Source organism: Phyllostomus discolor, chromosome X (genome assembly GCF_004126475.2).
Source record: "Phyllostomus discolor isolate MPI-MPIP mPhyDis1 chromosome X, mPhyDis1.pri.v3, whole genome shotgun sequence".
Lineage (NCBI taxonomy): Eukaryota > Metazoa > Chordata > Mammalia > Chiroptera > Phyllostomidae > Phyllostomus > Phyllostomus discolor.
Genome location: NC_050198.1, coordinates 66,764,667 through 66,836,755, shown reverse-complemented (window position 1 = coordinate 66,836,755; position 72,089 = coordinate 66,764,667). Strand labels below are relative to the sequence as shown.

The window sequence follows — 72,089 nt, the reverse complement described above, 5'->3', positions numbered from 1 at the left end:
AAATTTTGCCATTTTAATTATGATGTGTCTTGAGGTAGGCCTCTTTGGGTTCCTCTTGATTGGGACTCTCTGTGTTTCCTGGATTTGTGTGACTTTTTCTCTCATCAAATTAGGGAAGTTCTCCTTCGTTACTTTTTCAAATAGAGTTTCTATCCCTTGCTCTTCTTCTTCTCCTTCTGGTATCCCTATTATACGGATATTATTATGTTTCATATTGTCTTGCATTTCTCTTAATCCTTCTTCATTCTTTCTGAGCCTCTTTTTCTTTTCTTGCTCTTTCTGGGTGTTGTTTTCTACTTTGTCCTCCAGGTCGCTAATCTGATCTTCTGCTTCATCAATCCTGCTTTTCATTCCTTCTAATGTGTCCCTCGGTTCAGAAATGACATTCTTCATTTCCTCTTGGCCCTTGTTGAGAGTTTCTATTTCCTTTTTCTTGTTGATATAGTTTGCAGTGAGATCATTGCAGCTTCCCTGTAGTTTCTGCTGGCTCATTGTGAGTTCATTGCACTTCCTGATAATCACTGTTTTGAACTCAATATCTGATAGTTGAGTTGCCTCTATTTCATTTAACATTTTTTTTCTGAGGCTTCCTCCTTTCCCTTCATTTGGGGATTGTTTCCTTGTTTTCTCATTGTTTGTGGGATTTCTCTTGATAGCCTCTGTTTCTTAAATTGATCTGTTCTGGTTCCCTGAAATTATGGTGTGAACTTCTGTGGTAGAATACCTGTGAGATTCAGTGGTGCAGTCTCCTTCATGTATCCTGGTGTTCACAACTTCCCCCTACTCTTTTTTGTGATTAGTTGGAGGAGTAAGGCAAAATGGTTTAAGACAGCAAGACAGTGTACTCTGATATTTACATTAGCAACCATTAGAGAAGAGATGGGATATCCTTTGGCTACTTATAGTGTTAACCATGATCCTCCACCCCACTAGCCATGTTTTAGAAAGGATGGAAAGAAGGTAAGACACTTATTGGGGATGAAAGGACTGTTAGTGGAATCAAGAAAGCTGTCAGGCTGTGGGAGGTCAGATTCTGAGGTAGGGTTGGAATAAAGATTAGTAAATAGGGGTAGTGTGTAGAAGAATGGAGACAACCCCCACAATAATATACTTCAGGAAATTGCAAAGTGGGCTGAGATCAGGGAGGGGTTTTGAGTAGTATTTACAATTGTATGAACTAAGTCTTATTTACAATAATATTAAAGCAACAGTCTTGTGGCAGAATCTATGAGATCTAGATAACAAGAATAAGGAGTATAGAAACTTGAGAGGTGTACTAATGGAACACAGATGAAGGATAGTAAATTATCAACACACTGTGACTGAGATAACAGGGGGAATCTATCAAATGACAGTATAACCAGCGAAGCGAAGATTATACAGAAAGGAAAAGAATATCAAAAGACTATTAAAATAAAAAATGTCAGAAAAGTGAGAAAAAGATAATACAAATTTGTAGTAACTTGCAAGCTCAAAAAAAAAGGTAAAAAAAAGCAGAAGATGGAGTGCAGGAGAGATCAATTTGGAGTGGAAGGAATAATACTATGATGAATGGAAGAGAAACATAAGGGATTGAGAGATATAAAAATAATAAGAATTGAAAAATAAAAAGTCACTTAAAACAGAAGATAAAATCAATCAACCAGCAACAGCCAAAAAACAAAACAAAACAAAACAAAACAGAACAAAACAACCTCTTGTTGGTTTCTAACAGGCCAGACCAGTTTTTCTGGTCTTGCTGGCTTCAGCAGGCTGAGGGGCATTTGAAATGCTTATCACTCTTCCCAGCCAAATCTCAGTAAGTCTCTCAGGTACTATTCTGAGGGCCAGCAGGGCGCTCTCCCCAGAGACAATCTGACTTTCCCCTACAGGACCTTGGGCGCTCCTGAGCACACTCTCCGAAGCTCATTTCCACGGTCTCCCGGGCTCTGCGCCCCCAGGGCTCCTGCGTCTTTTCGGTTTCACGATGCAAGCCCTGGGGATTGCAAGGAGATGTTCCCTTCCCCCAAATATCACCGTGGGGGGCGCTATGTTCTTGGGAAACACAGGCAACTCTTCTGGATTCATGGTGCAATCTCTGGGGATCCTAAAGGGGTGCACCCATCCACCAAATTTTTCAGTTTCAAGCTCTAGGACCACTCTAAGTGCTGTGTCCCATTCCTGAGGGGGCATGTGCTTCCACAGTTCACCACCGCATGCTCCAGAAATCTGAGAATGCCCACACTCTTTCCTTGATCAGGGCTGTGAGGTCTGGGTTTTCCACCTATCCACACTCCCACCGGACTGGGGGTGTGGGCGCACTTCCAGACCACCCCTAGTCGCCAGCTGGAGGCACTCACTTCTCCCAGGGCTATGTGTGGGTGCTTGCAGCCCCTGCACGGTTGTCTCCCAGTCCAACACCCCTTTCTGTGCCTTCAAGCCACAAGGTCTCCCTTGGTGTTGCTCAACCCCCATAGTCCCGGGAGGGAGCAGCGACTCCAGTCTCCTGGGTGCTCTGAGGCAAGCCTGGGAGCACCAGGCCTGGGGACTGCAACGCCCCTGGTCCCCACACTGATCCCTGGGTCCCTGTTGTCCTGAAGCAGTCTCCTTACCATCTGGTTTTTCAACGTCCACTATAATTTTTGATGTCCTGTTTTCAAAAGTGTTTTGGTAGCCTAGGCCACTTGCTCTATTCCTCTGCCAATCCGCGAGTTTCCCTCCCCTGCACAGAAGCCGAGAATCACGCTCCCTGGAGCAAAGCCACCATATTTCTCCATCTTTTTTTTTGTTTCTATGACTCTTGGTGCTGTGGTTTGCCAGCTGTTTTTGTAGGGTGAAATTCTGTGGTAGGATTTCTGTGGGACACACTGATGTAGTCCCTTTCATCTCCTTGTCTGGATGTTCTAGGGTTGCCTTTTTGTTTTGTTTATTGGGGTCTCTTGTTATGCTTGGATTTTATGTCTTGGTGGCTCCTTTTTTGGTGGGTTCTCTGTTCCAATTGGTTTACTGGAACTCAGAACTCCCATCTTATCTTGTATGTGATTAGCTGCTGGGAAACTGTGAAATGGATTAAGACAGTGAGAGAGTATTTTATGGGATTTAAACTACCAACAAGTAAAAAACAGGAGATCGTTTTGAGAAGTGCAGCTATAACTGTGATATTTCACCCAACTTGTCACTTTTTATAAAAGGTGAAAAAGAAATAAGACTCTTATTACAGGGGAAAAAGAATGTGAGCTTACTCCAGAAAGCAGAGTACTTATGCAAGTTTAGATGGTGAAATATAGTGAAATTAAGGGATAGAAACTTGGCATAGGCGTGTAGAATCAAGTTAACCACAACAGTAGTAAAGTTCAGGAAGTAATGAAATGGATTAAGGCTAGGTAATGGTACTGTGTTGGATGTAGAATAACAATAATACAACAGGAAATATATGATCTGAATAAAAGGTAAAAAACCAAGAGTACTGTGTTATTGGAATATGCATGAAGTGAAAGAAGAGAATTTGAAATGCAATATGAAAGGGAGAACAAAGAAAATCAATCAAACAATGAAATCAAACAAACAAAAAACTAAATGGAAAGAAAAGAAATAAAAAATAAATAAAATAAAATAACAAAACAAAAAATAAAAATAAAAAGTAAAAAATTATGATGCAAATTCTGTAGGATAATGAAATGAAATTTCTGTGGGTTGTTGGCTTTTGTGTTCTGATCTCTCTCTGAATCTGTCCTTGGTCCTTTCAGAGCTCCAGGTCTTATTGTCTTGCACTTAGGGAAAAAAAGCATCCTGTTGTCTTTAAACTTGCCAAGTGGGTTCTTCTGGTCTTCCTGGATGCTCTAGGCAGAGGGGTGCTGGACTTCATTTTTTTCCTTCCCTGTGCTTCTGCAAAGATGGTGGCTCAGTCTGGAGTATAATATTCACAAGTGCCCAGCCTCCAGTACAAGCCTTCAGAGTGCTGCATTGTCCATACTCTCTATATTCATGAGGCTGGCACCCTTAATCCATCTTGTTATGCCACCATTTGTAAAATTTGATTAGTCCTTGAGGTGCACCCAGTGGAAGCAACTCATACTTGTCCTCTCTCTTTGCTGGCCTGGGTGCTGCATTCGTGCCATGTCACTTCAGGGCAGCTTAGTTCTCCTCTTAAATTAAGTTTCTCTGCAGACTGCTACCCCTCTGAGTCACTGGTGCTCCTCTTTGATCAGTCTGTGAGGTGCCATGATTTGGAGCAGTTTGTGCCCCTCTTCCTCCTCTTCACTTGCCCAGCCACTGCATATGAGAGATACTTGCACAGTGGCTGAGGGTTGTTTTTTTTAGACAATTTCCCTTGTTTACAGGTGGCTGTACCTAACAAGAACCTGGCTTTGCACACAGCCCAACTCTCTGACCACTCCCAAAACTATCTGAGTCACAGTTATTCACAGCTCAACTCTTCTCCCATATCTAGGTGTCACCCAGCTCCCTAATTTCTCTGGTACTCTCCCAGCTAGCAACCACAGTCTGAGCTGAGGAATACTGTCTGCTGTGGGTCTCACTCTGCACCCCTATCCCCCCAGTAACTTCAAGCACCCAGGTTCCTCCTGACGTGTGACTGGCTTTCCTGCTTTGGGAGGGGAGGGAGCTGTGAAATTATAATCACTAACCTGTCTCTCCTCCAAAGCTTCTGTGGTAGCCACACTGGGCCCTGACACCTTCCAATCGGCCTACAAAATCTCCTTACCATCCGCTTTTAAATTCCTCTGCAACCCTTGGCTTGCAAAATTCATATAAACTGGGATTGCATTGGCTGTTCACTCTGTTCTTCAGAAGATTAGCTATGTGCCCCAGTTAAGTGCACAAGTAAGTGGGTTCAGCTCCCACCTACATCATCGCCCTCTTAAAAGCTCTAAGATTTATTTCAATTCTTTATGCGATGGACTGCAAGAAATAAGACACCAGATGTACAAATATATACACCCAAGGCTGGAGTGGGCTTCAGTGGGCCTGTCATTGGCAGAAGGAGATTCTAAAAGACAAAATCCTTTTTTCGAGGCCTTTGCAAGTGTTGACAAAGTGTTTTGACCAACTGTCTGATAGAATCTTCTCACATCACTGTATACAACCCAACCCAAGGATGAGGATTCTGGAATTTTGGAATGCACAAGGTACCAGCTACAACAAAGACACAGGGTATGAATTTGACCTATATGATTGTGATGGTGATCAAAAGTTCCAGTCTTGCTGGTCAGTCCTGATGAAGGACTCTCACAGAGTGGTGATCATCTTCAATGATGACATCCCAAGCCACCTGGGTTCAGTTCAATATTCTGTCCAGACAGTCTCAATGCCTTTCTCTCTCAAGACTACATACTTGAAAATGCTCAGGAAATGTTTTTCATGAGTGCATTACTTAAAGCAGTACTTAGGAAAGAGATAATTATCTGTTTTCCTTATCTGCAGATAAAATTGAAGAGGTGCAACAGAGACTACATTTTTAATTAAGAAAGTTTTGGGCTCTAATTCTAGTTCTGTCACAAACTAGCTGTCATCATGAGTAAATTATTTCTTCTCTGGACCTAATTTTCCTCCTCCGTCACGAAGTCATTGTAAAGGTTCATCCCAGCTCCATCATGTTTTACTGAACACCTCACAAGCTTTACAAATAGATTTGAGCATAAGCATATGATTAAAGCTTGATCATGATGTTTGGTCATATTTATATCATGGACTGATTTGGGTGAGAACTAGGAATTTTGGGTCACCTTAATTTATGAGTAAATAAATCATAATTTATTTAAGAATTTGTGGTAAGGAGAAAGGATAGGGGAGCAAGATTTTGCCACTCTGAAATATGCCTCCCTGGCATGGGATCATTTTTGCCAATAATCAGCATGGCTGATTATTTTTAAGAAATCAAAAAAACTGAGGAAGAGCATTTTACCTCCCCCTTAACTGCCTAAAGAAGTTTAAATAGATGGCCTGTTTCTGGAAGAGGAGTAATCACAAGATAACTACAAAGAATACAGGCAAGGTACTTGGCAGGGCTTGGAGACCCAAGTCCTCTCTGTAGCTTCATTGTCTCTGCATGATTCAGCAAACATTTGTTTATCCTTTCCATGTAAAATACCTTCCTCCCCTTTGAAGTCCCAAACTCTTACTGTTACCAACCAAAAGTGGTGTTTAACTGTTCACTGTTACCCACAGGCAAACTCCAAAGACAAAGGTTGGCAGGGAAGGAAAGGTCTGTATTAAGAGGTTGCACAATATGGGAAGATTGGGTACTCCCCAGGTCTAGGCTCATCTCTTCTGGAAAACCCAGCAAAACCCATCTGTTCCCAAAAAGACTAAAACCCAAAGCAATGCCCAGATATCCTGCTCCATCCTTATCTGTCTTTTGGATCCCAAGGCTGCTAAGAAGATTGCTCTCCAGATTCAGGCTTCTTTCTGGGCTCATGTGTGAAGCTGGTCCTGTCATTGCTACACAGCTTCCAAGACCTAGCCTATCCCTCAAATGCTCCAGCATGCATATCTGTGCTGATGGGTCCCAGAGGAAAAGAACTCATTTCTCTCTTCCCTCTGTTTAAATTTTCCAGAGCTCTAAGAGGGTCCAGATCTCCCAGCAAATCCTGTCCTTTTCCAAAGTTAGACTGGCAGGACAGCACCTCCCACAGCAGCCACGTTGACCTTTACAGTACATGTGTGGTTACATTCTCTGACCTCACCTTCAATCGGGGACTGGAAGGAGGTAGGAGGGCTTTTCCTCTTGTCAATCACTCTAGCTAGCTTCACACATGCTCAGCATCATGACTTTCTCCAGTGGTGCACCAGCTTGGTTACCGGGGCAAGTGATGTTACCCCTCCTTCAGGGCAGTTTCCTTCCTCAGCCCCACCTCTCTATTCCCACTAACCAAGCCACCAACATCATTACCCCTTTCCTTAGTTCAGAATATCAAATAAACTCAATTGCCTGGTCATCTGTGTATCTCATATTCTTTAAAACTCTTTTTCAATTATTATTTATTGATATTAGAGAGGGAGAAGAAGGGAGGAGAGAGATCCACTTGTTGTTCTACTTATTTATATGCATTCATTGATTGATTCTTGTATGTGCCCTGACTTGAGATCAACCCCAAACCTTGCCACCAGGAGGATCTGCCAAACATCTGGGCTACCTAGCTAGGGTTTCTCACATTCTTATGAAGCCCTCGTACATAGAAAATTAAATTTTTATCCTGTTAATCTCTCTCATGTCCATTTAATTCTTAATGCAGCAGAGGGACTTAGAAGGATATAGCAGAAATTTTTCTTCCCCTGATAATAGCCATTGATGGTAAATTTTGTTTGTGTAAGATTTTCTCAGTCCAATTTTAAGTGATTATCATGTTAGAATAAATGTATAAGAAACTTCCCAAATTATTAAAATCTCTATTCAACCTAAAACATTAGTAAGAGATCCAAAGGTGAGTGAAAGCATAGTGTTCTTAACTTTTTTCCTCAATGGATTGTTTTTCCATAAAATAAGGTTGTACAACAGTACTAAATACACTAGAACTAATTTGACTAAATAGTCAAACATCTACATTATCTGGTGCAAATTTTTCTATGTGTATCACTGAAGAGGCATATCCAGAGCTGGTGTTGCAATTTTGAATGAGAAATACAAAGAAAATGATGCTATGTTTTCATTAAAAGAGATGGGATACATACAATGATCTTTGAACACTCACTGCCTTTTGTAATTACTGCTTTTTGTAATTGGTGATCATCCACAGCAATAAAACCTAGTTTTATTTTTCTGAGTATATTGACAAATAGCCATGTCTAAATGACACGAAATATCTCCAGCTGCTAAAAACCACTGGAGGTAATTGGTACCTCTGTAACTTAAAGAACAAATTATCTCTGACCATCTCAATGTTTCTTGAAAAAGGCATTTTTTTTACTATGTTCAACTCTTTACAAAATATTTTATGATGATCCACAATCTCAAAATGAATTTTTTTCTTCTTATTTGTGTTTGCTCGTATGACAAAGAACAGTCCAGAAATTTTGCTGGTTTTGCTTCATTTTAGGTAAACATTTCCAAATCAGAAGATTATGACACTTTTGCTCAGTTTTCCTTAAACAGTGGAAAAAGTCAAAAGAGTGAAGTTCTCATGCTCTCTCCCAATCTATAAGTGAAATAGCCCTGGATTATATCCAATCCCCAAGATTAATATTTTGTTGTTTAGGGAAGAACTTAGGTACTGTTTTTCAGGTTTTGTTAAGTGAATAACATCTAGGTCTGAATCTAAACTCTGCCATTTACTATCTGTGTAACCATGGTCAAATCACATAATCTCTCTGAGCTTCTATAGCAAAATTTGTAAACTAGAGGTAACAATAATAACAGAGATACCTAACTGGTGTATTGCAATAGTTATCTAAGCTAATATTATAAACTTTCTGTCACAGAATAGGAACTCAATACAGAGTTGTTATTAATAATGAGTCTGGAATGTCATCCAAATTACACTTCTTTTCCCACTAATAAAGATGATTTTGCAAACAGATTGTTCACTTCTCACTCCCTCATATTTCTTACCTATCAGGAGTGTGGTCAGATGAAATATGATTTTTTTTAATCAATAAAGCTACACAAATACTGCTTATTTGCTAAGATATTAAATGTATGCTATTTAAATCAGTTCAACAAATATTAAGATATTATTGACACTGTAATTTGTGTACATATTATACTTCTATATGTTTTTAAAATATTTATTTATTTGGAAGGGAAGAAGAGAGAGAGAGAAGCATCAATGTGTGGTTGCCTCTCTCATGTTCCATTCTGGGGACCTGGCCCACAACCCAAGCACGTGACCTGACCAGGAATCAAACCGGGAATCCTTTGGTTCACAGGCCAGCACTCAATCCACTGAGACACACCAACTAGGGCTATATATTTCTTTTAAATAAATTCTATCTTCCCAAATATGGTCAATAAAAATTCAACAAGTCTTTATTTTTCCTTTTATTTTCATTTGGAATATAACACAATTTTGCTACAAAAAATGCCTTTTAGCACAACTGTCTAGAATACATAATCTACTCAATGGAGATAAATACAATGACTAGCCTTATATAGTAAATAAATGTGTTTGGTTTTTTATCCCTTCCAATTCATTTTGAAACTTCGATATGTATATATATGACAGCTGGCAAGTACACCACCAGTTGTAAATATTTGCATTTTCAACTTTCATTCTACAGTTTTTACAATTTTCACAAACCTCCACATTTTAATATCATGGAATCTCTCTGAGAATGGCTTTAGCATAAGTCTGCATTACATGCAGTTTGAATAATGTGCTCTCTACTGAGACCAATATCTGTGGTGAAATTTTCATATAAGCTGTTCTCAACATTACTGGAGAAATATATATGATGCACTAATTTGTCATAAATTTGCTATTCCTCATAATGAAATTTCTTAGTGCTTCTGTACAGCTATTAGAAAGTTAAAGCTAGGAGGAGTTCTGGTCAAGATGGAGGCATAGCTAAAAACGTTTCCTTACTCAACCGAAAAGACAACAACCAATTTAAAAACAATAAGCAACCAGAACTGCCAGAATAGCAATCTGCATGGATCTCTGACAACCAAGGAGTTAAAGAAACATTCATCCAGACCAGTGTGCCATGACAAACAAATATGGCCCAAATAAAAGAACAGATCAAAACTCCAGAAAAACAGATAAGGGATGAGGAGATACACAACCTTTCTGATACAGAGTACAAAACACTGGTAATCAGGATGCTCGCAGAACTGATTGAGCTCAGTAGCAAAATGAAGGAAGAAATGAAGCCTACACAAAGTGAAATATAGCAAAATATACAAGGAACCAACAATGAAGGGAAGGAAACTGGGGCTCAAAACAGTGATTTGGATTAAAAGGAAGAAATAAACATACAACCAGAACAGAATGAAGAAACAAGAATTCAAAACTATGAGGAGAGGCTTCAGAACCTCTGGCACAACTTTAAGTGCTCCAACGTCCAAATCATAGGAGTGGCAAAAGGAGAAGAGGATGAGCAAGAAATTGAAAAATTTTTTGAACAAGTAACAAAGGAAAACTCCCCCAATATGGAGAATGAAATAGACTTTCAGGAAGTACAGGAAGCCCAGAGAGTCCCAAAGAAATTGGACCCAAGGAGGAACACACCAAAGCACATCATAATTACATTACCAAGGTTAAATATAAGGAGAGAATCTTAAAAGCAGCAAGATAAAAGGAGACAGTTACCTACAAAGGAGTGCCCACAAAACTATCAGCTGATTTCTCAAAAGACACCTCATAGGCAAGAAGGGACTAGAAAGAAGTATTCCAAGTAATGAAAGTCAGGACCTACATCTAAGATTATTCTATCCAGCAAAGCTATCATTTAGAATGGAAAGGCAGATAAAGTGCTTCCCAGCTAAGATCAAGTTAAAGGAGTTCATCATCACCAAGTCTTTATTATATGAAATGTTAAAGGGACTTATATAAGAAAAAGAAGAAAATAAAAAAACTATGAACAATAAAATGACAACAAACTCATAACTATCAACAGCTGAACCTAGAAAACAAAAACTAAGCAAACAACTAGAATAGTAGGAGAATCACAAAAATGGAGATCACATAGAAGGTTAACAAGGGGAGGTGGAATGGAGAATGGGGGCAGGAAAGGTACAGGAAATAAGAAGCATAATCCTTAGGCATGAAATACACAGGGGTAGGTTAAGAATAGTATAGGAAATAGAGAAGCCAAAGAACTTATATGTACAACCCATGGTCATGAACTAAGAGGGGCTGGATGCTGGAGGGTGGGGAGTGCAGGGAGGAGGGGGGATAAAGGGGAGAAAAAATTGGACAACTGTAATAGCATAATCAATAAAATATACTTTAACAAAAAGGAAGTTAAAGATAAGGCTTTAAACAATTGTATAGGGAATCTGATATCTGGTCAAGTTGTTTTTTATTAAGATGAGATATTTGAAAGATGACCTGTGAACCAAGATTTTAAACATGATTTTTCTCATATAGCTAAATGGACATTTATTAAATGCTTATTAGGAATTCTTGAGAACAAGAAGAAAAATGGTGGATTCCTCATGAAGAAGGATTGTATATTTTTCTTCTTTTATTTTCATTTTAATTTATTTTTTTAGAGAGGATAAGGGAGGGAGAAAGAGAGAAAGAGAATCAATGTGTGGTTGCCTCTCACATGGCCTGCAACCCAGGCATGGTACTCTGACTGGGAATCGAACCTGAGATGCTTTGGTTCACAGCCCACACTCAATCCACTGAGCTACGCCAGCCAGGGCTTGTGTTTCTTCTTTTAACAAAGTAACATTCATCATTTCACCCTTTCTCTACTACATCCCTGTTTCCTGTTTAATTGATGCCTTTGGCTTTGGCTTTTTTGCTTAGTCACCCTATCTATCAAGTAAGATGAATAAAATCAATACTTCTGCAGGGGAAATGAGCTCACTAATATTTACATTTATATACTTTCTTTCTTTTCCCACGCTAATCTGTTACCATACCACATATACCTTTCAAAAGAATCCAAAATACTCTCTGGTTAACAATTAATCAATGGAATTTTTAGCCATTCTTTCCTTTACTCAGCTGAAATCCCTTATTAATGGGAATAATGTAGAAAGAGAAAAAACAATATAAGAAGATTTAAAGAGGAATGATAACAATATTAGTGGCTTATCGAGAACAAATGAAGACAGAGATTTTTTTAAATTTTATTTTAATCATTGTTCAATTACAGTTTTCTCCTTTTTACCCCCAATCCTGCCACCCTCCCACCACTCCCCACTTCCCTCCCATTACCACCCTCCCCTTAGTTTATGACCATGTGTCCTTTAAGTTTGTTCCCGTGAACCCTTCCCACTGTCCCCTGAAATTCCCTCTACTCTCTTCTGTGGGCACTGTCAGCCTGGCCTTTTTTCAGTGTCTTTGGTTATATTTTGCTTGTTTCTTTGTTTTGTTATTTAGGTTCCTGTTAAAGGTGAGATCATATGGTATTTGTCTTTCACTGCCTGGCTTGTTTCGCTTAGCATAATGTTTTCCAGCTCCATCTACGCTGTTGCAAAGGATAGGAGCTCCTTCTTTCTTTCTGCTGCATAGAATTCCATTGTGTAAATGTACCATAGTTTTTTGATCCATTCATTCACTGATGGGCATCTTGGTTGTTTCCAGCATCTAGCTATTGTAAACTGTGCTGCTATGAATATTGAGATGCATAGGTTCTTTTGAATTGGTGTTTTAGTGTTCTTAGGATAGAGTCCCAGCAGTGGAATTGCAGGGTCAAAAGGCAGATCCATTTTTAGTCTTCTGAGGAAGTTCCATACTGTTTTCCATAGTGGTTGTACCAGTCTGCAGTCCCACCAGTAGTGCACTAGGGACCCTTTTTCTCCACAACCTCTCCAACACTTGTTGTTTGTTGCTTTGTTTATGATGGCCATTCTGACTGGTGTGAAGTGGTATCTCATTGTGGTTTTGATTTGCATCTCTCTGATAGCTAGCGATATTGAACATCGTTTCATGTGTCTTTGGATTTTCTGTATGTCCTCCTTGGAGAAGTGTCTGTTCAAGTCCTTTGCCCACTTTTCAATTGGATTCCTTGTCTTCTTAGAGTACAGTCTTGTAAGTTCTTTATATATTTTGGAGATTAAACCCTTGTCTGACTTATCATTGGCAAATATGTTTTCCCATACAGTTGGTTCTCTTTTAATTTTGATACTGTTTTCTTTAGCTGTGCAGAAGCTTTTAATTTTGATGAGGTCCCATTTGTTTATTCTTTCCTTTATGTCCCTTGCTCTAGGGGATAAGTCAATAAAAAAGTTTCTGTGTGAAATATCTGAGATTTTCCTACCTACGTTCTCCTCTAGGACTTTAATAGTGTCACGTCTTATATTTAAGTCTTTTATCCACCTTGAATTTATTTTTGTATATGGTGTAAGTTGGTGTTCAAGTTTCATTTTTTTTGCACGTGGCTGTCCAGTTCTCCCAACATCATTTGTTGAAGAGGCTATTTTTACTCCATTTTATGTTGCTGCTTCCTTTGTCAAATATTAATTGACCATAGAGACTTGGGTTTATTTCTGGGCTCTCTGTTCTGTTCCATTGGTGCATGTGCCTGTTTTTATGCCAGAACCAGGCTGTTTTGATTACAGTGGCCTTGTAGTATAGTTTAGTGTCGGGTATTGTGATCCCTCCTACTTTACTCTTATTTCTCAAAATTGCAGCAGCTTTTCGGGGTCGTTTATAATTCCATATAAATTTTTGAAGTGTTTCTTCTATGTCTGTGAAATAAGTCATTGGTACTTTAGTAGGAATTGCATTGAATGTGTAAATTGCTTTGGGTAGTATGGACATTTTGATGATATTAATTCTTCCAATCCATGAACATGGTATATGTTTCCATTTGTTTGTGTCTTCCTTAATTTCTTTCTTCATTGTTATATGGTTTCCTGAATACAGGTCTTTTACTTCTTTGGTTAGGTTTATTCCTAGATATTTTATTTTTCTTTTTGCTAATTCTAATGGAATTTTTTCCTTCATCTCTGCTTCTGCTGTTTCATTGTTGGTGTACAGAAATGCCTTTGATTTCTGGATATTGACTTTGTATCCCGCTGTTTTGCCAAATTCATTTATTAGGTCAAGCAGTTTTTTGGTAGAGTCTATAGGATTTTCTATGTATACTATCATGTCATCTGCAAACAGTGACAGTTTTGTTTCCTCCTTTCCGATTTGGATGCCTTTTATTTCTTTTTCTTGCCTTATTGCTGTGGCTAAAACTTCCAGGACTATATTGAATAGAAGTGCTAAAAGTAGACATCCTTGTCTTGTTCCTGTTCTTAGTGGAAAAGATTTTAATTTTTGCCCATTGAGTATAATGTTGGCTGTAGGTTTCTCATATATGGCCTTTATTATGTTGAGGAATGCTCCCTCTATTCCCACTTTACTGAGTGTTTTTATCATGAATGGGTGCTGTACGTTATCAAATGCTTTTTCTGCATCTATTGATATGATCATGTGGTTTTTGTCTTTGCTTTTGTTTATGTGATGTATTACATTTACTGACTTGTGAATATTGAACCATCCTTGCATCCCTGGAATGAATCCCACTTGGTCATGCTGTATGATCTTTTTAATGTATTGTTGGATGCGGTTTGCCAGTATTTTGTTGAGGATTTTAGCGTCAATGTTCATCAGTGATATTGGCCTGAAGTTTTCTTTCTTTGTTGTGTCTTTATCTGGTTTTGGAATTAAGATGATGTTGGCCTCATAGAAAGAGTTTGGGAGACTCCCATATTTTTGGATTTTTTGGAATAGTCTGTGAAGGATAGGGGTTAACTCTTCCTTAAATGCTTTATAGAATTCTCATGTGAAACCATCTGGTCCAGGGCTTTCGCATGTTGGGAGTTTTTTGATAACTGCTTCAATTTCTTTTGTTGTTATTGGTCTGTTCAGGCTTTCTGCTTCTTTTTCATTGAGTTTTGGAAGATTATATTTTTCTAGAAATTTGTCCATTTCACCTAGGTTTTCAAACTTCTTGGCATACAGCTCTTTGTAGTAATTTCTTACAATCCTTTGTATTTCTGTGGTATCTGCTGTAATCTCTCCTCTTTCATTTCTGATTGTGTTTCTTTGGGCCTTCTCTCTTTTTTTCTTGATGAGTCTGCTTAAAGGCTTGTCGATTTTGTTTATCTTTTCAAAGAACCAGCTCTTGGATTCATTGATCCTTAGAATTGTGCTTTTAGTCTCTATGTCATTTAATTCTGCTTTGATCTTGGTTATTTCCTTCCTTCTGCTTGCTCTGGGCTGCCTTTGTTGTTGTTCCTCGAGTTCTTGTAGACGTAGGGTTAGGTTGTTTGTTTGGAATGTTTCTAACCTTTTTAGGTGGGCCTGTATCACTATCAACTTCCCTCTCAGGACTGCCTTGGCTGTGTCCCATAAGTTTTGGGGTGTTGTGAGTTCATTTTCATTTGTTTCCAGAAACCTTTTGATTTCTTCCCTAATCTCATTCTTGACCCATTCATTCTTTAATAGCATGCTATTTAATCTCCATGATTTTGAGTGTTTTTGTTTTTTTTCCTTGGGGTTGGTTTCTAGCTTCAGTCCCTTGTGGTCTGAGAAAATGCTTGGTATGATTTTAATTTTCTTGAAATTGTTGAGGCTTGTTTTGTGTCCTATCATGTGGTCTCTCTTTGAGAATGTCCCGTGTACATTTGAAAAGAATGTATATTTAGCTTCTCTGGGATGGAGGACTCTGTATATATCAGTAAAGTCCATTTCCTCAAGGGTATTGTTCAATGCCAGAATATCTTTGTTGATATTTTGTTTAGAAGATCTGTCCATTTTTGATAGTGGGGTGTTAAAATCTCCCACTGTAATTGTGTTGCTGTCCATATATTTCTTGAAGTCCTCTAAGATTTTCTTTATGTATTTGGGTGCTCCTATGTTGGGTGCGTATACATTTACAATATTTATGTCTTCTTGCTGGATTCTTCCCTTGAGTATTATGAAGTGACCTTCTGGGTCTCTCTTTATGGACCTTTTTTGGAAGTCTATTTTGTCAGATATAAGTATTGCTACCCTGGCTTTTTTTTCCTGTCCATTTGCTTGGAAGATTTGTTTCCAGACCTTCACTTTCAGCCTGTTTAGGTCTTTTATCCTGAGGTGGGTCTCTTGTAGACAGCAGATATGTGGTTCATTTTTTCTTATCCATTCATCTCTTCTATGTCTTTTGATGGTAGCATTTAATCCATTTACATTTAAGGTTATTATTGATAGGTACTTATTCATTGTCTTTTATGTACGTGTGGTCCTCTCCCTCTCTCTCTCTTTTCCTTCCCTTCCTTAAAGCAGTCCCTTTAGGATCTCTTGCAGAGCTGGTTTGGTTGAGGTGTATTCTTTTAGACTGCTTTTGTCCGGGAAGCTTCTTATTTGGTCTTCTATCTTTATCAAAAGCCTTGCTGGATATAGTAGCCTTGGTTGCAGGCCTCTGGTTCTGATTACCTGGAGTATTTCTTGCCATTCTCTTCTGGCTTGGAGTGTTTCCATTGAGAAGTCAGCTGTTAGCCTTATTGGGGCTCCCTTGTATGTTACTTCCTTTTTCTCCCTTGCTGCCTTTAAGATTCTCTCTTTGTCTTGAAATTTTGCCATTTTAATTATGAAGTGCCTTGGGGCGGGCCTCTTTGGGTTCCTCTTGATTGGGACTCTCTGTGTTTCCTGGACTTGTGTGACTTTTTCTCTCATCAAATTAGGGAAGTTCTCCTTCATTACTTTTTCAACTAGGTTTTCGATCCCTTGCTCTTCTTCTTCTCCTTCTGGTATCCCTATTATACGGATATTATTACGTTTCATATTGTCTTGCATTTCTCTTAATCCCTCTTCATTCTTTCTGAGCCTCTTTTCCTTTTCTTGCTCTTTCTGGATGTTGTTTTCTACTTTGTCCTCCAGCTCACTAATCTGATCTTCTGCTTCATCGATCCTGCTTTTCATTCCTTCTTCTGTGTTCTTCAGTTCAGAAATTGTATTCTTCATTTCCTCTTGACCTTTGTTGAGAGTTCCTATTTCCTTTTTCATGTTTATATAGTTTGCAGTGAGGTTGATGTAGTTTCCCTCTAATTTCTGAAAGCTCATTGTGAGTTCATTGAACTTCCTGGTAATCATTGTTTTGAACTCACTATCTGATAGTTGAGTTACCTCTATTTCATTTAACATTTTTCCTGAGGCTTCCTCATTTCCCTTCAATTGGGGGTTGTTTCTTTGTTTTCTCATTGTTTGTGGGTTTCTTCTTTTTTCTTCTTGTTTCTTAAATTGATCTGTTCTGATTCCCTGAAATTATGGTGTGAACTTCTGTGGTAGAATATTTGTGAGATCAGTGGTGCAGTCTCCTTCGTGTATCCTGGTCTTCACAGCTTCTCCCTACTCTTTTTTTTGTGATCAGGTGGAGGAGTAAAGTGAAATGGTTTAAGACAGCAATACGATCTACTATGATATTTACATTAACAGCCAGTAGCTAAGAGATGGATTATCCTTTGGCTCCTTATAGTGTTAACTGTGATCCTCCACCCCACTGTCCACGTTTTAGAAAGGATGGAAAGAGGGTAAGACTCTTACTGGGGAGGAGAGGATTTTTAGTTGCATCTAGAAAGTGTGAGGCTGTGGGAGATCAGATTCTAAGGTATGATTGGATTAAAGATTAGTATATAGGAGTAGTGTGTAAAAGAATAGAGACAACCCCCACAATAGTATAGTTCAGAAAATTGCAAGGTGGGCTGAGATCAGGTAGGGGTTTTGAGTAGTATTTACAATTGTATGAACTAGGTCTTATTAACAGTAATAGTAAAGTGACAGTCTCGTGACAGAATTGATGAGATCTAGATAACAAGAATAAAGAGTATAGAACCTTGAGAGGTGTATTAGTGGAACACAGATGAAGAATAGTAAATTATCAACACACTGTGACTGAGATACCTGGGGGATCCTATCAAATGACAGTATAACCAGCGAAGCAAAGAAGATTATACAGAAAGAAAAAGAATACCAAAATACTATTAAAATAAAAATGTCAGAAAAGTGAGAAAAAGATAATATAAATTTACAGTAACTTGCAAGATTGAAAAAAAAAACAAAGGAAAGAAAAGCAGAAGATGTAGTTCAGGAGAGATAAATTTGGAGTGGAAAGAATAATATTAGGATGAATGGAAGAGTAACATAAGGGATTGCGAGGTATAAAAATAATAAGAATTGAGAAATAAAATGTCACATAAAACACAAGATAAAATCAATCAACCAACAACAGCCACAAAAACAAAACAAAACCAAACAAAGCAAAACAAAATAAGAAAAACCTCTTGTTGATTTCTAACTGGCCAGACCAGTTTTTCTGATCTTGCTGGCTTCAGCTGGCTGAGGGACCTTTGAAATGCTTCTCTCTCTTCCCAGTCAGACCTCAGCAAGACTGTCAGGTACCCTGGGCGCTCCCAAGCATACTCGCTCTCTAGAGCTCACTGCTGCATCCTTCCGGACTCTGGGGTCCTGCAGGGTTCCCACTCAATGATCTCAGAAGGCACCCGAAATGTTTTGGGATTCACTGCGCCCTCCCTGGAAGTCGTAAAAGTGTGCGCCCCTCCATAAAACTTTTGAGATTCAGGCTCTAGGATCGCCCTAAGCGCCATGCCGTGACTCTTCCAGGTTCACAGCGCGAGCGAGTCAGGCCTCCCGATGGGGTGAGAGCTGAGTCCTTCCCAGCTCTTTGTTTTCCACCAATCCACACCCCAACCTGGACAGGGGTGTTGGCGCCTTTCCCGACCAGGGGTGGTCGTGTTGGCTGGGGGCCCTCACTTCTCCCAGGTCTCTGGGTGGGTGTTCATAGTCCCTGGGCGATTTTTTCCCAGACCAGCTGGCCAATCTGTTCCTTCAAACAACATGTTCTCCCCTGGAGTTGCTCAACCCCTGTATTCGGGGGAGGGAACAGCGAGTCCCCTCTCCTGGGAGCCCTGAGGCAGACCCTGGAGCACCGGGCCTGGGGACTGCACACCCCCAGACCCCACACTGATCCCCGGGTCTCTTTTGTCCTGAAGCAGACTCCCTACCGTTTGGTTTTCCAGTGATTGCAATAATCCCAGATGTCCTGCTTTCAAAAGTGATTCGGTAACCCAGTCCACTTGCTCTGCCTCTCCACCGGTCTGCGAGTTTCCCTCCTCTTCACAGAAACCGAGAAAAACGCTGCCTAGAGCAAAGCTGCCATCTTCCTTCCCATCAAGACAGAATTTTAAGAAATGATTGCACGCAATGAATGCATGATTAAACTTTTAAAGGTGAAGCCACTGTTTCCTAAATACATTTTTTTGTTGTGGCAGTTTATTTTCCTGACATTAAAATTGTTTTTTGTGGTTGTAAATTGATATATCTCTGTAAGGTTGTTTCTATTGACTTTTTATTAAATTAAAATATAAATGCCTTTTTATGCCTTTTTGAGTTTAACTTGTTCCCTTAATTTAAAAACTTTCATCCGAGATATATTTGGTGCTTACAGGAAAAATTAGCACATTTGATTTTTTAATTGAATTAAATAGCTCTAAGAGTATAATTGCTGATACTAAAATCTTTTATAGGGAATAAAATTAATATGCATTATAAATTCATATTAAACTAATAACAGCAGATGAACATAAATAGTGATTTTCATTTCAATAATTTTTTAAATATTACATTTAAAACCTCAAATTATTCTATTCTTTTATATTAAAATACTTCCATGATTTTTATCATTCATTTGTATTATTTAGGATATTGTGGAAATGACCCTGATCTTTCCCTCTTGAAATGTTTCTTTTCCTTTAACTGTACTTAATTATGAGGTAAAACTACCACCAACAAAATGGGCCATTGATGTTTGTTTGAGGATGAATATTGACAGAGTAACAAAATCAAATGATAATTTTATTTATTTATTTGATTTTTGTTTGTTTTTTAGACAGAAAAGGACATAGAGACAGAAAGACATTGATTTGTTGTTCTACATACTTATGCATTCATTTATGACTTCTTGTATGTGCCCTGAGCAGGGATAGAACCTACAACGTTGGCATGTGTGGATGCTGCTCTAAACAACTCAGTTAACCTACCAGGGCCTCAAATGGTAATTTTAAAGAGCTAACAATCACATAGTTGCTGCACAAGTCCATTCCTCATTCTTGACCTCCATGTCAAATATAGTGACAACATTTGCTGTATGGTTGGTTAGTTGTGTGCGTGTGTGTGTGTATAGGAGCCTAGTGTAAAATACCTTTGGCTCTCTAGAATTTTTTTCTAAAATTATTAATTAAACAAATAGCACGATGATCTCATGCCAATCACCCCATACCCCCTAAAAATAATAGATTTAAAATAACTTTAATTAATGATGGTATAAAAATTGCACTTTTAACTCTGGAATATAAGTAACCCTATGAAATATAAGTGTAACTAGATTTCTCCCAGGACTTTTCAATGTGCATTTGATCATAATAACACTAATACTCAAATCTCACAAGCTTGTTACATTCACCCATCTACTGTTAGATCTTCAGCTCCAACCAACTTCAGCTCCATTTACTTCAGGGAATTCCTGGGATCCACCCCCACTCCCCTGATCTACCCACAACCCACAGGACAAGTCTTCTCCTCATGTTAATTTAAGTCCTTTTGTTTCTGTGCTCTACTAATCAACCCTCATGAGCAGGGAATCTCACCTTTGGTAATGCAGCCTCCTTGTGCTCCTTAAAGCTGCAAAATGTTGAGGTGCAAAGTCCTGTATTTTGGTCTCACAACAGGGGTGCTAGATTGATCCTTGGTGTGTTCTGGAGAAAATACCTTTCACCAAGTCTCTGGATTTCACAAGGAGGCATTCATGTAGTTTTCTGACATCCTCTCATGAAAAGGGTTGCTTCTAATTCTGCCCATCTTTGTTCCATCAATACCACTCTAAACCATCCCTTCCATATTACAAATGACCCTTATGTTAACTCAAGGTCTTTTTCCTCTAGCTAAACAAAACAAAACAAAACAAAAACAAACAAAAACAGTTAAAAACCAAAACAAATAAACAAACAAACAAAACCCAACAACTTCAGACTAGAAGGAGGACTACATGGTCATATTTGTCATAATAGTCATTTAAATTAACCTTGATAAGAGCTAGAATAGGTCTGCTATCCCTCATCTATAATTCCAAAATCTAAAATACTCTGAAAACTGACTTTTTCCAAATTTAGTACCCAACTTATTCAGTTCAGTAAAACTTAAATTTAACTGACTGGGGTTTATGCTTCATAAACTTTGTATTCTATTTACTGTAGATATTTAGATGAGTGCTGCTTCAGAGCCATTTGGACTTCTGTCCAGTCACAGTGTATGAAAGCCTGTTCAGAAGGTATCAGCCATGTAATATGAAAAATAGAGACATTTATTGAAGAAGATACAAGATACAAGAAACAATGTACATAGGACAATGGTGCCTCAATCCCCTTCAAAGTAGGCACCTTGGGGCCCCACACAGTTCTCCCAATTGCCATCAGCTACCCTATCATATTTTCCTGATCTCATGGATGGTCTGAAATCTCTTCCCTTTCAAAGGTGGTTTTAGTTTTGGGAATAGCCAGAAGTCACAGGGAGCCAAATCTGGTTTGTAGTGGGGCTGAGTCACCTGGGTAATTTGATGTTTTGCCAAAAACACTGCACAAAAAGTGATGCATGAGCGAGCCCAAGCTGCTAATCACCAGGTGCCTGTAGCTGTGGCCTTCTGAATCATCCAAATAGTTTCCACAGAAGAATGTTCAAGCATAATGCAAAATTTGATGCAGATTTGTTGTTCTACTTGCTCATTTTGAATGAGACAGCCACACAGTACATATGCTCACTTAAAGGCATCTACTACCCCCACTTACTAGTACATTGAAGCCGACACTGTTCAGGCATGCACTGTCCAGTCCACTCTCTGTGGTTGCCAGTTTACTTCGATGTCATGCACACTGTTGTCACCTTATTAATAATGGTTGGACGTGTTCTGGACAGACCTCATATACTCCAGATCACTTTTCTAAAATCTAACATTTCTGAATTCCAAAATACATCTGGTCCCATAAGATCATGTACTTGCATGTGCTCGTGTTTTTGAGATTATATGAGTACTATGTATTGAAAGAAAGTATAAATATGTGGAAGAAAAGGGGCTACATATTAATCTGACAAGCTCAGGGGAGGCCTGTGAGGCAGTCTTACATGCTCAGAATCCTAAAGTAATAAAAAATAATGTTCTAAAATTAAAAATTAACTAAAAGTAGTTCATAGTGGGTAGTCATGTCCTAGGCCAGTATTTTTCCCTAACAAAGATCAATATTTACCTTAACTGAGCCTACCTATTGCCTTTTTGCATCTATGATAATGTAACTTTGAAATGTCAAATAACTTCCCTTTTTTCCAAACCCATTGGGCACAAGCTGAGACCACAAATCCCCTCATTGTTATATCATGCTAATTGTTGACTGTTGACTATCTCTTACACTCCTATGTAAAAAAAAGTATGTGTCTATCATTTTACCTTTTATCTTATCCCAGAGATTCCCCAACTTTGCTTTCTTATACCTCCTCAATCTATCACCAATGGATTTCATGCAACCCCCTTATGTCTCCTCTTTTGATTATAACATAAAATAAGGTCCTAAACTGCCATTCTCCAGAGCATTTCTCAATCCGTCGAGATAATTGCTTTCCAGCAATTGTCATCAGTTTGGCTTTAATAAACTCACCAAAAATTCTCTACAGGTTTGAATGTTTCTTACATTGACAAATATAACATGTGAAAACAGAAACAAAATTGCTAAATGGAATGAAGGGAGCTTCTGGGTAGCCATTCTCTTTCAGAGAAGTTGGGCCTGTAGGCAGCAGCCATGGCACTCAGCCAAAACAGCATGATCCAAAAGCCCCACTTCCACAAGGACTGGCAGCAGCATGTTGCCAAGTGGTTTAACCAGGAAGACCACAGATACACAACCCGGAAAGCCAAAATGTACCACATTACCCTCTGCCTTTCCTCCAGACCCATGTGGCCCATAGGGAAATATCCCATATTGAAGTGATACACGAAGTGCCCCCCATTAGAGGTTTCAACTTGGAGGAGTTAAGGGTGGCCAGCATCTACAAAACAGCTGTATAGATCATTAGGATCTTGGTGGATCCAAGGAGGTGGGACAAGACCACCAACTTTCTGTAGGCCCATTTGTCATAGCTGAAGGAATACTACTGCAAACTCACACTCTTCTCTGGCTGCCCTTAGCACCCAACAGGAGAGACAGTTCTACTGAAGAGCTCTAGTTTGTTACCCAGCTGACAGGACCAGTGAGGCCCATAAAGAATGTCTACAAGAAGGAGAAAACCAGGGTCATCACAGAGGAGAAGAAAAACTTCAAGGCCTTTGCTGGTCTTTGCATGGCCTGTGCCAATGCCTGACTCTTCCATATCCAGGCAAAAAGAGCCAAGGAATCTGTAAAACAGGATGCTGAAAAGAAAAAAATAAAGTTCTGTTGGTAACTTACAATTTAAAAATAGAGAAAAATGAAGAGAATCTCTAGGATTTATTTATTCACTCATTAATTCAAAAAACTTTTATTAAACCTCATTATGTAATATCTGCCTCATAATACATTACAAATTTCCAAATGCCATATTTATACCAGTCCACTGATCATTATCATTCTTAACTATTTGTGTTGCTGTTATTAGAATTGATTGCTAAAAAATATAGTCACTAACCAATCTATCAATACTAGGCTTATTGTAAATACCAGATACTTAGTTGTTTTAAATTACTATTCTTTATTATGTACCTGGACCCGATTCCAATGTGCATGTGTGTAGAAACTTCCCTACAAGCAATTCTCTGACACCCTAGTTGTGTCCAAGAATTTATTACAAAAAAATGATACAAACCAACAGCCAAAAGAAGAGATTCACAGGGCAAGGTCTTGAACAAAGAGGTTCTGTTTTCTTGAGAGCTTGGGGCTCCAGCTTGCTGGTATGAAAACATATTCTAATTTCTCAACCTGGAAGCTCCTTGAACCTCTCCTTTTTGAGTTTTAAATAGAGTGTTCATTAGGCATGACTGATTAACTCATTGGTCATTGGCATTTGATTCAACTTCTAGTCCCTCACCCTAACTGGAAAATGAGAGGCTGGGACTGAAAGTTCCAAACCACTATTCTAGGTTGTTTCCCCTGGCAACAAGGCCTATCCTTAAGTGCTTTTCAAAGGTTGCCTTCAATAACATAAATCCAGTGGTGGTGGAAAGGGACTTGTTATGAAACAAGGTACCCATTTTCCCTTTATGGCTCAAAATGATTTCAGAAACTCAGAACAGGAGACCAAATATTATAGCAAAAGATGCTCCTATTACTCTTATCACTAGGTAAATTCCAAAAGTTTGGTGAGCTGTCAGCAGGGCACTGTGGATGAAGACCAAATATATATATGAAAGGTGTACTTTGGTTTCTTAAAAATCACAATATTACAACTTATAATGGATCTGTAAACAAAACATTAGCCCATAGATCACAGATTGATGATTAATGCAAGCTTTGCATTATTTTAGAGACAGTATTGCACATGTGCCACCTATGTCCCCAAAATGACCCAGAACCAATAAATTTCAGTCTACAAAATTTACATGTGGAAATTGTGGCCACAAGAGTCCTTTAAGGAGTGAGAAATCCTTCACTAAGGAAAATCCAGTACCTAGACCAAATGTGGACAAACATGGAACTGATGGATCAAACCCTAACGTACTGGAATTCCCTTGTGCTTTCTCTTGCCCCTCAACCCTATACCATAATTTGTCAAGCTCCTATCAAAACTTGCCCTGCTAGCATTACCTCATGCCACCCTGTTCTCCCTAACCCTTAAAAGTTAAGGGACTCAGCATTAAATAAATAACTCTTTCTTTTCACAAAAGGCAGTGTCATAGTTTTGGTTCCTATGTGCATGGGGCAGCAGGCCTTTGCTTGGTAACATAAATATATGTTTGTTAAAATTATTTCAAATATTCTTTCTTTACTAAACTTAGAGATTTTAAATATTTTATTAATGAGAGAGAGAGAGAGAGAGAGAGAGAGAGAGAGAGAGACATCACATTATGGTTCCACTTGTGCATTCATTGGTTGCTTCTTGTATGTGCCCTGACCAGAGGTCAAACCCATAACTTTGGCACATTGGGACAGTGCTCAAACCAACTGAGATACAGAGCCAGGGTTAAAATGGGAGATTTTAAATCTTAGAAATGACCTGGGGCATCCATCTTACAAGTGACCTAGGAAATGTATTTTACAAGTCCCTACTGAATTTACACTTTTTTCAGCAATGGATAACTTTAAGGGCTCTCAGTTTTACCATATTTCCTAATCATATATGTATCTATGAACACATACTGAAGGGTAGTTGAGAAAATTATTATGAAGCATAAGTCTTCTAAGTGACTAAAACCATCATTCAAACCAATACAGTGCAACTTAGGTCTGTTCTGTGTGTTTTGTGTGTATACTTTTTAAACCTTCTCCTACATTTATATAACACTGCTTGTCAATATTCTTATTTTTTGTTTCAATTTTCAATTATTAAAATCATATGAAGTAATTAAAGCAGAGATGTGTTCTTCATTATATAAATGAAAAAACTAAAGTAAAGGTAGGGTATTTTTGCCTCAGGACAGAAGGACATCTATTGCATTGAGTTGAGGGCATGAGACCATCATTCTTCTTTTTTTCTTTTTCAAAAATCCTACCTGAGAATCATTTCTTTTGTAATTTTAAAAAGAGAGGAAGGGGGAGTGAGAGAGAGATAGGGAAGGGGGAGAGAGAGAGAGAGAGAGAGAGAGAGAGAGAGAGAGAGAGAGAGAGAGAGAGAGAGAGAGGGAGATTGATTTATGGGTTGCCTCCCTTACGAGCCCTGCCTTGACCAGGCATCAAACCCACAACCTTGGTGCATGACCTGGCCAGGAATAGAACCTGCAACCTTTTGTTGTACAGAATGATGCTCCAACAAACTGAGCTACCCAGCCAGGGCAACACCATTCTTTTATACCCCTCTTGTCTTTGTCATCTAGTGGTATTTCTGTAAATTAGGCCATAGTATAAGTATGATGTTTATAAATTACTTTTCTGCTGTTTAAATAGTGACATTCCTTCACCTTAGTGTTTGTGCCAAAGGATGACACTATTCAGTACTGTGCGTGTTATCTTAATTAACCATCAGTTACATTTTCTATACTATTTGTATGAACTGTACTTTATCACATCATTAGACTTTAAGTGCTGAATTAAATGATGTGCTGAACTTTTTAACGTGAAAGTAGAATTTAGTCATTAAAATTGATAAAATCTTGAAGGGAGAATGTTAAATAATTATTTCCATGCAGTTTTTAAATAGATAACAGAGATCCAACTAAAATGTACATTACTTTTTGTAATTTAGAAATAGTTTCTGTGACAGAAAATACCTACTAGGGTTGTAGGTTCGATCTATTATTAGGGCACATACCTAGATTTCATGCCCAATACCAGGTCTAGGTGTGTACAGAAGACAATTGATGGATGTTACTTTCTCACATCCATGTTTTTCTCTCTTTCTTCCTTCCTCTTTCTTTAATATCAATAAAAACATATCCTTGGGTAAGGATTAAGAAAAGTCATGTTAAGTTAATATTTAACTCACTAATTATGAAAGGGTCTTCTAAGCATAAGAACAGTGAAATAAGTTGCAAAACAAAGGATTTAAAACTTTAAATATGTAAACACTTATATTTCTGCATCGTAGGAGCACCATAAGCAAAACATAACAGGAAAAGGCATATTGGACAACTATACAGACCTTTATGACTAAAATGAGATTCATATTAGTGATTCCCTTCCTATTTCCTTGATCTATACAAATCTTACTCAGGTTTTATAGTGTAAATCAAGTTCCAGGTCATCCATGTCATCTTCCCTAGGTATTCCAGCCTGCACTGATGTTTAAGAACTTATAATATATATTGTGGGGGAAGAAGAAACTTTCCTCTATCTTCAACATTCTTTTGGCTGGCCTAACAATTAAATCTACATGAGAAAGATTAACAAGAGAAAATGAATAAATTTTATTACATGCATATAATGGGAACCCCATACACGAAAGGTTCAGGTACAGAAAATTAAAATGTGGTATATATGGCACTCTGAGCAAAAGATGGTGTGAGGTGCCTTGGGACTTCAAAAGATTATTGCAAAATAATAACAGCAGATGTCTAGTCACTAAAAGGATGTCCTGCCCTATAGGTAAGTCATAAGAAGGTATCTCTAGTAATCTTTTACTCTGGGCAGATCCTTAACTCAAATTCTTCTAGGCAGTTAAAGGAATGGGCATGGGGTGAGGCAGAAATTTCTCCTGAGCCTACAGGGTTTCAGTTATCTCTAGTTCAAAATAATCTGCATAACACAGAGGCACATCTTGTGGTGACTTGTTCTAAACCCCTACAGTATCATACACCATAATATTTAATTATACATTGTCTTGTATAATTCTTAATGCTAGATATGTGTGTGTCTTCTCTTGCAGGTCAGATCATAAGCTCCTTCAGACAAGAACCATATTTTATAGTGCTTCTATAATGCCTTGAATGGAAGTCCACTAAACACATGGTAGGCATGGAATAATTATTTATATATCAACTGACTGAGTATATCACCCTTCCATAATATAGATCAGAGAATCATAATGGGTCAGGCACTCTTTCCTAAATTGTCCAAAAAGAAAAAAATGAGTTTCAACTCCTATCAAATGGAATTGTCAAAAGTACATGAAATGTTATTTCAGTAATGAAACATTAGTCACAATTTGTTTGAGAACAGTGTAAAAATTACACATTTTTAAAATATAGAATATAAAACAAATAAAAATATAAGCGTTTTGCCCTGGCTGGTGTAGCTCAGTGGATTGAGTGCAGGCTTGAAAACCAAAAGGTTGTGGTTCAATTCCCAGTCAGGGCACATGCCTGGGTTGTAGGGCCAGATCCCCAGTAGGGGGTATGTGAGAGGCAAACACACATTGATGTTTCTCTCCCTCTCTTTCTCCCTCCTTTCCCCTCTCTCTAAAATAAATAAATAAAATCTTAAAAAAGGAAAAAATATCATTAAAAATATACACGCATACAGGTATTTTGAAAAAACTGTCTTACCAAAACAATTCAATCATTCCCTCTCTTTCCAGTTTTTTTTTTCTCCTGACCTGCCTACATGAATTTATTTATTCATGTGAATCTTTTCTTCCTTGATCATTGCATATTTAAGCTATAGGTAGTGGCAATCTTACCTTATAACTAATTATTTGAAAGTAATATAAGAATCATAGAAGCAACCTTTAAAAGTAGCCTTTTTATATTTATAGCTATTTCTATTGTGAAAATGGGTACAGGGTATTGCTGCTAATAGAGTCAAGAATTTTACTTCCATTGATAAGATCAATGTTATTGTGACTATCTTTCTTAGCTTGATAATATTAAAAATTCATCTATCTAATATTCTTTGTTTTGATTCCGTTCTCACCAAGCAACTTTATGACTATAACTTGGGTTCAATATATGTGCCTACAGAGGGAAAATATGCTGGTCATGCAGACTTCAAGCCTTTCAGCAACTGTGATTTTTTTAATCACTGAGAACTAATAGTCATTATGTTTTTGTTGTTATAATTTGGTTCAATGCAAATACTCTCTTGAAAGACTGGTCTTTTTTAAGTGTATTACTAACATGGGGCTTCTGAAGGTAAAACCATGGACCATCTGCATTTCTGTATGTGACTTACTTTCACTATTTTGAAATTCTACACCATAATACTTAATGTGTTTAGGACCACCTAACAGAATAGAAGCTGCTAGACTAGGGGAAGAGATTCCACACCAGATCTGTTTCTTGGAAGGACCTTGGAAGAAAATCTCGGTAAAACCATGCAGAAGTTTATTTCCTTATTGTGTGCTAGAAAGAATCCACCTGATTGTCCAGGAAATAAATGAACTTAATTTATTATGTTTTTGACCATTAAATGTTTAAAATTCTGGCAAATAATATATAAAAGTATCTCTTCATACCACACAAAAAGCATTTCCACAGTCAAAAGACCATGTCTTAAGCTATTTTACTATCCATGACAAAATACCATAATTAAATGTATTTTGACCTGTTCTTCAGTTTTCTCTATGATCTTGAATATTGGTTGCTTGGAACAAACACCAGAATTCATGCTGTATTACATGTCTATACCAATTATGTCCATTTACAATTACTTTTTCACTTAGACATTCTCTAGCTACTGAAATATTTTTTATGGATGGGAGTGCTCTTTCTACAATGTCCAAAACATCTCCTTTTTCACCTTGTCCTTCCCCCAAAATGAGAAATTCAAAGATTCAAACCCAATCTTTGATATAATCATATTTATTTAAGAAGTATAATAACCTATTTTCCATAGGACAGATTGTATGATTATAACAAGAACAGAAAGCTTTTGAATATCTAAAGGCTTTTCCAAAATTGGTTTTGATTATTTAGAAATAAGTGAATCATCACCTATTGATTAAATTTCTAAGCATGTGGCATATACTTTATAAAAAAACCCCAAAATGCTCACACAATCAAGCTTTTGTTTTTATTTTATAATCCTGATTATTTGAAAGAGTTAGAGGTATAGTTGACAAACAGAAATGGCACTTTACCTCCTTTAGAATTATATGATAAATTTTAAGAAATTAAAATTTATGTGCTATGTAATTGGAAGGTCTGTAATCTTCTCAATATTTATATATGTATCTTACTTACTCAAGATATATGGAAGTATAACCCCAAACAAGCAATACTGGGCAGTGTTCATAGCCTTAGTAGGAATCCTTAGGGAAGCAAGAGAACATCTAGTTTATCAGCTATATCAGCTAAATCATCAATTGGGTGGCATGTGGCCAGATCACTGAAATATTCATAAGAATCACTTTTTAGTAGGGGACCTTAAATCATTCATTAATAAATTGGCATGTTGTGGTATTTGTAGAATTTATATCAGGGTTTGTTTATTGTAAGGCATATTCATATGGCGGATTCATAAGGCATCATCATATTCTCTAAATGATTAAAACTAAGATGTATTTTTGACAAAGAATAGCCTTCTGAATTGTGACTGAGAAATCAGGGGTAGAAGTAAGCTATAGTTATGCTGCCATCAGATATTAAAAGACAGAATAAAGTTAAAGAAACACTCGAAAATAAGACCTATGTTTTCTTACTGCTTGTTTGAATGTGACCAATAATATACATAGGACAAATCACCATTTTTGTGTGTCCTGTTTTTCAGCCATCAAATGGAGTTATTGACATACTATCTTTGCTCTGCCTTCCTTATTCTGACTTGCCTAAAATCTCAATCACTGAAGTATTTTAAGAGCTGTTATTGAGCATCAGAGATAAGCAAGAATGCTTGCCCTTCAAGTCTCACTTAGTTCACTCTGGTACTTACCAGGAGCTAGGATATGTGGTTTATACAGAAATACAAATGACTTTGTAAACAAATATTTAATTATACCCAGCCACAAAATGAGTATGGTTTTATGACAAGAGCATAATCATCAAGCGACACAAATAAATTGATGGGAAATGAGAAATTCTGCTCTGGAATTTCTTGCCAACTCTCTGGGGTGTAGGCAATGGGCTTGTGAAAAAATCAAAAGAAATAAAGAAATCCCATCTGGTGTTTAGTTCATATTTTATTAGTGAACAATTTTCACTTAGGATTTTTGCATGTAAATTCCAGACCGCTGTTTCCTTCTCACTGTCAGTGGATTCTGGTTATTGCCCATTTCATCATTAGCAGCTATAATAAAGCCAGCACTAGTCTTCAGTAGATGGTAAACTCACCACCCTCATGTGTGTTTGGCATCATGGGCCTGGCCAAGTTATAAGCTGAGACACAGGTGGCACCTTAGAAGTGTTCAACCAAACACCAAGTCTGTGGACAGATTTGAAGTCTAGTAGATTCCATTTTTTGCTTAACAGGAATATTTAATTATTGAGAGTCCTCAAGTTAATCTGTTGCAAAGACTCTGAAATTCTTAGAAATGGCACAAATGATATGGTCCTCCCTTTTTTCTCTGCTAGTGAAGAATCATATCCTTCATACTTCCCTGGTTTGTTTACAGTTTTTCACAGTTTTGCCAATAACCTTCTGCTTAGACAATTCTTTCATGTAGAACTGTTATAAATGCTTCCACATAAACAAAGTCTGGGGAGAAACTGACTAGGCTTCTATCCACCAGGCACTCCAATGATTACATCTCATGAAGGCAAAAAACTTTCCATTGTGGTGTGAAACTATCCAAGGATGAAGACATTCTTGTTACCAGAGAATAAAAGACATTAGGTGTTGTAATATTAAAGTCCCCAGATGGAATTCCCTAACTCAAGAGATAAAAAGCTGACTTAAATTCTACTTGAGCATCACAGTCTTGTCCTCTTTAAGGTGACATATTTATGTCCTAGAGAATCTGTATGTGTCTATGTGTACAAGTGTAGAAATATGTATATAACTCAGTATCATACATTAAAATTATACTAATTTTAGGAAGCAAGAATTACTGGATAGACTTCTGGGTGGTAGAAGATGGCGTCAAGGTAGGTGGGAGCTGAATTCACTTCCCCATGCACCCATCTGGGACACCTAGGCAATCTTCTGAAGAACAGAGTGAATGGCCAACAAAATTACAATTTATATGAAGTTTGGAAGTCAAAGATTACAGAAGATGTTTAAAAGCAGATGGTAAGGAGATGGAGCAGGATGATGGGAAGAACCATGAGACAAAAACAGAGCCCAGGCCCCCTCTACTTGGAGCATCCAGGAAGACCAGCAGAACACGCTTGACAGGTTCAAAGCCAGCAGGAGGCTTTTTTTTCTTTCAAGTTTAAGAACATTACACTGGGAGCTCTGAAAGAATCAAAGACAAATCCAGAGAGAGATCAGGAGGCTAACACCAACAAGTGAGACAAAATTCACTTTGCTATCCTACAGAACTTGAATTTTATTTTTTACTTTCTAATTTTTATTTTATTTTTGTTATTATGTTTTAAATAATTTTATTTTTTATTTCTCTTCCTTCCATGTAGTTTTCTTTCTTTTGTTTCTTTGATTTAATTGCTTGATGGATTTAATTTGTTTCCTTTTCATATTACATTTCTATTTTCTTTTCCTTCACTCATATTCCAATAACACACTACTCTTGGTCTTTTACTTTTTATTCTTTTTATTCAGGTCATATATTTCTTGTCATATTATTGTTTTTCCAATTCCCACACAGCACCTTTCCCTGGTCTTGGCCTATTTCACTACCTTACTGAACTTTATTACTGTTGCGATTAAACTAATTCTCTCACACACTACACCAAGTTTCTATCCCTTGTTCTCACTATGTCTCACCATCTAACCTTGCATAAGTGCTCTGCTTTCTGAAGTAAGCTCACATTCTTTTTCCCCTCTTAATAAGAGTCTTATTTTTCTTTCACCTTTTATAAAAAGTGACTAGTTGGGTGAAATATCATGGTTATTGCTATACTTCTCCAAAGGATCTCCTATCTGTTTTGGTACTTTAAATCCCATAAAATTGTCTCCCACTGTCTTAATCCATTTAAATTTCAATGAGCACCTGATCACATACAAGATAAGGTGGGAGCTGTAAATTCCAGTAAACCTGTTGGGGGAGAGAACCCACCAAAAAAGGAGCCACCAAGATGTAAAATCAAAGTACAACAAGAAAAATGCACACAAACAGAATGAAATGGCAATCCTAGAACATCCAGACGAGTAGATCAAAGAAACCAGTACACTGAGTCCCACAGAAATCCTATCATAGAAGTTCACCCTACAAAGACAGCTAACAAAGCACAGCATCAGGAATCACAGGAACAAACAAAAAGACTAATGTAAAATGGGGAGACAAAGAAAGAACCTTCAATCAAAAGGAATGGAAGTCTCCCTAGGAAAATAACTAAATGAAATGGAGGTAAGCAAAATATCAGATAGAGAATTCTGAACTTGTATTTATGTTGTTCATATAGAAGTAAATATGAACTATAAAATAAGAACCAGGAAGAAATGAATAATATAATTTCTGAAACAAAAAACACATTAGAAGGAATTACAAGCAGGCTGAATGAAGCCATGGCCCAAATTAGTGAGCTGGAATACAAGGTAGAAAGAAAAAAACAGGTACAGCAGCTGCACAAAAAAGACTGAAAAAATATGAATACAACTCTGACAAGTCTAGCAGCTGACTTCTCAACAGAAACACTATAAGTCAGAAGGGAATGGTAATAAATATTCCAAGTAATGAAAAGCAAGGGCATGCAATCAAGACTACTCTACCAATGAGGTTCTCAATTAAGATGGAAGGTGAAATAAGGAGTTTCCTAACAAAAGAAGGATGAAAGAATACACCTCCATCAATCCAGCCCTGAAAGATATACTAAAGGGACTGCTATAAGAAGAGGGAGGGAGGGAGGGAGGGAAGGAGAGAGAGAGGGAGAGAAAGAGAGGGAGAGAGAGAGAGGGAGAGAGAGAGAGAGAGAGAGGTACAAAGTGGGAAAAATAAATAAATACCTATCACTAATAACTTTAATGTTAATAGATTAAATGCTCCAATCAAAGGATATAAGGTACCTGAATGGATAAAAACCAAAAACCAAAAACCATGATCTGTACCATGCTGCCTACAAGAGACCCACCTCAAAAAAAAAAAAAAAAATGGACGCAGTCTGAAAGTGAAGGGTTGGAAAAAAATATTCCAAGCAAAAGACAAGAAAAAAAAAGTGGCAGAACAATACTTATATCAGACAAAATAAACTTCAAAACAAAAGCCACAAATAGAGACACTGAAGGACACTTCATAGTACTCAATGGAAGAAACCATCAAGAAGAAATAAATATTGTAAATGTATATGCACCCAACATAGGAGCACCAAAAATATAAAAGGAAAATCTTGGAGGATATCAAGAAAGATATAGACAGCAACACAACTATACTAGAAGATTTAAAGACTCCACTGTCAAAAATAGATAGATCATACAAATGAAATATCGACAAGTATATTGTAGAATTGAACACTGCCCTAGATCAGGGGTGTCAAACTCATTTTCACCAGGGGCCAGGTGAGCCTTGCAGTTGCCTTCAGAGGGTCAAAATAATTTTAGGAGTGTATAAATGTAACTACCCCTTAACTATTAAGGATTTAAAATTACATTCAGCCCTTTGAAAGCAATGGCAAGGCTGATGTGGCCCCCAGTGAAAATGAGTTTGACACCCCTACCCTAGATCAAATGGACTTAACTGATTTTACACACACACACACACACACACACACACACACACACGTATACATATATCCTTTCATTGCAAAGAAGCAAAATAACATTATTTTCAAATGCACATGGAACATTTTCAAAGATAGACCACAAAGAGGACACAAAACAAGCCTCAACAAATTCAATAACATAGAAATCATATCAAGCATTTTCTCGGACCACATGGGACTGAAACTAAAAATCAACCTCAGGAAAAAAACCTCAAAAACACTCAAATTCATGTAGATTGAAAAATGTGCTATTACACAATGAATGGGTTAAGAATGAGATCAATGAAGAAATAAAAAATCTCTGAAAACAAATGAAAATGAACTCATAACGGGCCAAAACTTATGGGACACAGCAAAGGCAGTGCTGAGAGGGAAGTTCATAACAGTACAGGGCTAACTATAAAAGATAGAAAAAATTCAAATAAATAACCTAACCCTACACTTACAAGAACTGGAGGAACAACAGCAGAGATAGCCCATAGCTAGTAGAAGTATGGAAATAACCAATATCAGAGCAGAATTAAATGACATAGAGACTAAAAGAAGACTTCAAAGGACCTGTAAATTCAGGAGCTGGTTCTTTGAAAATATAAGCAAGATGGACAAGTCTTTAAGCAGACTCATCAAGAAAAAAAGAGAGAAGAGCCTTATACAAAATCAGAAATGAAAAAGGAGAGATTTCAACTGATACAACAGAAATACAAAGAATTGTAAGAAATTATTACAAACACTGATTATATATATGATAAGAAACTACAAAACCAGGGTGAAATGGAAAAATTTGTAGAAAAAATATACTCTCCCAAAACTGAATGAAGAGGAAGCAGAAAGCCTGAACAGACAAATGACAGCTGGAGAAATTGAAGCAGTAATCAAAAACTCTTGACACACAAAAGCCCTGGACCAGATGGTTTCACAGGGAAATTTTACAAAACATTTAAGGAAGTGTTAACTGATATCCTTCTCAGAATATTCCAAAATCCAAGAAGAGAAAAGAGTACCAAAGTCTTTTTACAAAGCCAGCATCATTCTAATTTCAAAACCAAATAAAGACACAGCAAAGAAAGAAAACTTCAAGCCAATATCACTGATGAATGTAGATGCTAAAATCCTCAACAAAATATTGAAAAACCACATCCAGTAACATATTAAAATGATTATACATCATGATCAAGTGGCATTCATATGAAGGATGCAATGACAGTACAATATTCTCAAATCAATAAAGATAATATATCACACAAACAAAGGAAAATATAAAAATCACATGATCATATCAACAGATGTGGAAAGAAGCCTTTGAAAAGGTACAGTGTGCATTTATGATAAAAAACTCAGAAAAGTGGGAGTAGAGGGAGCATAGTTCAGCATAATAAATGGTATTTAGGAAAAACATACAGCCAACATTATACTCAATGGGCAAAAACTAAAACCTTTGTCACTAAAATCAGGAACAAGGGAAGGATGTCTGCTTTCACCACTTCTATTCAACATAGTATTGGAAGTCCAAGCTACAGTGATCAGACAATAAACAGAAATAAAAGCCATGAAAAATTGGAAAGAGGGAAGCAAAACTGTCATTGTTTTCAGGTGACATGACAGTGTAGATAGAAAATGGCATAGGCTCCACCAAAACACTACTTGACTTAATAAATGATAATAATTTGGCAAAACAGCAGGATACAAAGTTAATATTCAGAAAATCAAAGGCATTTTAACAGTAATTATTTTATTTTATTTTTTACTTTATTGTTATTCAAGTACAGTTTTCTGCATTTTCCACACCACATTCCCCACCACACCAGCCATCCCCACCTTTCTCCCCTGATGCCACCACCCCCTTGGTTTTGTCCATGTGTCCTTTATAATTCTTTCCCTTTTCCCCCCATTATCTTCTCCCACTTTTTGTATACCAACAATGAAATATCAGAAACAGAAATCAGGAAAAATAATCCCACTTTATATAGCAACAAGAAAAATAAAGCACCTAGGAATAAACCTAACCAAGAATGTATAAGACCTGTACTCAGAAAACTACACAACACTGAAGAGAGAAATTCAGGAAGACAAAAACAAATAGAAGCATGTATTATGTTCATGCATTGGAAGAAATAACATCATCAAAATGTCCATACTACCCAAAGCAATTTATAGATTCAACATAATCCCTATTAATGTTGCGCATGGGTCACCGGCCAGCAGTGACCATGGAACGCTGTGGATGGCTTGCCGAAAAACACGCGAGAAACAAACACACATGCACAGAGACAAGACTAGTTTCTGTGGGGAAGTAGAGACAGAAATGGCCACCCCCCTAGTGGGAAGGGCCTCGATTTACCATCCATACATGCTTTTATTGGGCTCATTTTGCATAATAATTCAGGTAAAGTACAGTACTTATCAGGGGGAAGTAAGAAATCATAGAAAACAAGGAACTCTGCTGGTCTATTGAGTCGGGGTCAAAGAGCTGTAAGACTTTGAGGAACCAACTTCCTCCTTGGACCCCTCTCATTCAACTGAGAGCATTCTTAAACAAAGAAGGTTTCACAGTAATTTACATGTTCTTTCTTAGGCCTGATCACCCAGGGAATCTGCTCCTTTTCAGCACAGAGCTGCACCACCCTGTCATTGTTTCAGGCTTAGTTGGGAACTAAGGCAATAAGGAGATTTTCTCCCTGACGATGAGAACTCAGGCCATGTCAAAGCCGAAGAGCGAGGGTCCGTCACCCCCTTTTGCTGCAGCCCCCCAAATCCTTCTTTTGGGGGGCCTCCCAAAGTGATCGTGCCTGCCTTAGGTCGTTCCCCCCGTGGGGAATCTTACCCGTCTTTGGCTAACTGACCAAGCTTTTTGGGGTTCAGTTATGAATAAAGCAGCAGAAGCAGCATTCCTGCCAGGGAGACAAGCCCTTGTCTCCTTGCTGGCTTACGGTTCCAAGGGCGTTCCCTTAGCCTTAGCCTAGGTGGGGGTTTCAGCTTCTGATACCAGTCAGGGCGGTTCCCAACATATTAAAGCACCAATGATGTATTTCACAGATACAGAACAAATCATAAATGGCCCTGAATAGTTTCAGCAATTTTGAGAAAGAAGAACAAAGTAGGAGGGATCAAAATACCTGATACCAAACTGTATTAGAAGGCCTCTATTTTTAAGCCTGGCACTAGCATAAAAACAGACAGATAGACCAATGGAACAGAACAGAGAGCCCAGAAATAAACTCAAGCCTCTATGGTCAATTAATTTTCGACAAAGGGGGCAGCAGCATAAAATGGAGTAAAAATAGGCTCTTCAAAAAATGATATTGGGAAAGCTGGATAGCTACTTGCAAAAAACTGTAACTTGACCACCAACTTACATCATAAACAAAAATAAACTCAATGTGGATAAAAGACTAAATATAAGTCATGACATCATAAAAATCCTAGAGGAGAACATAGGCAGGAAAATCTCAGATATTCCAAGCAGCAATATTTTCACTGATATGTCCCCTAGAGCAAGAGACATAAAGGAAAGAATAAACAAATGGGATCTCATCAAAACAAATGCTTCTAAACAGCATTAAAATTAAAACAGAACCAATTGTATGGGAAAACATATTTGCCAAGTATATCTCAGACAAGGGTTTAATCCCCAAAATATATAAAGAACTCACACAACTCCACTCCAGGGAGACAAACAACCCAATTAAAAAATTGGCAAAGAACTTGAACAAACACTTCTCCAAGGAGGACATAAAGAGGGCCCAGACACATATGAAAAAGTGTTCAGCATCACTAGCCATCAGAGAGATGCAAATGAAAACCACAATGAGATACCACTTCACAACAGTTAAAATGGCCATCACAAACAAATCAACAAGGAACAAGTGTTGGAGAGGATATAGAGAAAAGGGAACCCTAGCACACTGTTGGTGGGAAGGCAGACTGGTGCAGTCACTGTAGAAAATACTGTGGAATTTCCTCAGAAAACTGAAAAAGGAACTGCCTTTTGACCCGGCAATCTCACTGGTGGGATTATGCCCTAAGAACCCTGAAACACAAATTCAAAAGAACCTTTGCACCTCAGTGTTTATAGTAGCACAATTATAACAGCCAAGTGCTAGAAGAAACCTAAATGCCTCTCAGTAAATGAATGGATCAAAATCTATGGTACATTTACACAACAGAATAGTATGCAGCAGAAAGAAAAAAGGAGCTCCTACCTTTTGCTATAGCATGGATGGATCTGGAGATCATTAACCTAAGTGAAATAAGCCCAGTGATGAAAGAAAAATACCATATGATCTCATTTACAAGTGGAACCTGATTAACGAAACAAACAAGCAAGCAAAATATAACCAGGAATACGGGGATAAAGAACAAATTGACAGTAACCAGAGTGGTGGTGGAAGGGGATAATGGGGAGAAAAGGGGGAAGGGTTTTCAGGTGCATGTATAAAGGACATATGAACAAAACTAAAGAGGGTTAAGAGGTGGAAGTGGGCATGGCTCTGGTGGGGGGGAGTGGTGGGGGAAAATGGATATAATTATACTTGAACTAATCATTGGACTAATACTTGAACTAATAATCATTTTTATCCAATTATTTGGAATTTTTCTTAACAGTTATGACTGAACTATATAAGTGAAGGCAAGTAATGTACATTAATGACATATTACTATCTATATCATTTTCCTGAATGTATTTTCCAGAGCTCCAGTAAGTACTTAATTATAATATATCCATATTATGATTCAAAGTACTTTACACAAATCAACTGCCAGTCTTCATAGCTAAAGAGTGTCATGAAGGATAGTGGGAACGTTTGTCTGTTTGAGTTAGCTTTCTTGGGTTTTTGATATTTACATTGAAATATTACCCCCTAGTGTATCTCATCCATATAAAGCTAATTTTATGCTGTTATTAAAGCAGATTGCAAGAGACACTGACAGTTGAAAAGGCCTAATGACCAGCTGAATGGGAAGATTTCATGTTTTCTAAATGCTAACTTTGCCAGGATTTTACATGGCATTTTTATTTTGCTACAAACATGAATACCTAAGTCTTGTTATAAAATAAACTTACCCTGTTAAATCATCACAGGTGGAGTACAAGAGAACTTGAAAGGCTAATTGGTATATTCCATATTTTGAGACCATAATCCTTTGCTATCTAAATAAATGTTGAATATGTAGACTTTAATTTTTGCCTCAAAATTCGTAAAAATATAATCCATATGGATAAGAAAAGACATCCTCTAATATAATCAGTGTCTATGAATCATTGAAAAATATGTTGATGACTTAGGGAGTAAAATCAAACCAATTACTTTATGTCCTTTACTATTATTCCCTACCTCAAATTGTTTGAGGAAATATTTCACTTTATGACTAGTCATGTCACTGAAATAATAATTTCAATCATATAGTGCTTTTTGTTTTAAGTATTTCTTCGATATTACCTCATTTACTTCTCATAACAATTCAATGATATAGAGTTCCCAGTACAAGATTATTTTCATAATACTTCTTTTTTTAAATTTTATTTTAATCATTGTTCAAGTACAGTTTTCTCCCTTTTACTCCCAATCCAGCCCACCCACCCAACCCTCCCCACTTCCCTCCCATTAATGTTTGTTGTAATTAATCAGGAGAAAAAATAAACATTTAATATCTTCTTCATCCTCAAATTTTTAACTTTTATTCACTAATCCTTCTGAGAATTTCATCACATTCTTAGACTTAATGGGTACAGTCAGCTGACAACTGCCTCATCTTCCAACCAACTATTTTATCAACACACTGGCATCTGTTCCCATACAATAACTACAGTACAAGCAACAATAATTACAATCTATTTAGGGCTTACTATGCACCAACAATTACTTCTATACATTTCACTCATTTCAACCTATTTAATATTCACTATAACCCCATGAGCAATGGGCTATTACTATATTCACATTTTTATTTTTTTCCAGTTTTGTTGAGATATAACTGACATATATAACACTGTATAAGTTTAGAGTGTATGACATAATGATTTGATGTATGTGTATGTCATGAAATGATGTTAAACATACCTCAGATAGTTACAAATATTTTTTCCATGTGAGAAATTTTAAGATCTATACTCTGTAACTTTCAAATATGCAATACAGTATTGTTAGCTATAGTCACCATGCTGTACAGTACATCCCCAAGACTTATAGCTGGAACTTTGCACCTTTTGACTCTGTTCAAACAATTCCCCCATCCCTACCCCTCACTCCCTGCTCTGGCAACCACCAATCTAATCTCTGTTTCTATGAGTTTGGTTATTTAGCTACCACATATCATCCCCATTTCAGTGAAGAGAAAACAAAACATATTTGTCCAAGGTCACAGACAAATAAAAACAAGTGGCAAACACAAGATCTGAAACCAAGAAGTCTGTCTCCAGAGACTGACTCTAAATCCCATACTCTACTGCCTTGTTGCTGTTATAAAGAAGTATCCTCCTAAGAATGTGTTCCTTCATATCTTGAATTCTATCCCTTCTCACCTTCACAAATACTTTACTCCTGCAGTTATGTCTGGTTTCTACTAAATTATCAGCTTCTATCCCTTTGCTGAACTAACCTTGCTGTCATTTAAATAGGCCTCATGTCCCCCATCTTAAAAATATAACAAGTAAACAAACAAACAAGCTCTCCATTTTTCTATTCCCCTTCAATGATAACAGTTCTTCCAATACTTGTCTTTACTCACTTACTCAACTTCTTGATATTTATTTATTTTTCAAACCATAGTATTGAAATACTATTCCAAATACAATAAGTTGTCACTTAATGTTGTTGATAGGCTCTGCAAATTGAAGCAAAACAATGTATAATAAAACCCATTTTAAAATAGGCTAATTGATATAAATAAGAGTTAAGTTCTAAGAGCTGCTCATCAATGTTATCATGAAACTACATTGAAATAACATTATTTGAAGACCTGCTATAATTATCTATATTCACTAACTTAACTTTGTCTTGGAAAAGCTCTCACCAATGATATCAATGACTTATATTTTGACTAAGGCAACAGTGAAATCTCTGATCTAATTTTATTGACCCATCAGCAGCACTTGGCATGGACAACAAGACTGTTGTTCTTAAAGTTTCATCTAGTTTTCTATCTCTCTAGAAACTTTTACTCGGTCTCCTTTGCTGGCTATTCCTCCTAAGAATTTTAGAAGTTGAAGTTCTCCAGGACTCTTTTCTTTCCTTTGTATACTCTTACCCTACCTCATCCACTTTGAAATGGGAAAAGTTGGCATTCATGCTGCCTGTCACCTCCAGAATCAATAAGCAGAGACAGAGATTGAATCTTTAAGAGTGCTTTATTTAGATGGCTGGCAATCTGAGAAGAAGGAGGGTTATGTACCTTAAAATACTGTCTTACATTCCATTTCTAGCCAGACATTTTATAAGGAGGAAAAAGTGTAGGTAAGGGATTTGGAACTCAAGAAAAAGATTAATCACATAAAAGCTGCAGTCTAGCAATTTCCCTAGTGTCCATTCATCTGTTAACTGGTTATTCTTTATCTGTGTCCTGGGTGATTCTTTATCTGTGTCCCAGGGTGGGGGGGGTTTCCCCCCACCCTGGGACACAATGGCTCAGAAACCATCTTGATTGCTTGCAGTCTCAGTTGGGCATGAAGGTCAAATTGCCTGTGGTTGCCTGAGTCAGGGTGAGTCATATCTTCAGTTCCAGAAACAATAGTTTTTTTTTACATGGATTCATTACTAAGCTTACTATTAACCTAAAACTAAAATTTTCTAACTCCAGAGTTCCCCCATCAACATGAGTTTAAATCTACATGCTGATGCCTCTCAAATATAGCTCTGCCCTGAACTGATCTTCTGAACTTTAGAAATCACATAATATGTACAGCTCCCTACTTCACATTGCCACTTGAAGAGTCTTACAGACCTCTCAGCATCAATAGATCCCAAACAGGACCACAGAGTTCCACTTACAAATCTGCTCCCTGCCAAGAGCCTTCTCCTTGTGAATAAACACCCAGTTGTTGAAGCTAAAAACAAAATGTAGGCATCATCCTCAATTCTTCTCTTTCCTTCAAATTTCAGGTCTCATTCAGTAATAAGTGCTGTCATACCTTCAGAAATCTATTTCCTAAGATAATTCTATCATTAAAATGTTTCAAATTCATTTGTGTGTTGGAAAACCCCAGTCCAAGTCACTATCATTTCTCACATGGATTATTACAATTTTCTCCTTATTTGTCTCCCTGATTCTACTTATTTTCCCTCACAACCTGTTCTCTTTATAGCACTTACAGTATCTTTTGAAAACATCAAACTTCTCAGTTTAAAACCTTTCACTGTCTCTCCATTAAACTTAAATAAAATCCAAACCCCTTTGCATGGATTACAAGCTACTATATGATGTAGCATCTTCCTATTTTTCCTATTTTTCCACTCTCAGGTTCCTCCACCATCTCCCTCATTAATTATGCTCCAGGCAGACTGGGTAGTCTTATATATTAAGCTTATTTATTTTTCAGGGACTTTGAAATATACAGATATAGACGTTTTTAATTGTATTTGGATGAGTTTTCTCCCAAATATTTTCATGGCTGCCTGTTTCTTGTCTTTCAAGTCTCAACCCCACCTCTCCAGGAAAGCTTTCCCCACTTACCCTGGCTAAACTGGTCACCTAGTCACTCTCCCTCAAAGTAACCCAGTTCTTCTTATTCTTATTATTTATCATTAGAAATCTTCTGATTTATTTGCATTTTACTCTCTGTCTACCCTCTGTCAATCTTGGATCCTTAGCATGGGATCTTTAGCACCTAGAAAGCATGTAGACCACAACAGGCACTCAATAAATTTTTGCTAGCACATTAACTATGATATTCTTACATCTACAGATGGAAATTCAAAAACATGGTAAATATGGAGAGTGGTTACATGAGGTCATTTAAAAGTGGAACAGGAAACCCTATTAAGGGCCTTACCCCAAATACAGAACAGTCTGCATTACAAAACGCCAAACTCACATAGATAGACAGACAGATAGATAGATAGATAGATAGATAGATAGATAGATAATAGAAAGAAAGAAAGGTGATAGATGAATAGACAGACACAGACAAATTATTTTTTGGCTTGGGTTTTCTAGGTCAACTTCATAGCCTCTCCACAGTCCAAGTAATTTTATATCATTGGAAGTAAGAAATGCTTCATAGATGACTATGAATTTGAGTTTGCCAAACTTCTCAATAAGTATGAAGCATATATGTATAGGGAAAAGATCACCCAAAATAAAAATATATTTATAAATTATAACACTTTTTCTTTCAACCCCAATATAGTAAAATTGTAGGTAAACATCCCAAAACAATGATCATTATAAAATTAACTCTGGTTGGTGTGGCTCAGTGGATTGAGTGACAGCCTGCAAACCAAAAGATTGTTGGTTCAATTCCTAGTCAGGGTACATGCCTGGGTTTCAGGGCAGGTCCCCATTTGGGGGCATGTGAGAGGCAATCACACATTAATGTTTCTCTCCCTCTCTTTCTTCCTTCCTCCCCCTCTCTAAAAATAAAATAAAGGAGAAGAAAGTGGCAGCAAGGTAGGTGGGAGCAGAGTCCACTTTCCCCTGTGCACAGGTGGAACACCTGGAGGATCTTCTGAGGAAGAGTGAACATCCAATGGTATCCCAGCATATATGAAGGTTGGGGGCCAAAATTATAGAGGACATTGAAAAATCTAATGGTAAGGAGATTGTTTTCAGATGGTAAGGTACCAGGGACCAGTGCAGGGACAACAGCTGCTGCAGCCCCAGGCTTGGTGCCTGCAGGCCTGACACAGGAGTCTTGGAAGATAGCCAGGTCAACAGCTCCTCCCCTGCCTAACAAGGAGGATAGAGCAGCACCAGAGAAATGGACCCACATGCTTGAAGTTGTGGGGGGGGGGATACAGATGAAGTGGCAGACGCACAGGGACAGTGTCCACTCACTGAAACTATGGATGTGGGCTGGGTCATTACCAGAGAAACTGGGGAGCTGGGTGATGCCTGGAGAAGGGAGAAGAGTTGGGCCATAACAGACCCTGATCCAGACAGTCTCTGGTCTGGTTGGGAGGTTCAGCTGTGTGAGAGGCTGGGCACTTGGTGGGAGCAGCAGGCTTGAACAGGAGAATTTTGTTTGAAAAAGAGAATCTCTGTGACTGATGAGGGAACTCTCTTGCAGCAGCTGACCCTGCCTCCCCAGGCTGTGCCCCGCAAGCAGGCAAAGCCTTGGCCATAAGCCTGCCCTGATGCTCCAACCACAGGCACACACAGCAGCGCCCTGGCCTCATGGGGCTGGACTGGGTTTCTAAGAGGAAGGAGGAGGTGAGGAGGTGGCCCCCACAGAGGAGAACATCCAGCAGGGCTCAGGGAGTTAGCAGTCCCCAGAAAGACTTAACTCAGTGGGGGAACTGAACTACCCTGAAGAGACTTTGAGAGTGCCTAGCACCTTGGACAGCAAAGAGGCAGAAGGTGGTGTGTGAGTTGTGGCTAATTGGTCCATCTCAGGGACAGCCCAACTGGTGGATTGAAGGCTTAAGCTGGGCACAGAAAGGAACTGGGGGCCTGGCAGTGAACTGAGGAACTGGGCTGGAGGATGGGCAACTGTGAAGAGTGCAGCCCAGACCTGGTTCCCATCCTCCCAAAACCATAGGAAGGGAGATAAGCGAAACCCAACCCCGACAGCCTGCTATAGCCAGGAAGAACAGCAGACTCAATTGGCCAGTTTAAAGTCAGCAGGAAGCTTTTCTTTCTATGTATTTTTTCTTTTTACTCATTTTATTTTTTCCCCAAGTGAGACAATAAGACCTGGAGTTGTGAAAGTACCAGAGTGAGACCCAAAGAGGGATCACAAGGCTAATCCCAACAATTGAGAAATTGAGACAAATTTCACTTTTCTGTTCCAGAGTACTTGCATGTTATTGTTTATTTGTATTATTATTATTATTTTCCCATTATTTTTACTTATTTTATTTTATTAGTATATTTTATTTCTCTTCTTTCTGTTTAGTTTTTTTTCATCTTATTTGTTTGTTTAATTGCATTGTTTGACTGGTTTTCCTTGTTCTCTCTTTCGTAGTGTATTTTTAATTTTCCTTCTTTCACTTCACTTGTGTCCCAATAGCACACTACTCTGGGTTGTGTACTTCTTATTCTTGTTATTCAGATCATATAGTTTCTCTCATATGATTGTTGTTCTACTATTATTGTACATAATTGTTGTTCCATACAATTGTAAATACTACACAGCACCCCTCCTGGATCTATGCTCATTACACTGTCTTCTGGAACTTTATTACTGTTGTGGTTAACTCTATTCTCTTACATTACACCTATTTTCTATCTTTACTTTCACTATATCTCATAATCTGACCTCCCTCAAGCTCACAATTTTCTGGATTCAACTCACAATCCTTCCCCCCATTAACAAGAGTTTTATCTTTTCCCTAGTCAGGGGAAATATCACAGTTAACACTATACTTATCCAAACAATCTCTTATCTTTTCTCTAGAGGTTGGTACTTTCAATCCTGTAGAATACACCCGCACTGTCTTAATCAATCTTGCTCTCTGCCTCCAACTGATCACATAAAAGAGTCGGTGGGAAATGTGAACACCAATATACCTGATGGAAGAGAGAACCCACCAACAAAGGAACCACCAACAACTAATAAAGGAAGACAATGGAGCAGTGAGGGGAAACCACATTAAGCCAAAAGAGATTGCCAAGGAATATTACAAGTAATGAAAACCAAAGGCCAGCAACTGAGACTACTCTATGCAGCAAGGATCTCAATTAAAATGGAAGGTCAAATAAGGAGTTTCCCAGACTAAAGAAGCCTCAAAGAATATACCTGCTCAAAACAAGCTCTGCAAGAGATGCTAAAGGGTCTGCTTTAAGAGCAGGAAGAAAAACAGTGAAAGAGAGAGGAACACAGGTATGAAAAAATGGCAATGAATAGACACCTATCAATAATAACCTTAAACATAAATGGATTAAATGCTTCCATCCAAAGACATAGAATAGCTGAATGGATAAGAAATCATGACCCACACATACACTGCCTACAAGAGACCCACCTCAGAAAAAAAGATGTACATAGACTGAAAGTGAAGGGCTGGAAACAAGTATTCCAAGTAAATGTATAGAAAAAAAAAGCTGGGGTAGCAATACTCATATCAGACAAAATAGACTTAAAAAAATAGACACAAAAAGAGACCCAGAAGGTCACTTCATAATGCTCAAGGTAAGAATCTATCAAGAAGATATAAACACTTTAAACATATATGGACACAACATAGGAGCACCCAAATACATAAAGAAAATCTTGGAGGACTTCAACAAAGATATTGACAGCAACAAAGTTATAGTAGGGGATTTTAACACCCCACTATCAAAAATGGATAGATCTTCCAAACAAAACATCAACAAGGATATTGCCGCATTGAACAATGTCCTATATCAAAAGGACTTAAATGATATACATAGAGCCTTTCATCCCAAAGAAGCAAAATACACATTCTTTTCAACACACATAGAACACTTTCAAAGATAGACCATATGACAAGACACAAAACAAGCCTCAACAAATTCAAGAAAATTGAAATCATACCAAGCATTTTCTCAAACCACAAGGGACTGAAACTAGAAACCAACCACAAAGAAAAAAACCCAATACACTCAAACACATGGAGATTGACTAGCATGCTATTAAACAATGAATAGGTCAAGAATAAGATTAAGGAAGGTATCAAAAAATTTCTGGAAACAAGTGAAAATGAATTAACAACAATCCATGACTTATGAAACACAGTGAAGGCAGTCCTGAGAGGGAAGTTCATAGTGATGCAGTCCTACCTAAAAAATATAGAAATATTTTAAATAAACAGCCTAACCCTATGCCTACAACACTTGAGGAACAACAACAAAGACAGCCTAGAGCAAGTGGAAGGAAGGAAATAACCAAGGTCACAGCAGAATTAAATGACATAGAAACTAAAAGCACAATTCTAAGGATCAATGAATCCAGGAGCTGGTTCTTTGAAAAGATAAACAAAATCAAAAAGCCTCTAAACAGACACATCAAGAAAAAAAGAGAGAGGACCCAAATAAAATCAGAAATGAAAGAGGATAGATTACAACTGATACCACAGAAATACAAAGTTTTGTAAGAAATTATTATGAAGAACTCCATACCAAGAAATTTGAAAACCTAGGTGAAATGGATAAATTTGTAGAGAAATCTAATCTTCCAAATCTGAATGACGCAGCAGAAAGCCTAAACAGCCCTGTAACAGTTGATGAAATTGAAGTAGTAATCAAAAATCCCCCAACACGCAAAAGCCAGCCCTGGACCAGATGGTTTAACAGGAGAATTCTACAATGCATTTAAGGAAGAGCTAACCCCTATCCTTCACAGATTGTTCCAAAAAATCCAAGAAGATGGAATACTCCAAAACTGCTTTTATGCAGCCAACATCGTCCTAATCCCCAAACCAGATAAAGACACACCAAAGAAAGAAAACTATAGGCCATTATCGCTGATGAACATAGACTCTAAAATTCTCAACAAAATATTGGCAAACCACATCCAGCAATACATTAAAAATATCATAGACCATGATCAAGTGGGATTCAACCCAGGGATGCAATAATGGTACAGCACATGCAAATCCATAAATGTAATACATCATATAAACAAAAGCAAAGACAAAAATCACAAAATCACATCAATAGGTGTGGAAATAACATTTGATAAGGTACTGCACCCATTTATGATAAAAACACTTACCAAAGTGTAATAGAGGGAGCATTCCTCAACAGAATGAAAGCCATATGTGAGAGACCTATGCCAACATCATACTCAATGGGGAAAACTTAGAGCTTTTCCACTAAGATCAGGAACAAGACAAGGAGGCCCACTTTCACCACTCCTATTCAACATAGTATTGGAAGTCCTAGCCACAGAGATTAGACAAGAAAAAGAAATAAAAGGCATCCATATTGGAAAGGAAGAAGCAAAACTGTCATTGTTTGCATGACAGGATAGTGTACATAGAAAATCCTATCAACTCCACAAAAACCTACTCAAACTGATAAGTGAATTTCTCAAAAGAGTGAGACACAAAGTCAGTATTCAGAAAGCAAAGGCATTTTTGTATAACAACAATGAAATATGAGAAACAGAAATCAGAAAAAAAATCCCATTTGATAAGCAACAAGAAACATAAAATACCTAGGAATAAACCTAATCAAGGAGGTAAAAGATCTGTACTCAGAAAACCACACAACACTGAAGAAAGAAATTAAAGAAGAAACAAACCAATGGAAGCATGTACCATATTCATGGATTGGAAGAAAGAACATCATCAAAATGTCCATACTGCCCAAAGCAATTTACACATTCAATGCAATCCCTATTAAAGTACCAATGACATATTTCATAGATATAGAACAAACATTTTAGAATTTTATATGAAACTGTAAATGACCCCAAATAGCTGCAGAAATTTTGAGAAAGAAGAACAAGGTAGGAGGGATCTCAATACCTGATACCAAAATATATTACAAGGGCACTGTAATCAAAACAGCCTGGTACTGATATAAAAACAGGCACATAGACCAATGGAACAGAACAGAGAGCCCAGAAATAAACCCAAGTCTTTATGTTCAATTAATATTCGACAAAGGGGGCAGCAACATAAAATGGAGTAAAAATATCCTCTTCAACAAATGGCACTGGGGATCTTGAAAGCCACATGTGGAAAAATGAAACTCATTCACCAAGTTACACCATACACAAAAATAAATTCAAGGTGGATAAAAGACTTAAATATAAACTGTGACACCATTAAACTCCTAGAGGAGAACATAGGCAAGAAAATCTCAGATATTTCACACAGAAACTTTTTTTACTGACATGTCCCTTAGAGCAAGGGACATAGAGGAAAGAATAAACAAATCGGATCTCATCAAAATAAAAAGCTTCTGTACAGCCCAAGAAAACAGTATCAAAATTAAAAGAGAACCAACTGTATGGGAAAACATATTTGCCAATGATACCTCAGACAAGGCTTTAATCTGCAAAATATATAAAGAACTTACATGAACCCACTCTAAGAAGACAAGCAACCCAATTAAAAAATGGGCAAAGGACCATTTACTCCCTAGGGGGGGTTGCAATGGGAGGTAAGTGGGGAGGGATGAGTTGGGTGGGCTGGAATGGGAGTAAGAAAAATGTACTTGAACAATGATTAAAATAAACATTTAAAAAAGGTGGGTGAAAGATTTAAATATAATTCATGATACCATAAAAGTCCTAGAGGAGAACATAGGCAGGAAAATCTCAGATATTCCAAGCAGCAATATTTTCACTGATATTTCCCCTAGATCAAGGAATATAAAGGAAAGAATAAACAAATGGGACTTCATCAAAATAAAAGGCTTCTGCACAGCTAAAGTAAATGGCATTAAAATGAAAAGAAAACCAACTGTATGGAAAAATATGTTTGCCAATGGTACCTTGGGAAAGGGTTTGATCTCCAGAATATGTAAAGAACCCACATGAATCCACTCCAAAAAGATGAAATACCCAATTAAAAAATGGGCAAAAGACCTAAACAGTCACTTCTCCAAGTAGGACATAAAGAGGGCCTAGACACATATGAAAAGATGCTCAGAATCACTAGCCATCAAAGAGATGCAAATTAGATCCACAATGTGATACCACTTCACACGGGTCGGAATGGCCATCATAAGCATATCAACAAACAACAAGTCTTGGAGCAGATGTGGAGAAGAGGGAACCCTAGTGCACTCTTGGTGGGAATGCACACTGGTGCATCCACTGTGGAAAACAGTATTGAATTTCCTCCAAAAACTAAAAATGGAACTGCCTTTTGAGCTGGCAGTTCCACTGCTGGGATTATATCCTAAGAACCCTGAAATACCAATCCATAAGAACCTATGCATCGCAATGTTCATAACAGCACAATCTACAATAGTCAAGAGCTGGAAGTAATGTAAGTGCTCATCAGTAAATGAATGGGTCAAAAATCTATGATATACTTACACAATGGAATACTATGCAGCATAAAGAAAGAACGAGCTCCTACCCTTTGCAACAGCATGGATGGACCTGGAGAGCATCATGCTAAGTGAAATAAGGCAGGCAGTGAAGGTCAAATACTATATGAACTCACCTTTAACTGGAACCTAATCAACAAAACAAACAAGCAAGCAAAATATAACCAGAGACAGTGAAATTAAGAACAATGTGACAGTAACCAGAGGGCAGGTGGGAGGGGATAATGGGGGGAAAGGACGGAAGGGTTTTCCAGAACAGCTATAATGGACACATAGGCAAAACCAAGGCAGGGTGGAATCAGGGGAGGGAGGAGGTGGTGACTGGGGTGGGGGTCATGTTAGGGGCAAATGCAGACAACTGTACTTGAACAACAATAAAATAATTTAAAAAATAAAAAATAATAAAAAATAAAATATTTAAATATTTTAATTATGGAAATATATTATTTCTTTTTAACAGCTTTTTAAGGTATAATTGATATAACTGAACAAGAAAAAAAAACACATGTTTACCCTGGGTGGTGTGGCTAAGTAGATTGAGTGCCAGCCTGAATACCAAAGAGTCGCTGTTCAATTCCCAGTCAGGGCACACACCTGGGTTGTGGGCCTGGTCCCCAGTGGAGGATGCATGAGAGTTAACCACACATTGATGTGTCTCTCCCTGTATTCTTCCTCCCATCCCCTCTGTCAAAAATAAATAAATAAAAGCTTAAAAAACACATATTTAATATATACAATTTGATCAGTTTGGACATACGCAAACACCTGTGAAACAATCTCTACCATCAGGTAACAGACATATCTATTATTTCCAGAAGGTTCTTTGTTGTTTTTCTTTTGCTTTTGTTTTGTTTTTCTCTTGGTAAGACCACTTAATAGGAGATCTACACTCTCAGAAAAATTTCGAGTTTGCAATACAGTATTGTTGACTATAGAGACTATGTTGTGCCACAGATCTCCAGAATATATTCATCTTTCATAACTGAAACTTTATATTCATTGAATTACAAGTCTGCTTTCCCCCTCCCTCCAGCACCTGAAAATGACCATTCTATTTGCTGCTTCTACAAGTCTATTTTTTTTTAATTTATAAACATATTCTTAAATTTATTTTGTATTTTCCATAGAAGTCTGGCTATTTTAGGTACTTCATATAAGTGGTATCACTGATCTTGGCAATGATTTCTTGGATATGATACCTAAAACACAGGCCACAAAAATGAAACTTGACAACTGGAATGATGTCAAATTAAAAGTTTCTGCACAAGAAAAGAATCAACAAATTGAAAAGGCAATCTCTAGAATGGGAAAAACATTTGCAAACCATATAATTGATAAGGAGTTAATATTCAAAATAGATAAATTCCTATAGCTCAATAGCAAGAAAACTCAAAATAACTATTTAAAAAATGGACAAAGGCCCTGGCCGGCATAGCTCAGTGGACTGAGCACAGGCTGTGAACCAAAGTGCCACAGGTTCAATTCCTAGTCAGGGTACATGCCTGGGTTGCAGGTCATGAACCCCAGCAACCGCACATTGATGTTTTTCTCTCTCTCTCTTTCTTCCTCCCTTCCCTCTCTAAAAATAAATAAATAAAATCTTTTTTAAAAATGTTAGAGATATTAAAAAAATGGGCAAAGGACTTGAATAAACATTTCTCCAAAGAAGATATACAAATAGCCAAACATCAGGATATGAATAGGTGCTCACCAGTACTAATAATTATAAAAATGCAAATCAAAACCACAACAAGATATCACCTCACACGTCTTAGGATGTGTATTATTAAAAAAAGAGAAAAGTGTTAGCAAGGGTATGAAGGAGCTTGTACACTGTTGGTGAGAATGTAATACAGTGTAGCAGCTATGAAAAACAATAATGTAGTCTCTTCAAAAATTCAAAATAGAACTGCCCTATGATCCATTAATCCCACTTCTGGGTATATATCCAAAAAAATTGAAATCATGATCTCAAAGAAATATCTACTCTTCCATGATCATTGCAACAATATTCACAATAGTCAAATATGGAAACAACCCAAATGTTCATCAAGAAAGTGTCAGATAGCCCTAGCTGAGTAGTTCAGTTCTTTGGAGCATCGTCTCAATATGCCAAGGATAAGGGTTCAATCTTCAGACAAGGCACACACAAGACAACCAATGAATGCATTAATAGGAATGACAAATCAATGTTTCTCTCTATCTCCCCCATTCCTCTCTCTCTAAAATCAATAAACAAACACTAAAAAAATAGCAAAATATCATATCTACATATAATATATTTATCCTTAAAAAATAAGAAAATCCTGCCATTTTTGGCAACATATATGAACACGGTGGACATTATTGTAAGTGAAATAAGCCAGTCACAGGTGAACGAATATTGTACATATATAATCTTTAACTTAAATTCTCTTCCTCTTTTTCCTCACTCAGTTCCTTAGTGTTGTTCTACTAAATATCTTGTGTATTAATTTGGTAGGGTTGCCATACAAAGTACCACAAACTGTGTGGCTTAAAATAACAAAAAATTATTCTCTCACTGTTCAGGAATGAGAAGTCTGATCCAGGTGTTGGCAGGACTGGTGCTTTAAGTCTCTGCTGGAGAATCTGTCTTATGCCTCTCTTCTGGCTTTTAGAGGATGATGGCAATTCTTGGCACTCCTTGACTTGATGTGACATCACTCCAATTTACTCCTCTATCTTTACATGGCCTTCTTACCTGTTTGCATGCTATTCTTCAGTTTTTTCCTTATAAAGACACACCAATAAGAGACCTTATTGGATTCAGGTCTCACTCTAAGCTACTACCACCTCATAAAATCTTGGTTATATCTGCAAAGACCTTATTTCCAAATAAGGTCACATTACATGTAAGAGAGGGTTAGGACTTCAACATACCTTGTTTTGGAAGTGGGTAATTGAACCCATAACATTTTGATTGGATTGTAGTAGTTTGTAATTCACATTAGTATTATGCATATAGTACTTTGAGCTTCAGGTTTAACAATGTATGTGTCTGCATTTTATATTTGGATTTATAATCTTATTTTTCTTTAAAAAGGTGTTTTAAGTCTCCAGCCAATATATGCCAAACAGAGAAAATCCCAAAATTCCTATTTGTAACAGAAGCATGCCATTTTGGAAATTTGTATTTTGGCTTTTACCTTGCCTTTCAAAGAGAGACAACCATCTGTCTAACTTAGTTTAAAAAATCTCCACAAAGAATACTTCTGGCATGGAATATGAGATTTGAGGGGGGAATTCATTTAAATTAAATTACTGTTTCTAAAGATTGATAAAGGTAGCTGCCCCTGATGGTGCTATTTTGAATGTTGCCAACTATTGGGACAACTTTCAGGGTATTTAACTTTATTAATGAAATAAAGTTAGTATCACTATAAAAACAAGTGTCTAGAAGGAATATACTGAGTTGTCACTCTGTTACTGGGAATAGTTCTAAGCCAGTACATTTTAGTCCTTTTAAGAAAACCATTAGGTCATGTAAATAAAAGTATAATTCATCATATCCTCATATCTTTCTCATTCAAGTGTTCTCTACTGGACTAATGAAGTGAAATCTCTATAACTAAGATTCTTCAATTACCACAAATACATAATAGTAATGACACCACGTCACTCTGTATAATATCTTGTAATCGTATAGAGAAAGGTGACTATAGAATTGCTTATTATGCAGACTAAGTTGAGGATATATGGTTACAATCCATTTAATGAAGTTCTCCTAAAAACCAAAAGCCTGTGAAATTTGAGATGTAAAAATTCCTTACTGTTAAATCAAATGCTTTTGCACCATTCCAGTGTTATAAATATAATTTCCTTCTTAAATCTCTGAGAAAAGCAAATCTATTTATGCTATTTATAAAACTTATGAGTAAGCTGTGGTTTTTAATAAAACACAAGTCACTTGTGCATATAAGCAGATGTGACCTCCTTTGCTCTCAGTGAACAGATTAGTTTGCATTTGTGAATGGCACCAATCAGAAAAATACACTCATGGCTCTTTATCAATCTTAATCAGAAAAACTCTTCCTTTATTAAGTTCAGATCTAAGTTTTAAGATCTGAATCATAATGGATTGCAAATTAAATTTTCTAAAACCTTTTCCATGCAAATTTCAGATTCAGAGGCATACTCATACATTATTACATTTTATCATTGGCAAGACTTAAATTTCTTTTGGAGATCACAGAATTCAGTGCTGGAGGGACCTTTGACAACAACAGTAAATTAATGGCACAGCAAGGGTGAGACCCTAGGTCTTGTTTCTTCTGATTTTAGTGTTTTCTTTTTTTAAAAGATTTTATTTATTTATTTTTAGAGAGGGAAGAGGGGAGAGAGAGAGAGAGAGAGAGGAGAGAGAGAGAGACAGACAGACATCAGTGACATCAGTGTGCGGCTGCTGGGGGCCATGGCCTGCAACCTAGGCATGTGCCCTGACTGGGAATCAAACCTGCAATGCTGGTTCACAGGCCTCACTCAATCCACTGAGCTACACCAGCCAGGGCTGATTTTAGTGTTTTCTCTACTGCTCAGTACAACCTTTCCATATATCCAATGATTTATTTGCATCATCAAAGTCTCAAAGATATTAGATTTGATTCAATTGGCTGCCATAGAAATTTACATCTCCAATTATAAAAAACCTAAATGACATCATTTCTAAAATATTGATTCCAATTCCCTTATCAAACATAATTTAGTCTTTTGAGCTGATATTTTAAGGAACATTCCCTTTTTAAATGTATCTATGATCAGTTTTTCATTCTGACTAATCATCATCTCCCTGAGATGCTTCCCAGAAGGTATGATGTTTCCCAAACCTGCTAATTGAATAATGACTTTGCTTTCTTTTGATATGTGTGTTTAGTTTAAGTATGTTCACAATATACACCTTTAAAATTGGTTTAAGCCCTTAGGTTCAATTCAATTATTAATTAATCTCAGCAGCTATTTATTGATTTGTACATTACAAAAAATTGATATCACCCTTTAATTATTGATTGATTTGACAGTAGTATATTAGCTGAACTACCTTTACATATCAACATTTCTTTTCTAAATATTTTTTAACTTATTGATTTGAGAGAGAGAGGAAAAGAGTGAGGGAGGGAGGGAGAGAGAGAGAGAGAGAGGAAGAGAGATATGCATATGTTGTTCCCCTTGTTGTTCATTTACTGTTGATTCTTATACATGCCTTAACTGGGGATCAAATCCACAACCTCTGTGTATTGGGATGATGCTACTCAGCCAGGGCTCAATATTTTTGATATGTATATATTTAGCTTGTTTTGCTTTGCTTGGCAAAAGGAGAAATTTTAAAGCCATCAAATTCACACCCTCAGTTTTCTCCTGCTGATCACTCTGAGCAAAATCACTGTGCACAGGGTTACTCTGCTCCTTGCAGCTAAGGAGAATTCCCTCTGAGGGCTTAGGATGGCACTGAATTCCTGGATTAGTGGATCTGAATATTTTTATTTTTACTTTTTCTCAAGGACAATAGGTCAGAAATACCTTAACTATATATTTTTAATTATATAAATTATTTTTACACCATACTGGAAAAATTCCCCATTGTGACTATTAACTATTCTTTTAGTGTTAATTTTGTAAACATGTATAAAATATTTCCTTTATAATTTGAGATATTTAAAGTATTAAATTTAAGATTTGTTTTAAGTATTATTTCCATTATAAATGAAGAGAAATGCTACAACAGAGTTCTCTATTTCATCAGTATTAGCCAAGGTTACCAATGGAGAATTTCCATTTTGATCTGTCAGTTAACTTACGGACAACTCCACAATCACTAAGAAATTTTTCTAACTCTTTTCTAGAAATAATGTCTGTGTTAAGTTAGATACTGATTTGGCTTCTATAACTCAGAGACCTCATATAATGGTTGCTTAAACTAGAGAGGTTTATTTTTTTCACACCAAAATCCGCACATGCAGCTTCAAAATCAGCAGGGATCTTAGTTCCTTCTAATGTACTGATCTGATATCATCAGTACCTAGCTACTACCCCCTTGCCTAGAAGAATTGTATAGCTTCTGGTGCCATGTTTACATTCCTGCCTGAGGAAGGATATAAACACACACAAAAAGAGTGAATTTCCCTTTCTTTAAAATGAATGGCCTACAGGTTGGGTCCATCATTTCTGTTCACATTCCATTGCCCAAAACTTAGTCATATGGTTAGCCTTACATACCTACAAGGGAGCCTACAAAATTCAGGTCTTTGACTAGGTGTTCATGTGCTCAGCATAAACTCAATTCCTATATATGAAAAGGAAAAGGAATACTGGGATACAATTAGCATCCTCCACCACTGTACTAGTCAGGGAAATGAAAATTAGTAAAAGTCAATAATCCATTTATGCAGCACTTTGTTTCTGAGCTCTTTAAATTATCTTACTTTATTCTCACTTTAATCAATTCTTAATGATCTACAATAGAATCTAGGAGAGGGGAATCGCAAATCATCAAAAGTGGTAAATAATACAAATATGATATTTTATTTTGATTTCAATGTTCTGGTTCTTTAATTCCTAAAGAAAGCCAGCAACACTAAATTCTCAAATACACTAGAACATTTCACACCTACTGAAAGCCTCATGCTGCTCTTTCTTTAGGCAATGGTCTATTTCTTGCTTACCTGCCAAACATTCATCCAACTTTCAAGAGTCTTCTTAAGTGTTATCTCCTCCATATCCTCAGGAAAATAAAAACTCTCCCACTAACCCAGGTAGAATTGACTATATCATCTTTTGAGTTTCCACTCTATCTTGAATAAACCATAATATATAGCATTTATTGGTTTATGTGTCTGTCTTCCTTACTAAAAAGAAAATTTTGAGGTTAGAGAAAAATCTTACTTTGTCTATATCCTCAGCTTACAGCACAGAGCCTTGCATATTATAAGTATAAAGTATGCAATGATGTTTATTGATTTTAATTAAACTCTTAATCAAATAATGAGCTATACTATAAAAGTTATCATTTGGAGAATTATGAAAAGCATGGGACAGAAAGTATTGTCCACCTCTTTTCACTTATCACCACACTTCATAGACTAAATTACCTAATAAAACAAAGTTGATGTAAAAGGAAATTTAATGAAAAACAAATAAATAAACCAGGTTTTCAGGTGAGAACTCATACTGACCACCTCAATAGAACCAATGTAATATGTAAATGATGCAGAAATGCATGTTGCAATGAAAATAAAGTTCAAGATATGGATACGTTTTATCACCATTAGAAGTGAATATTTATATGGATATTCTGGCTAATTCAATGATACATGAAATAGAGATATAAGTTATGAGTTAGAAAAAGGAACAAAATTAACACTATTTATATATATTATGTGTCTAAAAATGCAAGAAGATGAATTTATAAATCATTAGAAATAACAGAGTTCAATAAATTAGTAAACAAAAGAAAAATATAAAAATATACAAAAAGAGTATTTCCTTGACATTATAAATAAGTCATAAGAAAAAATTTAGGAAAAGTTAATATTTCCAAGGCAACCAAAACCGTAAGATGCCTATAAACAACTCTAAGATAAAATATATACAATTTTATTAAATATTTTATTTATTTAGTTTTAGAGAGAGGGGGAGAAACATCAATGTGTGCTGGCCTCTCATGTGCCCCCAGCTGGGGACCTGGCCTTCAGTGCAGGCATATACTCTGATTGGGACTTGCCCCAGCAACCCTTTGGTTCTCAGCACAGCACCCAATCCACTGCGTCACACCAGCCAGGGCTAGACAATATTACAATAAAAATTTCAATGATTTTTTTAGGGAAATTGAACAAAATAATAACAAAGATAATTTTTAAACTTTTTTATTGTTGTTCAATTACAGTTGTCCCCACTTTTCCCCCATTGCTCTCTCCTGCCCTGTCTACCCCACCTCCTCTGCCCTGCTGAATCTTCACACCCATTGTCCTCATCCATGGGTCCTTTATATACATGTTCCTAGACTGGACCCTCCCCCTTCTTTCCTTAGCTATGCCCTCCCCCTTCCCCTCTGGTCACTGTCAGTTTATTCTTTACTTCCATGTCTCTGATTCTATTTTTCTCACTTGTTTGATTTCTTGATTAATTTCCATGTATAAGTGAGATCATATGATATTTGTCTTTCACCTCCTGACTTACTTCACTTAGCACAATACTTTCTGGCTCCATCCATACTGTCTTGAAGAGTAGGAGTTCTTTCTGCTGTGTAGTATTCTGTTGCATAAATGTACTACAGTTTTTTGATCCACTTATTTACTGATGGCCATTTAGGCTGTTTTGAGCACTTTGTTACTATAAATTGCACTGCTATGAACATCGGATGCATAGGTTCTTTTGAATTAGTGTTGCATGATTTTTAGGGTATAATGCCAGCAGTGGAATTGCTTGGTCAAAAGGCAGTTCCATTTTTAGGTTTTTGAAGAAATTCCACACTGTTTTCCACAGTGGCTGCGCCAATCTCCAATCCTACCAACAGTGCACTGGGGTTCCCTTTTCTCCACAGCCTAGCCAGTACTGGTTGTTCATTGATTTGTTTATGATGGTCATTCTGACTGTTGTTAAGTGGTATCTCATTGTGGTTTTAATTTGCATCTCTCTGATGGCTAGTGATGCTGAGCATCTTTTCATATATCTCTGGGCCCTCTGTGTGTCCTCCTTGGAGAAGTGTCTGTTCAGGTCCTTTGCACATTTTTTAATTGGATTCTTTATCTTCCTGGAGTGGAATCATGTAAGTTCTTTGTATATTTTGGAGACCAAATCTTTGTCTGAGGTATCATTGGCAAATATATTTTCCCATGTGGTTGGTTCCCTTCTCGTTTTGTTGATGTTTTCTGTAGCTGTGTATAAGGTTTTTTAGACAGGAAAATTTCAGAAATCTCATGCATCAATATTTTCATTGGTAAGTCTCCTAGAGCAAGGGGTATCAAGGACAGAATAAACAAATGGGACTGCATCAAATTAAAAAGCTTCTGCATTGCCAAAGGTCATTTTTAAAAAGCATGAAGAAGCCTATCTGCCATTGTGTTAGACACAAGATGTAGAGTATGGAGCTGTCACAGTCATTTGTCTCCATGAAGGAGGCCATGAAGCTGCCAATACCATGGAATAAAACCAGAATGTAGAGAAGAGAAATCACATGCTGATGATAGAACTTCAGATCTAATCATTTCTGAAGCCAGGTTCTACCTCTGTACTTTTCAGGAATTTTAGGAGGAAGATGGCAGAGGAGTGAATGGAAGTAACACTAACCTTCTCCCAGAACAATCTGGAATTACAAATAAATTGTGGAGAAATCACCTGGAACAAACAACTGAGCTTCAGCACAACCTGACTGGTAAGGAGTACAGTGGAGACTTGATAGAGCTAGCTGGGCACTCACAGGTAGCAGTGCTGGAGGGATAAATAAGTGGCCAGTTGGATCCCATGGAGAAGAATGGGGTCTCAACCCTAAGTTGTGATCCTCAGCCTAGAGCACCAGAGTCCTAAAAAGTACACAGATAACAACCAGTAGTGAAAATCTGCAGGGTTTCTCTCTGCCAGAGACCAACAGCTAGATACACAAAGAGCTGTTTAAAAGGCCAACACACAAATTTTCATTTTCAGCCACTTACCCTGGGTTCTGGCAAAGGCAGGGGGCAGAGTGGGCTAGAGAACCCTGAGGAGAGACAGGAGATGGAAGCCTTGGGGAGAGAACTGAGAGAGTAGCTGCCAGGATCCTGGCATTGAATCATCTCCCATATGGCAGTAGCCAAGGTGCTCAGGCAGACCACTGCCTTGAGTGGCAGCAGCCTGACCAAACAATAGCCCTAACCACAGGAGGGTCTCTGTCCAGGCCCTGTGGTGCTTCCGAGAGACTGTTGAGTGCAGACTAACTAGATTAACAACCAGAGGTTATAGCCACAGACAGTAGATCCCTGGCAAGGGGGTTAGAGTGGAATAGAGACACTTAAGAAGAGACTGGAGATGGAAGCTTTGGGGATAGAAGTGAGAAAATAGCCACTGGGATCCCAGGGCTGAGTCAACCCCCATACTGCAGCAGCCATTGTGCTCAGGCAGATCACTCCCATCCAAACAGCAACAGCTTGAGGGGAAACAATAGCCCATACCCCAGGAGGGATTCTGCCCTGTCCTATGGTGCTTAAGTCTGACTGTTGAGTGCAGACTGACTAGATTACAGAGACAGCCACAAACAGTAGATCCCTAGAAGTCTCAAACTGGCTGCCTAAGGTCTGATGGGGTCAATATCTGACATCACGAGAGTTGGACCCAGAAATAAAAAAAAAAAACAGTAGTAAATACCAGATGCTACTGAGAGGAAATCCACTGTGGTCTTATTCATTATTTGTGATATTTTCTTATCTGCATAACTCCTTAACATTCATTTCTTGTCCAGCACATTTGTATATACTAAGTCACTAGATTTTACAGTATAGTTTATTTCAATACACATATTTTGCTCCCACCTTCTCTTACACCATTTTACTTTCTTATTTCCTCTCATTATTTTCATTTCAAATCTTATTTTCTCTCTTGCTACAGTTTGTTTCCATTCTGCACTCTTACCACTTTTCCCCTGTCTAAACACACAAAACCAATTTTCTTGTCAACAGTCATCTCATATACGTTCTCCCCACTCTTAAAATACCTGCATTCTCTCTCCACCTTAAGCAATCTTTGCTAGTTGATTGTGGGTAGGTAGATGTTGCTGAATTTTTTCAATCTTAACTCTAAATCTTCACTAATTTAGTATTTCAAATATCAAATTTTACTGATCCCCCTTCTACTATTTTTTTATCCCAAATTGTTACTTTTGTCCTGTCTTAGCCTGTTTTCCCTTTTTTCTTCTATTTCTCATTGATCCTGCCCTTTTATTTTTCTTTACTTTCCTTTTTTTATTTTTATTTTTTCCTTTCATCTCGTTTTAATTTTTTCCTGCCTTAGCCTAGTTTTTGTTCCTCACTCTTAGTATTCCCTCTTCCTCTATCATTTCAAAATCACTTCCCATTCCTCTAGACATCTCTTAAGCTTTTCTTTGTTTCTTTTTTCCTCTTATTCCCATACCATCTATATTATTTTTAGCTCATTTGTTGTTGATACCGCTGTGGTGAACCTGTCTGTTAAATTTGGCTCATAATTTTTTATTATTTACTTTTTGTTGTTCCTTTTTCTTTCTGCCTCTCACTTCATTTTATTTTAATTCATGTTTAAACCTAATATTATATGCTTCCATTCTCACACTCCATTCCACATTCTTCATTCCCTTTATTTATGATGTAAGTTTTACTTTCTCTATTCACACTGCTCTAAATCCCAACTCTTATTACTCCTCCTTCTGCCCTCTCAAATAATTTTTCTTTCAGTAGGTCATCTCATATCCACTCTCTTTCCTTATAATAGTTTTAATCTATTTACACCCTTATTAATACTTATTCACTTGATATTGATGTTGGGATTGTGGGGGGAGAGTTCTTTTTGTGGGCATGGATTTGTTTCTTGGGCTTTGTGATTGCTTTTTGGTAGCACCCACAAAACAGCAAACAAGTGGTGGATGGAGTGACCCTCAGTCAACTAGCTGGAGGGAAGGAACCACCCAAGAAACACAAACGCACAAAATAAAAAATCAATTACATCCAGAGAACCAACATAAATGTCATAAACAGCATCCCAAGAGCATCAATTTCAGGAGATCAAGGAGACTGCATCACTGAATCTCACAGGTCTCCTACCATAGAAGATCACACCACAGAGTCAGGATGTCAAAACATATCAATTTAAGAAACAGAAGCAAACAAGAAGAGTCTCACAAATAATGAGACCACAAAGAAACAACCTCTAATAGAAAGGAAAGGAGGGAGCCTCAGAAAGAATGTGAAATGAAATAGAAGCAAGTTAACTATCAGATATTGAGTTCAAAACAATGGTTATAAAGAAGCTCAATGAACCCAGTGCAAACTACCAAAAACTACAAGGAAATTATGAGGAACTTACTTCAAACTATATCAGCTTAAAAAGGACATAGAAAAAATCAACAAGGGCCAAAAATAAATGAAGAATATATTTTCTGAATTAAAGAACACAGTACAAGGAATCAAAAGCAGGTTTGATGAAGCAGAGGGTTGAATCAGTGAGCTGGAGGACAAAGTAGAAACAACCTTCCAAAAACAGCAAGAAAGAGAAAAAAAGACTGAAAAAGAATTAAGGGAGATTAAGGGAAATTCAGGACAACATGAAATGGAATAATATCTGTATAATAGGGATACCAGAAGGAGAAAAGGAGAAAGGGAAGGAAAACCTGTTTGAAAAAGTATTAATGGAAAACTTCCCTAATTTGATGAGAGAAGAAGCTACACAGTCCAGGAAGCAGAGAGGATCTCAATCAAGAGGAACCCAAAGAGGCCCACTTCTAGACATATCATAATTAAAATGGCAAAATTTAAAGACAAAGAGAGATTGTTAAAAGCAGTAAGAGAGAAATAGGAAGTAACAAACAAGGGAGCCCTGATAAAGCTAGCAGCTGACATCTCAGTGGAAACATTACAAGCCTGAAGAGAATGGCAAGAAATATTCTAAGTAATGAAAAACAAAGGCCTGCAACCAAGATTACTCTACCCAGCAAGGCTCTCAATTAAAATGTTAGGCCAAATAAAGAGCTTCCCAGAGAAAAGAAGGCTCAAAGACAATACCTTCATCAAATCAGCTCTGCAAGAGATGCTAAAGGGTCTGCTTCAAGAAGACAAAGAAAAACAGTGAGAGAGAAAGGAACAAGGGCACAAAGGGAATAAAATGGAAATGAATAAAGTACCTATGAATAATAACCTTAAATGTAAATGGATTAAATACTCCAATTAAAATACATAGGGTAGGTGAATGGATAAGAAAGCATGACTCATGCATATGCTGCCTACAAGAGACCCACCTCAGAACAAAAGACCTACACAGACTGAAAATAAAGGTCTGGAAACAAATATCCCCATGCAAATGGGGAGGGGGAAAAGCCAGGGTAGCACATACTTATATCTCACAAAATAGATTTCAAGAAGGTCCACAAAAGAGACCCAGAAGGACACTTCATAATACTCAAGGGAAGAATCCATCAAGAAGACATAAACATTGTAAACATATATACACCCAACATAGGAGCACCAAAATACATAAGGAAAATTGTGGAGGACTTCAAGAAAGAGATAGAAATTAACACACTTATACTAGGGATTTTAACACCCCACTGTTAAAAATAGATAGATCTTCCAAACAAAATATGAACAAGAATATTATAGCATTTTACAATGCCCTAGAGCAAATGAATTATATATATATATATATATATATATATATATATATAAACTTTTTATACCAAAGAAGCAAAATACACATTCTTTTCAAATGCACATGGAACATTTTCAAACATAGATCACATTAGACAACACAAAACAAGACTCAACAAATTCAAGTAAATTGAAATCATAGAAAGCATCTTCTTAGACCACAAAGACCTGAAACTGCAAACCAACCCCAAGGAAAAAACTCAAAAACACTCAGACTCATGGAGATTTGTTAGCATGTTATTAAACAATAATGGGTTAAGAATGAGACCAAGGAAGAAACCAAAATTTTCTGAAAACAAGGAAAATTAACTCACAACAGTACAAAACTTATGGGACACAGCTAAAGCAGTCAAGAGAGTGAAGTTCATAGTGATACAGGAATATCTAAAAAATGTAGAAACACTTTAATTAAACAACTTAACCCTATAGCTACAAGAACTGGAGGAACAACAACAATTAAAGCCCAGAGCAACTAGAAGAAAATAAATAATCAAGATTAAAGCAGAATAAACAACATAGAGTATAAAGGAAAAAAATTAAGTATCAATAAATTCGGGAGCTGGTTCTTTGAAAAGATAAACAAAATTGACAAACCTTTATGCAGACTCATGAAGACAAAAAAGAGAGAGGACCCAAATGAACACAATTAGAAATGAAGAGGAGAAATTACAAGTGACACCACAGAAATACAATGTGTTGTAAGAAATTACTATGAAGAATTATACATGAAGAAAATTCAACACCTAGGTAAAATTGACAAATTTCTAGAAAAATATAATCTTCCAAAATGCAATGAAGAAGAAGCAGGAAGCCTTAACCAGACCAATCACAGCTGACAAAATAAAAGAAATAATCAAAAAACTCCCAGCACACAAAAGCCCTGGTAGAAACAGTTTCACAAGAGAATTTTACAAAACATTTAAGGAAAAGCTAACCCCAATCCTTCACAGATTATTGCAAAAAATCCAAGAAGATGGCAGATTCCCAAACTCTTTTTAAGAAACCAGCATCATCCTAATCCCAAAATCAGATAAAGACACACCAAAGAAAGGAAACTATAGGCCAATATTGCTGGTGGACATAGTTGCTAAAATCCTCAACAAAATACTGGCAAACCACATCCAGCAATACATTAAAAAGATCATAGACCATGATCAAGTGGGATTCAATCCAGGGATGCAAGGATGGTACAATATTCACAAATCAATAAATGTAATACATCACATAAAAAAAGAAAATACAAAAAAACCCCATGATGATAGCAATAGATGTGGAAAAAGCATTAGATAAGGTACAATGCCCATTTATGATAAAAACATTCAGCAAAGTAGGAATAGAGGAAGCATTCCTCAGCATAATAAAGGCCATATACGAGAGACCTACAGCCAACATAATACACAATGGGCAAAAACTAAAAGCTTTCCCACTAAGATCAGGAAGAACACAACAATGTCTGCTTTCAGCACTCCTATTCAACATAGTATTGGAAGACCTAGCCACAGTAATCAGGCAAGAAGAAGAAATAAAAGGCATCCAAATTGGAAAGGAAGAAGCAAAACTGTCATTGTTTCCAGATGACATGATAGTGTACATAGAAAATCTTACAAACTCCACCCAAAAACTACTCAATCTAATGAGTGAATTTCACAAAAGAGCAAGATACAGTGTTAATATTCAGAAATTGAAGGCATTTTTGTACACCAACAATGAAATATCAGAAACAGAAATCAAGAGAAAAATACCATTTGATATAGCAACACGAAGAATAAAATACCTAGGAAAAAACCTAACCAAGGAGGTAAAAGACCTGTACTCAGAAAACTACACAACACTGAAGAAATAAATTAAGGAAGACACATATAAATGGAAGCATATACAATGTTCATGGGTTGGAAGAAATAACATCATCAAAATGTCTATGCTACCCAAAGCAATTTATAGATTCAACTCAGTCCAACATATTTCACAGATATAGAATAAACACTTCAAAAATTTATATGGAACCATATAAATTATATGGAACCATATAAATGGAATTGCTGAATAGTTTCAGCAAATTTGAGAGAGAAGAACAAAGTAGGTGGCGTTACCATACCCAACATCATACTATGTTACAAGGCCATGGTAATCAAAACAGTCTGGTACTGGCATAAGAACAGACACATAGATCATTGGTACAGAATAGAGAGTCCAGAAACAAACCCAAGTCTCTATGGTCAATTAATATTTGACAAAGGGGGCAGAAACATAAAATGGAATGAAAATAACCTCTTCAACAAATGATTTTGGGAGAGCTGGATAGCTACAGGCAAAAAAAAAAATGAAACTTTACCACCAACTTTCACCATACACAAAAATAAACAAGCTGGATAAAAGACTTAAATATAAGTTGTGATACCATAAAAGTCCTAGAGGAGGAGATAGGCAGGAAAATCTTAGATAATCCACACAGCAATATTTTCTGGGATATGTCACCTAAAGCAAGGGACATAAAAGAAAGAATAAACAATTTGGACTTTATCAAAATGAAAAGCTTCTGCATGGCTAAAGAAAACATTCACAAAATGAAAAGGGAATGAACTGTATGGTAAAATATATTTGCCAGTGACATCTCAGACAAGGGTTTAAACTCAAAAATATATAAAGAACTCACAGGACTACACACCAGGAAGACAAACAATCTAATTTAAAAATGGGCAAAGGACTTGAACAGACACTTCTCCAAGGAGGACATAGAGATGACCCAGAGACATATGAAAAGATGCTCAGCATCACTAGCATCAGAGAGATGCAAAGTAAAACCACGATGAGATATCACTGTACACCAATGAGAATGGCCAGCATGAACAAATCAACAAACAGTAAGTGATGATGGGCTTGTGGAGAAAAGGGAACCCCAGTGTACTATTGGTGTGAATGCAAACTGGTGCAGTCTTTGTGGAAAACAGTCTGGAATTTCCTCAAGAAACTAAAGGTGGAATTGCCTTTTGACTCAGGAATTCCACTGATGGGTTTATATCATAGGAATCCCAAAACACCAATTCAAAAGAATCTATGCACTCCAGTGTTCATAGCAGCACAATTTACAATAGCCAAATGCTGGAAGCTGCCTACATGCCCATCAGTAAATGAATGGATCAATAAAAAATGGTACATTTACACAATGAAATACTACATGGTAGAAAGAAAGAGGTCCTACCCTTTGTGACAGCATGGATGGAACTGGAGAGCATTATGCTAAGCAAAATAAGCCAGGCAGTGAAAGAAAAATACCATATGATCTCACTTATAAGTGGAACTTAATCAACAAAACAAGTAAGCAAGCAAAATAGAATCAGGGACATGGAAATAAAGAACAAAATGATAGTGACCAGATGGAGGGCAGGGAGATAATACGGGAAAGAAGGGGAAGGGTGGTCAAGGAGCATGTATAAAAGACCCATGGACAAAGCCTAAGGGGGGAAAGATTGAAGTTGAGATGTGGTGATGAGTGGAGCAGGTGAAAGTGGTGGCAGGAAAATGGAGATGAGTACTTTTAACAACAACAAAGAAAAGGAAAAAATAAAAATCATGAAGAAACAAAATGGCTAAGAAAAGTTTAAAAATTAAAAGTAATGAAAGGGAATATAATAAATCTAACCAAAAAATTTTAAGGGTTTTATTTATTTATTTTTAGACAGAGGGGAAAGGAGAGGGAGAGAAACATCAATGTGTGGTTTCCTCTTGCATGCCACCTACTTGGAACCTGGCTAGCATCCCAAGCATGTAACCTAACTGGCAATCAAACCAGTGACCCTTAGGCTCATGGGCCAGCACTAAATCCCCTGAGCCACACCAGCTTGGGCAAATCTAACCAATTATTAAAACAACTAAAATATTTATCAGTGTTAAAACAAGTATTAAAGGACACATGGACAACATCTAGGGGGAGGTGGAAATGGGAGGGAGGAGGGGAGGGACGGGTGGGTGGGCTGGGATGGGAGTAAAGGACAGAAAACTGTACTTGAACAATGATTAAAATAAAATTAAAATAAGAAATTAGTATAAAAGAAGGAAAAATAAAATAAAATAAATAAAATTAAATAAAATTTAAAAATGGCAATAATTCAAGCATGAGCAATGCTTAATGAAATATTTCCTAATGCATGGTAAATAAAGTATCACAATGTGGAAATATAATTTTGCAATAGATAGTATGATGATAATGGAGGTACATGAGGAAAAAGTCTTATTGGAGCTTTCCCTTGTAACTTGTTCACGTATTTGAATTCTGATTAAAAGAGGTAAATTTAAACTTATTTATGATAAAAAGCTCCATAACCACAGTGAAAAGACAATTTAAATACTAGTACAAATACAATTGGAATATTCATGAAAACACTTAATCTCCTTGGTGCTGTGGACTGAATTGAGCCCCCTTTCAAATTTTTATGTTGTAGCTCTAACCCAGATGTGACTGTGTTTGGAGATAGAGGATACAAAGAGGTAATTAACATAAAATGAGGGCATGTGGGTGGGCTCTTATCCAATCTGACTGGTGTCTTTATGGAAAGAGATTAGGGCACACACACACAAGGAAAAGACCATGTGGGCACACAGGAAGAAGTCGGCCATCTACAAGTTGAGGAGAGGGCTCACAAAAAATTAATGCTGCCAACAACTTGATCTCCAACTTTTAGCCCCTAGAACAAATATTCTGTTTAAGCTACCCAGTCTGTGGTATTTTGTGATGGTATCCCTTGCAATTTAGCAAAAATATAAAGTGAAAGAGAGGAAGAACAACAAACAGTAGAACAAAGACCCTCAATTTTATTGATCATAAGAAAAATGCCATTTTTTACTTATCAGAGTGACAATCATTTAAAAGAATAACAGGCCTGACCATCATGACTCACTTGGCTGAGCCTCATCCTGCAAAGTGAAAGGCCGCTGGTTTGATTCCTGGTCATGACTGGGTTGTAGGCCCCATTTCTTTTTGGGGTGCATGCGAGGGGCAATTGATTAATGTTTCTCTCTCACACTGATATTTTTCTCTCATTCTCCCTTCCTTCACCTATTTCTAAAATATAAATAAACATACAAAATCTTTAAAAGAATAACCATACAGGGTGTGGCAAAAGTAGGTTTACAGGTGTGAATCTGTGAAACCAGAGTTGATTCTTGCATTATTATTTATTGTATTATTTTCTATATGAACTGTAAACCAAATCCATCAACAATTTTTTCAGACCACCTTCATAATATATCCAGAATCCAACAACTTCAAATCATCTCTTCTAATACAACTTTAATCCAAACCACACATATCTGTTGCCTGGATGATTACAAAAGCTTTTTAACTTATTAGCATATTATAGTCTATTCTCAGCCCAGCAGCCAGATTGAGTCTTTAAAATGTTTAGTCACAACATGTCACTTTCCTGCTAAAAACCATCCCAGTATTTCCCCATCTCATTTAGAATAAAATCAAAGGTCCATTCCATAGCCTATATGACTGTTCACAATCTGGCCCTACTTTCTCTCTGACTTAATCTATTCTCAGCTCACAGCACTCCCACAGTGTAGGCCTTCCTACTATTACTAGAATGCACCAAGTGTATTCCCTCCTCAAGGCTATTTATTTTGTATAGAATGTTCTTCCCCAAGACAGTGGCATAGTTTTCTTCAGGTTTTTGGACACATTTTGCCCCTGAGCCCACATAGAAGTTGTTGGCATCTTGCTTGGATCCCTTAACTGAGTGACAACTATTCTGCTGACTGATAGAGTATTGGATGTTAACAGTGCACAGATCCGTCCTCTTGAGAACTGACCTCAGCAGCAAAGAGCTGCATTTCCTGGAAACGCCTGGGAGTTGCTAGTATAAAATTCCAGACCCTGGCCTCAAGGTGAGATAACTGTGGTATTATTCATGTTCCAGAGCCTCCCACTTGAAACAGGCTAGACTTTAGTTAAAACAACATCTTTGCTTTGGATCTTCCTCTGCCATAACCTACTTCCCTCACTCCCTTAGAGAATTCACCTGCAGGTGCTCCCTCAACAAATCAATTTCTTAAAAAAAAAACCATCTCAGGCTTGCTTTCATGAAAAGAAAAGAACTAATATAGTTCTTTTAATACCAACTAATATAGTTGGTATTATGAGTTCTAGGAAAAAGTCTCATTGGCTGAATGGCAAGTAGTACCCCATTAGTAGTGGTAGGTGGAATACATATATGCTAAGCTCCACTGATAACTTGAAGAGTCTCAGATCACTTAATTACTGATGTAAAGCAATATGTGAGGGCCTCCTTGGAAAAATTGAAAAGAATTTTCTTTTCATGTATATGTGAGAGACAAACATCAATTGGTTGCCTCCCGTATGGGACAATGTTCCAATCAACTGAGCCACCCAGCCAGGGCTGCAAGCATCTTCAAAAGACCTTCATTAGGAGGCTGAATTCTGAGCATTGGCAAGTCTCCTATGCCAAAGTCAGGGCTCTGATAGAGAAAGAGCAGGGCCTTAAAAGACTATGAATAAGAATATCTGGATACATTCACTAGATCAACTTGAACTCCCAGATTCCCCTTAACACTTTGGGCCTAAAAAAGGCCCTCACTCTCCCTTGTTAAAAGATAGAAATCCCCTTTGTTTGATGACTATGCAGAAGCCTCAATGGAGCAAATGTCTCACAAGACAATGTTGGCCCCCCTCAGGATCTGGCCCTGCATCCTTTCCTGGACTCCAGCCCAACAACTAGATTTAGACCTCAGCCTGATCCTACTGGGGAAGTGCTAGGTCTGCCAAAGGAGTAGAAGAATTACACACCAAAATGGTAAAGGACCTGGCTGAGATACTGGCAGGAACTGGGAAAGTATACCTGGGAATAGATCCTGAAGGTGTTGTATAAAAGGGCAGAAAACAAAGATGGATAAATGAAAGTTTGTTAATATTGTGACACTTTTTATGGCAAAGACTCTGCTTAGTGGTTCTAATACACAGCTGGGATGACTCTTGGAAGCTTAACAAAAGAGATGGCTCACATCAAATGAAGTAGAGGTGCAAAATTGTAAGGTATAGGAAACACTATATAGGCTAAGGGTGGCAACATGCTAGGATGTTTCTACTATGAAAAGTAGATAATCTAGCAGTGGACCATGTTCTTTGGAAGGGATGGAAAGCTATGATGTCATTCAGACTCCTGGGTTTGCACTGGGATCAGACTAAGACTAGATATTAGTTGAAACTATACATTTGCCTAGCTTCTTCTCTGCCCTATCCTGATTCTCACTCCATTTACAGGTTTCACCTGAGGGCACTCTCGCAATAAACTATTTGTCCAAGAATCCTCATCTCAGGTTACATTTCTAGGGAATCTAAAATGACATAGGATTCAAATCAGAATTATATTGTTCATCATCTCTGGCAACTTTGTCTGCTTTTCATTGTTAATATTTATCACTATGTGATATTATATATTTATTTGTTTGTCCTTTGTCTCTATATCCCCATATGATGTAACATCTATGAGAGTGGATATTCTTCTGTTTTGTTTACTTTTGTATCTTCAACACTTACTATGGTGTCTAGCACATAATACACCTTCAATAAATTGTTTTGAATACATGAGTGAATATAAAAACAAATAATAAAAATGTACATGTAGCATAGTCCCATTTTCCTATTTTATGATTTTAAACATGTAAAAAGATAAAAAGATGTACATGTAAAAAGTCTCAAAAGAAGCATATGAAAATGTAATAATGATTTCCAATACACCACAAAGTTAAAGTACAACATGTGTAACATGACTTTTAAGGACCTTCTTAACCTACACTATATCTACATTTTTATCTCTCATTAGTCTCACCCTTGGCTATTAAATACTGGCTACCTTAATTTTTTTTCAAGTTCCTTGAAATTTTAACCTTCCTTTGCCTCAGACATCCTCTTGCAGCATTCTCTCTGCCTTGGATCACTCTTCCCTTTAATCTCCACATTTCTAACAAATTCTCACTCATCATTTCTCAGATTAACTATAACTTCCTCATAGAAACCTACGTTATATGCTATTGCCAAGGATGCACCCTTTAAATGGAATTTACACTATGCTTCCTTGCTACATTATATGTTCAGCAAAAGCAAGGATTGCTCCCTGCTGTGTCTCCAACACCTGGTCACTGCCACATAGTAGATGTTTTGTAATTGTTGAATAAATAAAATGTAGGAATCAGGCTCTTTTTTACTTTTTTTGTTTATAGTTTTAAAAATTACTTCAATTTGTCAAAGTGAACTAGGTTTAATTTTTAAATTTTAAAATGCTTTCTGTATTTTGCAAGAAAGTTAAGTGTATATCTTGAAACTGTTAACTAAAAGAAAATATGGTTGAAATTAACCATATTTTCAGCTAATCTCAGTCAGAAGGGATAATTTTTGAAACATAGAAGTAATAGAAGAAACTCAAAAGGAAATATCTATATGTTGACCATCTAACTTTTAAAACTTCCATACATTAACAAATAAAATCAAGAAGGGAAAAATATTTGCAATGCATTTTAAGTTGTCAAATCCATGAGATTTTAAAAACACTTAGTGAGGGCAGAGTGCAATGGGACTTACACATGATTTTTCACAGCTTGAAAAAGATGTATAACTTT

The 72,089-nt window shown here is 37.1% G+C and overlaps 1 pseudogene; it reads left to right on the top strand.

Moving 5' to 3' along the window:
- The first annotated feature begins 22,395 nt into the window (after positions 1–22,395).
- LOC114504849 lies at positions 22,396–42,986 on the top strand (annotated as a pseudogene).
- Positions 42,987–72,089: the final 29,103 nt, after the last annotated feature.